The 72,089-nt window shown below is 37.6% G+C and overlaps 2 protein-coding genes and 1 long non-coding RNA gene across 3 annotated transcripts in view; 2 read left to right on the forward strand and 1 right to left on the reverse strand.

Annotated features, from left to right (window-relative positions):
- The first annotated feature begins 2,783 nt into the window (after nucleotides 1–2,783).
- LOC579862 (nucleolar protein dao-5) lies at nucleotides 2,784–35,716 on the forward strand. The gene is made up of 3 exons (XM_030998269.1): nucleotides 2,784–5,572; nucleotides 31,829–32,087; nucleotides 34,104–35,716. Exons 1-3 carry the CDS (start codon nucleotides 3,071–3,073, stop codon nucleotides 34,298–34,300), a joined length of 2,958 nt encoding a protein of 985 aa, XP_030854129.1. The 5' UTR covers nucleotides 2,784–3,070; the 3' UTR covers nucleotides 34,301–35,716.
- Nucleotides 22,278–26,318, reverse strand: LOC115929383. The gene is made up of 4 exons (XR_004066456.1): nucleotides 26,140–26,318; nucleotides 24,831–24,927; nucleotides 24,300–24,547; nucleotides 22,278–23,960 (listed from the first exon to the last, which is right to left on the reverse strand). It is a non-coding gene; the product is annotated as an uncharacterized LOC115929383 (long non-coding RNA).
- Nucleotides 35,717–57,568: 21,852 nt separating the features above from the next.
- The window catches only part of LOC583082 (protein SET), an 18,376-nt gene continuing 3,855 nt past the window's right edge, over nucleotides 57,569–72,089 (forward strand). The window contains exons 1-6 of the mRNA XM_783009.5: nucleotides 57,569–57,697; nucleotides 66,699–66,895; nucleotides 68,290–68,412; nucleotides 69,074–69,187; nucleotides 69,872–70,042; nucleotides 71,585–71,770. Of these exons, the coding sequence (XP_788102.3) occupies nucleotides 57,625–57,697; nucleotides 66,699–66,895; nucleotides 68,290–68,412; nucleotides 69,074–69,187; nucleotides 69,872–70,042; nucleotides 71,585–71,770 (864 nt within the window). The 5' untranslated portion in view covers nucleotides 57,569–57,624. The remainder of the gene's footprint in view (nucleotides 57,698–66,698; nucleotides 66,896–68,289; nucleotides 68,413–69,073; nucleotides 69,188–69,871; nucleotides 70,043–71,584; nucleotides 71,771–72,089) is intronic.

The following is a 72,089-nucleotide window of genomic DNA, read 5'->3' on the forward strand; positions in this document are numbered from 1 at the left end:
TTGTCTCTGTCTCTCTCTTTCTGTGTTTGTTTGTCTATTTGTTTGTCTGTTCATCTGTATGTCTGTCTCTCGTCTCTCCCTCCCTCCTTCCCCTCTTCCTTGAGTGTCTCTCTGCAGTCTCTCTGTCTGTCCGTCAGTCAGTTTCTCTTTCTATCTCTCTCTTGCTCTCTCGTTCTCCCTTTACCTTCTCTCTCTCCTTTATCAGGCTCTTCCCCCCCCCCCCTCATTTCTCTCCTCTCTCATTCACTCTAGGAAGGGTCCTCTTGAAATTTTCACTGTGATTGACCACCAAATGGAACACTCCTGATATCTTGCGCAGAGAAGATTAATAGAGGCATCTATATTTTGGGGTCAAACAAAATTGACACTTTTCAAAACCGCAATGTAAAATCGTATCTATAGACCCCTTTTATAACCACATAGTAGCTTGGTTAGTGCATTGTTTTAAGGATCTCTGTTCAAATCTTTTATCTTTGTTTTCACTATATAAACAAGTGTTAAACTGTGTGTGAGCGAGCGAGCTAAACAGGCTAGCTTCAAGACGATGTAGAATTTAGATGATAGACTCTGGTGCATTTGTATGTATCCGTCTGTTGTCTTTTCATCTAAAAAAAAAAAAATGATTGTTTATAAAAAACCAGAGCAGACAATTTCTTTTTATCTATACGCCTGTAACATTGTTTTTATTTCTATTTGTAGTTCCCTAAACAAACAAACAAACATGCAAACAAATACAGAAGCGGGCCCATTTGGAATTAAAGAAGTAGCTTTTGTTTGGGAATTTATTGATTTTTATTTTATAAGGACGCGGTGGTTCTTCTTGATGAAGGGCACTCCCTTGTTTCATTGCAAAACGTCATTACGTTCATTTAAAAGAATTATATATTTTACAGCGGAAGGGGACGGTTTTTTAAATAGAGAGATAGGGAAAAACAGAAAGAGAAAAGGAGAATATGACAGATTGAGTGATACAGCCTTTTCATGCATGAGACTTATGATTATAGAAGACTCATAATGAATGCTGATCATGATCATTTTAATAACAATTGTGATTTGGACTATTTACCCAGGGTAGCCATATCGGTATTTATACTGCTCTTCCTGTGGACCTTATATATATATATTAAAGGTTATACAAAGTTTGGGGAAATTTTGAAAATTGGGTGGATAGTGATTCTTTACAATTTTGATATATTTGGATGCCCCTGTGGATGTATTATAAGCACTAGAAAATGTAGCTCCTAAAACACTTCTGCTTTCGAGAAAAATTGAATATTAAAATTTACCGGTGCTCGTTTGATGAATTTCAAATAGCCCCTACGGCCGAACAATGGTAGCTGCGACCATGAACATCTCAGAATATGTGGTTGTGATATAAAATTTACAAACGGGAATAGCTAATCGGTCGATTTTAGTCAAAAAAACATTGTTTTATAGCTTAATTATTATCTTGACTTTGAGAGGGAGCTATACAACATAAAGAGTGTATTATTTACAATTTCATCACTTTAGACTCAATTTCAACCGCGAAAACGATCACTGAATATTGTAGGATCGCATATGCTTCCAATATGTTCATTTGAACCAAATTCATGACCCCATACCAAAACTTTGTATTACCTTTAAAGCAATTGCCAGGTAGGCCTAATCATTTACACAGGGGCGGTGGAGCGTTTTCCAATTTGGAAGGGCATAAACAAGAAAAAGCCACCTGCAAAGAGTTATCTGAAAGCGAAAAGAATACAAGTTTTAAAACATTTTTATATACCCCTAGGCCTACATACTAATCAATACTGTATCGAGAAATATCTTTTCTCGATACAATGGCTTCTATTGGTAAATCAATAATGATAAATCAAAATCAATTTTAGCAACTGACCACCAAAAAAGTATATTCTAATTCTAATTATTTTATTGTTTCTCTCTTTACGTGGTTCAACATACTGCCCCCGTATCATACTTTGTAGTTGTGCCTGTGTGTGATTGTCTGAAAAATCATTTGCTGGAAAAATGTGATTGTGCTTTACACCCAATCGCATAAGGAAAGATTGAATATTATACCTATAAGGTTACATGCATAAAGAGATACATCAATGCGAGAAAGCGTAGCGAGCGAGCTTCTGGGTAATTCGAGGAAAATATTTGCTCCCACTCCCTAAAACTTTAGGGGCACATGAAAGGCAACTACCAAAAATTCAGCTGTTGTTTCTATGAATTAGACGGGATGACTAAAATGAAACGAAAGGGGCCATTTATCAAACGTATTGAGGGTAAAAAATGGGCGATCCTCAAATTTATCTAATTTCAATTACGATTAATTTTGTCGATGTACAGAAAATAAAAATCAAAGCTGCTGAAAAATGTGAATGTTTTACAGGCAATTTAAAAATAAATTTGACTCCTCTTTGATCTTAATAGGCTACCAGTTGCTCTTCATTGTTTTCACCGGCAATATCAAAATGGTCTCCCTTGGTCACTTCATATTTGAGGGACTGTTTACAAAACGATAACAGCTAGGAAACACGTTTTTGCTGAGATTTCGACGCCCAGCGAGACAAGACAGAAACATCAGTCTATTTCGTTCGGAAATTACTTTCTTGCTGAGACTTCGTCTGGCTTCACCGAATCACTCTCATTTTGGAGGAGAGCGTCAAAATACAAAACATGTTTTTAAAATCCTCCGAGCTTCTGTCAGCGAAATCAGCGCACATTAAAAATGGATGCTTACTTCAGTTCCCCGATACCACCACCACCTGTATTGTAGAACCGTTCCGACGCACTCAAGCGAGCTCCGCTGTGCCGCACTCCCTCTCCGTAAATTTTGAATGCATAGCCATAGAAGCGATAGAACTCTGTACTGGCCGGTGGACCCGATCAATAATTCCCCTGTCTGTGCTTACATTGGTTTTTCTCACAGTACAGTTTGTTCAGAAACCGTGCTACGTTGACGCATGCAGATAAGTGACTGAATGATCATCTGTGGTTAGAAACGTATACCGGCAACTGGCAGTTATTTCATGGATTTGAAGTGTTTATTGTGAGTTTCATGAAGCTTTCTGTGAATTAATAGATGAAATTCACCGACAACATGTCAGTGCCGCTGTGGAAAATCGGTTTGCTGCAAAAGAGGCAAAGGAAAAAGGAGGAAGAGAAACGGAAAGAACGGGAGGCGGAAGAAGAAAGATTGAGGAAGCTTCCGCCATGGAAGAGGCAGGCAGAACAACCGAAAACGGTCATAATCATCGACAAAAACAAGACGCCGAATCCAGTGGATTTGGCAGAACTATCAAAGCAGGCGAATCCTTCCAGTAAATCAAGTGCTAAACAAACGCCGGGCCCGCTGGTTAATGGTACCGCCCATGTCCAGAAAGTTGACAGCGGTGAGTCAGCGGGAAACCGAGGGAAAGCGGGGCGAGATGAAGCCGACAACGGGGCTGGAGCTGGAGGGGTGTCGGAGGAACATTGTCCACCGGTGCACCAGAACGTCTTCTTGACCTTAGAAAGAAAGAAAAGGAAAGCTCCTCCACCTCCTAAAGGTAGCCAGATAAGTGTGATTGCCTCAAATGTTCCTGTAGTGACAAACGATCCGCTAAAATCAGCAAATTCAAGTAAAAAGACATTGCCATCTGAACCAACAAATTCTGCAAATAATAAAAAGACAGTGACGACTGGTTCTGAATCTGTAAAGGTAAAGCATATACAGCAATCGAAAGAGTTGAATGGACCATCAGTAATAGGTAACAAAACACAGAGCAGTACTACTAAACCACTATCAAGTGATGATATTATTGATAAGAAGAACTTGAAAGAGGATGTGCCAAAATCCAAGACTAAAGATTCTGCTCCATCGATAAAAGTTGGTAACATTGAACATGTATCTACCACAAACTCAAAGACGAAACCATCAAGTAGTTCTGCTGCAAGCTCATCCAAAGAGACTATATCTTCTCAAATAAGTAAAAAAGAGGAACCTAAACAACCTTCTGGATCGATTACAGAGATACATAAAGTTTCAGGACGAAGGGCACAGGGTAGGAAGAAGAGTATATCAGAACTGAGCAGTCTATTTGGGGGTGCAATAACACCTAGTAATAATCCAAAGTCACCACCTCCAAGTCGTTCTGCTCAATCTGGGCCCTCAGAAAAAGTGAAATCTCAGAAAACGTCCAGTGATACAAAACCTGCCTCGACTGCTTCTTCTCCATCAAAACCAAGCAACTCTACATCATCAACCAAAACAGTTGTTTCAACAAGGGGACAGAGTGTGAAAAGGGAGGATAGTCCGAAACCTGATGAGAGCAAGAAAATTGTGAAAAGTAGTACTACCAAAAGTGAGAGCAAAAGTCTTCCTGCTGCAGCCAAGTCGCCCTCGCCATCTCGCAACAAACCTTCTCAAGATTTACCCGCAAGTGAAATCATAAGTTTGACAAATGAAGGGCCACTTAAGAATCGAAAAGGACAATTGGTAAGGCCTTCGTCTGTCATTGATGACGAGACGGAAGTGACGACGATATCGCTAGAGAGCCCTCGATCACCACAGAAGAATAGGCTGTTAAAGGCACAAGGTTTGGCAGACTCTGGGGATGACGCTTCCAGTGCAGGCACTGCAAAAGTAAGCAATGGGTCACCAGAGAAAAGAAAAGCACCCAGTGCACCTCAACCAGGCAAGGTCAATGATGGGTCATCAAATGAGACTAAAACAAAAGATACAAATAGCACTGTCAGCAAGGAGGACATATCTGGAAGTACCAAACCATCAAGCACATCCATCAACAAGGTTGAGGATAAGAAGGTTGATTATCCAAGGAACTTCAGAGATCCTAACTATGTTCCAAAGAAAGAGGAAGTTGCAAAGACAGAGGACACATCAAAGAAAGAGAAAATTCCATACCCTGCTGAATTCAGGAAGCCAGTTGTTGCTGATTCAACCAGTAACATAAGCCAGGACCCTGTAAAACCTGCACCATCCAAAGTATCTGTTGAGGATAGTAAGAAAGAGCCGGTTGTCAAAACTGTAAATGTAAGTAAGAAGTTAGATCAGACAAGCTCTGATGCCACTGTAAGTGCAACCGACAAAAAAGTAAGCGAGCAGAAAAAGGTTCCTGTCAAAACAAAGGAATCACCAGTGAAACCAACAGCAGAGAGCCACATCCCTTATCCCGATGACTTCCGAAAGCCAAAGCAACAACCAACGAGCAACAAATCAAAAGACATCAAAAAGGATATTGTGAAACCATCGGATCTGCATTCAGAACCTCCAACTGCCCAGAAGAAGGACGACAATGACAATGTAACGTCGGGTAACATATTCGGAAAACTTCGTAAAATAAAGAAGCCTGCACAAACAGGTATCAGTGTCATTCAAGTGGGAAATGACAGTTCCAAGCCGACGGTCGATAACTCACCGAAGGCACCGCCCTCGGGTCTCTTAAATGTAGGAGGTGGGGGTGGCACATCGACGGGGAAGAAGAAAAATGTTGTGAAGAAGTTTGAGAAGGTGGAATTCATTGGGTACAACTCTCCCACTGGCAAAGCTTCAGCACTCAAGGCAGAAGGAAAAAGCACCAAGAAGGTGAGCCATTTTACCTTGGAATTTTTAGATAATGGATAAGGTGTTGGTCAAATTGAGGGAAAAGGGTGGGGGTGGGGGAAGGGTCTATTTCTATAGGGAAGTGATTCATTTTGGTATTACAATCTGAACCAAATTTCAGGTAACTTAAAACTGTTAACTTCTTTTTTTAGACAGATCTTTGACTAAGTCGTCATAATCCAATTCGTCTACATATGTAATCTTCATCTGGGTTGCACTTGAAACCAGAAATATGAAAAAAAATTGTGAGACTCCAAAAGTAAAGAATCATCTTTCTAATTATACATGCTAAAAGTAAAAATAATCCCAAAATACTTCACTTTAAAGTTTCATTCTCCTAGAAGTATTTTTTTCTTAAGTATGAAAAAAAAGAGATAATAAATGCAAACAACTGTAGAAGATCAATGTTAGGATATCTTGACAACCATTCATTCTACTGATTATTTTTTGGCAAATTTGTTCAAATTATGTGTGCTGGAAAGGTTTGAGTTTCTTGACGATTGGCAATCTTCATACAGGACAAAACAAAAAGAGAATCCCCTTGTCTTGTACATGTAAGGGCCAAGTCATTGAATGAACCAAATTTCGTCTTTATATGAGTGTTTAGTAAAGTTTGATTGAGGTACAGGCACATACATGCTCAGTTAACCATGACTAGTTTTAATGTATATGTACTGTAGGTCTAGACATTTAACTTGAATTATAACCTATTGTTATCGAAGGGATATTCCCTTTCTCACAATCTCTCACTCACATTCAATGATGCACGCTTTCTCTATTCATGTTACAGCAAATGATTTTAAAAGATAAATGAAAAGAAAAAAAAGGCAGACACCTATTTAGTCATTATTGTGTAAGATTCAGACTTTGAACCCCAGCCCCCCACTCAGTGTTATTTAGGATATGCTTGTTCCCTCACTTTGAAAGCAGCCCCCCCCCCCCCTCCATTATCTCAGGACTGCCAACATTTCTGGCTGTTCCTGCCTTGGAGACCCCCCCCCCCCCTAAATTACAATTCTCGGGCCGGACTTTGTCACACGAAAAGTACCCCTTTACCAGAGATTTTGGGAACACAAATGCAGCCCCTTCGACCCCAAAGTTGGGAGGGGGGGGGGGGCGGGCTTCTAACACAGAAATACTGATATTTCTTTTATTTACAAACTTCCTTTAAAAAAAACGATGATGCTGCATGTTGGCTGGTACGTACATGTAATGCTGTGACAATGATGACATGAACTATTTGATGTAATTAATGTATTAGCTACATGTTAGGCTTACTACATGTATGAACAAAAAAATACAAAATTCATGCAATGTCCTTTGAATATGTAGTGTAGAGATCATTCTTCCTTCTCCCCTTTTTCTTGATTTGAAAAACAGATATTTTTATAGCACTCATAACAGGCAAGGTGCTCAAAGCACATTACCCTTGCTCTAGGTAGCCTACTGAGTTTGGTGCTTATATAGTTATCAAGAAATTCTTTCCAAGTCCCACCGGTATGCCATACCTGGCCCTGGGTGTAGAGTGACTAATAGTAATAATAATAATAATAGCCTAATAGTCCACTCCAAATTTTATTAAACCGAAACGGAAATTCTTTTTGCCCAATTGATCGTGAGCCCGGCAGCCACTGAGCAGCGCCAGATCGACGTTGCTCTATCCCTTATTGCTGAACGCCAAACAAGGTAGCAACAACTCCCATCTTTTAACGTCTTTTGGTATGACGCGGCCGGGGTTCGAACCCACGACCTCCAGGTTATGAGGCGGACGCTCTACTGACTGAGCCAACATTCCGGTAATGTAAATTAATGTCTTGCCAAACGACAATAGGGTGGTGTTAGGGCTTGAAACTGTGACCTTGTCATGTCCAGTCGAGTACAAACCACATTACTACAACACCTTTGAAAGAAATGGGAATTAAGTTTTCATGCCTTGCCTTTTCTGTGTTTGATGAACCACAAAGAATAACATCAAGATTTTTTAATTACATTTTTCTGAGAATTCTTTTTTCCTTCCAAATCTGATATGTATGTTAGTAGTCCTTGTTTATTTATCATTCAGAATGGTTCCTCTTTTCCTGATAACTAAATCATTGTTTTATTTCTGTGCTTAGTTTCAAGAACGTATGACTACCTGATCATACTCTCTAATAAATGCGTGTACAGGAGAGACATCCATTTTGGCTTTAAAGAAAAATATTGTGTGATTTGTTTAATTTTTTTTTTTGGGGGGGGGGAGGGGGGGGGGGGGGGGGGGAAGGGAGGCATTTAGGGATAACTTCCATTTTTCCAACTTTCCAATAGAAATCCATCGTTTAAAAATTAAAAAATTTAACCATTCTCAAAAGAGTTTTTCAACCCCTATTTTGGAATGGATTAATATGAAGTGGTCCCTACATGTAGTAAAATTTCAAAGAATGTCTACTTCCACTCCTCTGTAATATACTACAGTGTTTATATATCTATAATGAGGTTGATATATTGTACATGTATAATGTAGGCCTGTGGCTTTGGATGTGTAATTTGTTGGAGGGTTTAACTTTAATTTTATTTGTTTGAGAAGAGAAGAGAGATAAGTGTGTTTGATTTTCGTGAGATCTTTGATAGAGGTTATAAAACTTTGCATTCCTCAGACTAATTATGATATTCGTGTTACCAGGCACCTTAGGTGCTTGCTAGTTTGTCCATAGTCCATACCTCAAGACCAGTCTAGATTGAATACCTTTGAAGTTTGAAACAAAACAGAGGTCTAATATGTGAAGATAGAGGGAGAGGGGGGGGGGGGGGTGTAGCCTCCATCTTCTAGTAGACATGTTTTGTTTCCCCTCTCCAAAATGCCTACATGTATTTAGTAGGAAATAATATGTTCATTTCCAACAGGCTCAGTCCCTAGGTCTTAATAACTCTAACCCACTATTTAGCTGGTACATATTTATTTAACACTTAACCTAAAATACAATCCCATCCATGATCCCAAGTTTTAGGAACTTTCTTGCCCTAACAACTGTGTCACCAGATCAAATGATGTACCTAAAGCCTCGGTTACAAATGCCATTACGAACTGCTTCGAACGCCGTACAAACGATTTTCAGACAATGGAAATTCGGGAAGACAATGGAAAAACAGAGATTCGTACGAAATTATCGTTTGTATGAATCTTTGTGACCGTAGCATATATCACTGCAAAGACAGCATGTACATGTGTCGGGACTAAATTGTTATTGTCATACAATTTTCATTTGTCACTTCATGTTGAGCAAAGTCACAGCTTTCTTAATTGCAAGCCCACCTGATCCCAAGTCACGCTCGGGATGCGCTGCTCTCTGCTTGTAAAGTTTAACCCTTCTACTCTTGTCATAAATTTAACAGATCAAATAAAATGATGCAGGGCCTCTGAAATTACATACATCCCAGGTCATCATACTTTATAGGATGTGCTGCTTGTAAGGTTAAACTCTTCATCTTTGTCACCAAAAGATAAATAGATCAAATATGATGTTTCCAATGCCACTCAAATTACAAACACGACAGACATGTATGGACTACCACACATACCCGTATATTTAATGAGAAAAGGTTTTTGATTATTGCCCCCCTCCCCTCCCTCTTTCTTTCTTTCTCTCTCTCTCTCTCTTTCTCTCTCTCTCTCTCTCTTTCTCTCTCTTTCTCTCTCTTTCTCTCTCTTTCTCTCTCTTTCTCTCTCATTCTCTCTCTTTCTCTCTCTTTCTCTCTCATTTTCTCCCCCTCTCTCTTGTACCAACTACCGTTCCCATTTGTATTCAACCTGGCTTTGATTGTTATTGAATTCATGATATTCCACTACACAACTGGCAATCTACATGTATATACCAGAACATATTTTGGGGAGAAGCTGTGTAGATTACAAGAAGTCAGAAAAAGAAAACTATTTGTAAATAGCCAAGCATTGAGTGAACATACAGCTTTGATAGAGTTAGATGTACACAACATGTATGGGCCTACACATACAGGTAGACATAAACACAAAAGGAACTGACCAAAGAAACATACAAAAGTCTTGGGAAACTGGGAGTCCCACATACTGGGCACTAGCTTGTAACTCGTGACCATAACACCCACGGAAACACGGCCATGCCTCGATCCTTCAAACACATGTCCTTCTTTTATGTAGGACGGTGCTTAAGTCCACTCCTTTTGTCCTTCCCTTTGTTTGGTAAAGGTTCTTCTTTTCACACACCCCCCATTGGCTCTTGCCCTCGGTCCCTATCAAATCATAAGGAACCATTGTCATGGAACCCCTGCTGCCCGATGGTGATGACATCATCGAAGGTCAGCCGCATGTCCAAAAGTGGTCTACTTTCTATCATGCAGAGTTCCTTCTTCCTTTGAGGAGTTGGAAAAAGTTAGAATAACCATGATGTAGACACAATTTTGTTTCCTCTATTGCACACCATTTTTATTCAATTGTGATGAGGATCCAATCCAATCCAATCCAGGAATGTATAAAGTGCCAATATCTACATGTAGTTGCCTAACCAAGGTGCTGATGAGACTGAAAAACTACCAAAATGGCAAAAAGGATCTACAGTACCATATTATATGACTACAAGCCTTCAAGGATGTATGTTTTGAATTACAGCCAATTTGAACGCCTTTTTTTTTTTTTTTTTTTAAGTAGGACGTCTCTGTAGTCATTCTGTATAGACAGGGACTTTAGTTTCAAGGGAGACTCCCTGGTTAGTCGGCATGGGAGATAATGTTTTTTGCCTTATTAAGGCATTATCATGTAATGATGTTTAGCATGCCATGTAACCCTTTAAATTTTTGTCCTGAAAAGAAAAAGTTCTATTCTATCTCATGTGTTTTTGTAATCCTAGTATGTCCTACCAAGCAAATTTCATAATTTGTTTACATTAATGATATTAAAAGAACGATGAAAAACAAACTCCAATTATTTCTTTATTACAAGGGCCAGTACTTCACTTTGCTTTTGAATAGAACTACATTATCAATGGTTTTGTGCGGTAGTCATGATTCAGGACTGCATAAATGCATCTAAATGCTGTACATATTTGCCACCCCCAAATGTCAACTTCAAATTCCTTCCAAATGCTTTCTGCACTAAAAAAAAAACCTACCGGTATTTATTTTACCTCTTAGCACAAGATTTAGTAGCACCATTGCAATTCAAATGCCACTTTAAATGCTTCAACTCTTGTATTTTGTGTGAACTTTTTGCAAATGTTTCATATGGGTCTGTTAAATATGTTATCATTCAAAGTACATTTATAATGCGTACATGTACATCATAAAATTAGACCTATGTCATATGAAGCAGTACATGTATACTGACACTTGAACAATCAAAGCCCTTCAGACTGTAAACATTGGAGAAAACCAAATTAGACAAAAGGGAGTCAAAGTTCGCAGTGACGTCAGTGCATGATATATTCTCATTGTATTGTCACTCGTTCGTCTTCCCTTGTTAAATAAGTATTTGGTGTGTGTCAGCTTTAAATGCAAACAGTAACTCATTTAGTGATTTTTTCCTTCTGTTAACAGTTGGTGGTATTCTATGGTAAATGTCGTCATATTGGAATATACCGGTACACCATGTACATTGTAGGTTTGCTTACATGTAGACTGCTTTTTTCAACTTCTCTTTTCTAAATTTTGTCCTTGATCCTGTTGTAACGGGTGCACAAATCTTTTGTGACGTAGGAATCTCTATTGTTCCCCGTCTTTGTACAGTCAGTATCGTCTGATATTGTAGGTTTTTTTTATTGTGGGTTTTTATTAACTGTCTGTCAAACCTGAAATATGTGGTGTATGAAAATTTATAGAAAACAACAAGAAGGTCAATTTTGTCCAAAAATAAATCCCCAGCCAACAGGGTTTTTGCCGGTCAAGGAAATTTTGTTAGTGTTTTGACTTTGGGAAGGTCAAGTAAAAATTTAGAAATATGGAGTTTATCTAAAGGATATATCGATATGATAGCATATAGCAATAGAAAAGGATATGGGAATTGGGAACCCCGTAATAAAGCAATTATTTCATTTGTTCATTTTTTTTCCATCTTCATATAAAAACAATAGATCATTACAACAATATACATTATATATAAAATTACATGCAATCATACAAGTTAACAGTATCAAAGACACCAAAATTTACTAGACGAAAATGAGAAAAAGGGGAACTAAAATAAAGGCCTTATAAAATAATTTGAGCAAGATAAAGGCATTATTCCTCAATTTGATATACTTTTTTCATTCCCACTAGCATACCTCTGCTGTTACAATAAAGATTTCAGCCCACTAAAACAAATAGACAACAAAGAATGCTTTTGGGGAAACACCCCCTTACTTTATTAGCTTTATTAGTTAGCCTGAATTTAAAAACCACCCATTTCTATGATCTATTTTGTTCTAGTAAAAATTTGTGAATCTGTTTTCATGAATTTCTTGGTGTTTCTTTGTCATAATTCAAGGACACTTGACATGTCATTACCATCTTATGATTAAATATTTTTTTATATTATCAAGAACATTTTGAACCCTTGGAAATTGCTCTAATTTCTATAGTTGATCACTTTGCAGTAAAGTATTTGTCATTTACAAGTATAACTTGCTTTTGTGAGGTACTCAAGAAATTAAGATTTTGTAGTGCTTACCGGTAATGATTTCCCCTTGGTGGCAGTTGAATGAACTGCAAGAAGGAAATTATTTTTGTCTGACTAATTCCTTATGTGATTATCTTCTTTGGCTACATGTATTACATAGGCTACTGTGTGGCAGGTGTCAGGGACCTTCTTAGAAAACCCATAAATGGAAGAACAGGAAATAAATGTAATCATACTATTCTAGATCAAAGTGAGAGTACAGTATGTTATGACATCCATGCAGCCTACAGAACATCATATTGTTTAGCGCATTTTAATTGCCATATGAGCATTATGTTAATTCGATCACTACATAGTTTCATGTTGTTATGGTCATTACCAGCAACTGATATTGATGGCATATAATGTAGGTCTGTCCTAATTTGGTAAAACTGACATGGTTAATTGTATGCTTTCTTAAATGTAGGTTTGCAGCCTACTGTATAAGGCTAAAGTTGTACCACAAAATAGGATCTACATGTACACATGTAGGTATACATGTACATGTAACAATGGACGTGCACAATATGCCTTCATGTACATGTACATGTGTATCAACATTACAACTTACATGGAGATAATTTTGACCCACATTCCTAAAAATAGAATGATTAAAAAAATACCCCTCTGATTATCAAATACTCCTCTGACCATGCATGTCCATGTCTCTGTACTGGTATACTTATTGTAAGTTTTGTATATAATTGTTTCACATGATTATTGACTAGCAGTTATATGATTAGTGATTACCCCCCGAACTTAACTCCGACCCCTTTTCTTTCGTAATCCCTTTTCCTCTAAAGAAACCAAGTAAGCCTCTCCCCCAAATAAAGGGCAGCCACGCCAAATCCTCCTGCGCTCTCTCTCTCTCCCTCCCTCGCCCTTCTGTGGGAGTCGCCCATGGACCAGTGGGTGATCTATTGTTATGCGTCACTCAAAAGCGACCATACAATCAATGGAAACTAACCAAATTGGTGGGATACTACCCCATTCCGCGCATTCCAGAGATCTGTCTAGCTCACTACCTGGTGTGTGTGTGTGTGCATGTAAAGCCTGTACTCGGTAGGTACCAAGAAATGCTCTACTGAATATAATATTCAAAGTGGTTTCATACCGGAGTGTTGGCTCAGTCAGTAGAGCGTCCGCCACACAACCGGGAGGTCGTGGGTTCGAACCCCGGCCGCGTCATACCAAAAGACGTTAAAAGATGGGAGTTGTTGCTACCTTGTTTGGCGTTCATCAATAAGGGATAGAGCAACGTCGATCTGGCGCTGCTCAGTGGCTGCCGGGCTCACGATCAATTGGGCAAAAAGAATTTCCGTTTCGGTTTAATAAAATTTGGAGTGGACTATTTGGCTATTATTATTATTATTATTATTATACAGTGACAGTCGCATACATATTTCCGGATCTTCTGAGGTTAAAGATATAGACCGGTAGTGGTTAAAGTTCAGAGGTTTAGATGATAACACTTTAACCTAAATTCGCAAAAAAGCAGAAATATATGCCCAAATGTTCATTGTTGAAGTGCATTCGCGATATCTATCCAGGCCGGATCAATAAGATAATTTATCAAATATATCAATTAGTACATGTAGGCGGTTTCCCGGCAAAATTTGTATCATCACATATTAGTCAAAACATATTCTTTCACATGATTGGTAATAAGAGCTTCCATTTCATTTTTTGAGAGTGTGGCTTTTCCAAAACTGGTCTATACGACTCCAAAAATGTATCAACCAAAGAGAAACTGGCTTTAAAAAAACACAGTATGTGAGTGTGTGGAAGAGGTTCCTGGGTTACAAGGCATTAAAATAATGAATATTGTTGCTACTTGTATGAATTATAAACATTAGATTTTTTAAAACCAAAGATAACATTCCTTTAAAAGAATAGGCTATGAATGATGTTTGCTACATGTCCAATGATGTTCTAGGAACACAAATTTAACATACACTGTACATGATTTATATTTGATCAATAGTACTGAAGTCTCAATGGACAATATTTAAAGGAAAGTAATTGTTTGGGTTTCACTTTAAGTTTACAAAGTGGTCTATAACTGCTATCGACAGGAAAATGTCAATAAACTCTAGATTATACAACAAATTAAAAATATTTAAAGCACTCACTTAATTGATTCATTCTACTAGGTTATCGCTTTTGAGATGATTCTTCAATCTAATTTGGAAATAATTTGGAAATAATGACTTTTATCTGTTGTAATGATATTAACTCATATTAATACCCATAGAAATATGTTTTGAACTCATTTAGATCAGTGCATGCTCCAACATATCAAATGAAAATGATGTTTGATGCTCTGTCCATCTCTTGAAGCCAACTTAAGTCTGTGTAAAAACATGAGTACACTGTAAATGCCCTTCTGGTGCTCAGGGACCCGTTTCTTAAAGCCTTTTTCAATGACAAATTACAAATATCAGTGACAAATCTGCTGATAACCAATCAGAAGCAAGGATTTCACTAGCTTAAAACAAAAACTGTCATTTGTCACTGGTGACAAGTTTTGTGAAATTGGGCCCAGAATACCGATTCTTCTTCCTCTGAGGGCGCGTTCATGCTTGATTTTGACGGCCAGAATCAGGCATCTGTTACGCGTTTAGTTTAAAACACGGTTGCGTCTTAGCTCACTTTTGTAGAATCACCGAAAAACGGCGATCACGATCGCCGATCGTAAACTCACAAAAAGATGCGTTTACAATTTGTAAACGCGTTTAAATGGGGTCAACGCACTGACCTCTAGTGGGTCTACGTAGCATGCACAGTGAAGGTTTGCGAATCCAGCTGGAAGACCAATTAAGGCCACACACTGAGAATTGCCTGGGGGAGCCAGAGAAGTAAGCATGAACAGTGCATCGTGGAACTGCGATCACGATGAGCGTTTACGATGAGCGTTTCAGATCGCTCATTCTGCCTTCAAAATTTAAGCATGAACGCAGCCTTAGTCTTACACTAGGGACACACATGCAAAGTACATGTTCCAGACTTTCCATGCGTGGGAAAGAAAACAAAATTCAGCTAGAAATGATTTTTCTTTATTATTTTCATACTCCATTGAGCTTCTTTGACATCATTTGTTATTTTTTTTGTTATTGCTTGACATAACACAGCAGGAACATGTACAGAAAAAATATATCTCTTTTATATAAGTTTATTCCCTTTCATAAGCTGCACTAAAAGAATATTACTTTTGCATCATGGATCAGATTGTAATTTTTTATATTTTGTATGCTTAGAGCCTGTATTGTTTTTTACTTCTTTCATTTAAGACAGCGCTAGTCACTGGCTACCCCTAAGAAGGCCTTTACTGCTATTGACAATATGGTTTTCTAAAATGTTCATAGAAATACCTGCAGATTGTGTACCAAAGTTCTATAGAGTAAAAACAGTGCAATATTTTTTAACTGAAGCACAACTTCAAAAGAATAATATAGAGATATCGACTGCTTTGAGAGGCCTGGCTGTTTTATAGGCTCAAGGGAACGTGTGCAGATCTTGCCATAGGCGAGATGTGCAAGTTCCGAGAGCCTATAAAACAGCCAGACCTTGAATATTAAAGCAGTCGATATGTCTTTTATATGCAGAATTGAAACAAAAAGCTACCAAGAATTCTTACCTTATAAATCCTTTTATTGAATAAAGATTGGTTAAAACATCACATAAAATCTAAAAATTTGAGAAACTGTGTTTATCTTCGCTGGAAACATAACTGAAAGTTTCAATCATTTTGGAATTGCAAACAAAAAGCACTGTATGGTGTCCACGCTCGTACAAAGAAGATTTTAACACGTAAACCAATGGGGATCTGAGCACAATTTATTTATTCGGCCTGTTACCCGAGTCAACAGGCATCTTTAAAAATACTATTGACCGGTAGGATGGTATGAGGGCACTGTTCAAAAGACTATTGACTGGTAGGCGGATATGAGGGGAATGGCTAAAATCATGACTGCAACATCGACCAATCAGATGGCTACAATGTAGATTTCTAAAGCGAGGTATATAAATAATGATAATACTGTATACACTACTGCTACTATACTACGACTACTACTATTCCAGCACCACTGCCACCACCAACACCACTACCACTACCACTGCCACCACTATACTACTACTGATGATAATGACAACAACATTAACCATAATAGTAACATTTTATATAGCAATTAGTGCTAATGTTTTGAAGCGCTGTACTATTATTACCCTTGCATTAGCTGAGGTTTTTTCTGAGGAATGACTATGAGAAAGTTGGAAAATCTTGGGTGAAATGCTCTATTTAACCAGTAAATTGGGCAAATAATAATAGTGATGGAAGTTTGAAACTAATTTGAAAGTATACCAAAAGCTATATCAGTAAAAATTCAGTACCATCTATAATTTAGTGTGAAATGCAGACTGCATAGCTAATTTCGCAAACACGTACATACAGTGTACATACAGTATTTGTATTTACAAATAACAAAGTGGGTTATATTTATATGTGTACTGTCGATGTTGATGAGATATGTAATCAATCCACCCAGAGACACAAAAGGGGGTGGGGGGGGGGGGGGGTAGGGGGCTGTCTGCCTCCATGCATTTAGACACATAAGCCTGTGGTAGGCACTGCTTAAAAATCCATTCTGCCGTCACCTGTTGCCTGCCATCTCCACTCAGCAAAGCCTTGGAAAGTGCGATGCATGCCAAGCGTGTGTTTTTCCCCGACCAGTCTCAAAATATTGAGCATTAATTATTTACCGTTTCACCAAGGAGTTCGTGTACAGAGTGGTATGAAGCCATGAAATTTATATATAATTCTTAGCAGCTGATATAGATAGTGAAATGTAGGGCATACTTGTATAAGAGAAATTCTTTAATGCAGACATATATGTTTTCTTTTGTGTGTTAAATGCAATTTAGAAATTCAGAGATAGCATAAAAATTTGTCTGTGTAATGCTGGCCAACACTGTCAAAATCACAGTGTTTTTTATGGAGAAATGTAAGTTGGGGGGGGGGGGGGGGGGGGGGGGGGGAGAGACTTTCTTGATCAATTAACAAATCAAATTGTCTGAGACATATTTTTAGAGGAAGTAGACTACCAACAGTGAAGTGTAATGATGAATAAAGCTTCCTGGGTATGTACTGTTAAATCAACGTACATGTGTATTTGCTACTTTAAAACAAATCAAAATCAACTAATATGTGAATTAATCTGTACATGTACTATTAGTAAGGGATCTTGTTGTTAGGAGATAGGCCTATACTAGCAGGGAAAAAAAATTAATATTTCTTTTTCGGGGGCTACTTTTCAAGCTTGCCTGCATGCAAATAACATTCTAAAATATGTTTTGCATTGAACTCTATGCACACTTACAGGACTCTTTTTTGAATTTCGGGGGCTCTTTTGGGCATTTTGGGGGCTATTTCGCCCGAGCCCCCATGTATATTTTTCACTGAGGCCTAGATGTATTTCATCATGTAATTGAATGCATAATGGAGCATAAACTGCGAGAAAAAGCAGGGGCTTAGGCCTCTTGTCCTTCATGTCTCAGACTCTTCACACTAGTGTCACTCAAATCATCTCACGGATCTATGCAGTTCTTTACCACAACTGTAGTCTTAGGAAAACCCTCAGTTGAAGGCAATTGTTTTGTGCTAATTTGCCAATCATGGTAAAGGTTTTTTTTTCCCCAGAAATTTAAAGAAGGAAAGTATAATTGACTATTGGTCGTTGAGGAAATGTGGGAAATGCCAATTATTTCCTGGTCCTAGGATTGCTACTACAGCTGTAGTCTGAATCTCCAGACGTAAAGGTTTTCTCCTAAATTCCTGATGGTAATGTTTCATGGTGACACTCTACTGAAATGTTCAGATTCACAAAAAGGTCTCTTTTTGAAAGAGCAAGAAATATTAAAAAGGGTCATGCATTACAAGGAGGAACCTGTGGCTTGGATAACATGGGGCAAAATCTGTGAATATAGGACATGTATGTGAATATGTACTCTAACTTGACTAGTCAAAAATATGGTTTTATTTAGAGCCTATTTTGTACTGGTTTTCTTTGGCAAAAAGGGATTATATTTTGTGGAAAAATGTTCTTAAATCTCTTCAATTTACTCCATTTTTGACTGCGCTAATGATCATTCGTTACCCCTTTGAAGAAGAAAAAGTGGTACCACTGGGTCTCAATGTACATGTATATGTGTTATTTATTTGATCAAACTAACATTCAGTTTCCAAGCAATGTGAAATAAACATTAAAGTGTCTTGGCTTTATACTGTAATTGCACATTCCTTAAAAACAAATAAATAATAATTGTAGAACAGTTCTTATAATGTGATACCTTTGAAGGTCAGTACACCTAGGAAAAGGTAAGGAATAAGGAACAATTAGAAAATCCCCTCATTTTCTAATTGGTTTTCATGGATTAGTGAATGAAAACAATGAGTCCTATCCTACTTTAATGTTTTTCTGGAATGTATGGAATCACGAGTATTTCCTGTGATATTGACACAGGTTTATACTTTTCATTATTTAAAAAATTATTTATATGTACATTAGTTTAGAACGTTATTTAAGGTTATGAGGTAATGCGGCACCTTCTGATTCTTAGAAGGCATAAATGATAAAAAACATTTTATGAGAACATTTAGAGCAATAGATAAATTAGAAATTAAAGGATTATGATGTTAATTTCAATTTTTTTCCCCATTTTTTGTATACAATATTGTGCCCTTTTCACCCATTACCACCAAGATTTCCTTTCATAATATGTATTTATAGTTGTGTACATGTACATTTACATTTTTATTAACAAATTTACTATCAAAATGTAGAGTGCAGGACATGTCCTATTGTGTGTGTTTTTTTTTTTTTTGGGGGGGGGGGGGGCAGGGAAGCATGGACTTAAAAGCTAGGGGTTCATTTGCTACTTTTTATCATGCATAGCATAAAGGGGGAAATAATCAATTCAAATATGTAATATTATGTAACAAAAAAGCTCTGGTAAGATTATAAAACTGCATGACTAAGAAAATTTCTAGAATTCTGGGGTACTTTTTTGCAGCTGCCCCATGGGAAATCATATCAAGCGCAAATTCTCAAGTAAACACGAAATTGCTCCTCCTGTTCTTGTTGTTCGTCTGTTACACTATACATTATTCCCTATTGATGTGTTTGGAGCAAGAAGGGCATTATTGCGCTAACTCATATACTTTAACACAGAATTTATGCCTTTCTTGCACTCAACAGATGATATGCTTTTGAACACCTACAAAACATACATGTGCATGTAGCATTCTCAATTTCATGTACCACTGTTCTCCAATATTACAGGAGGGGGGGGGGGGGGGGGGGGGGAGAGAAGGGGTTGCAATAATGTCCAACGTCAAAGTACATCTATTTGTCAAGGCCACCATATTAACCATTTATGCAATTAATGTTGAAAGCTTATCCTATGGTGTTAAATGTAATTCACACATGTGGTTAACTTTCACAGCCAATGTGTTGCAGGATATGCCCTTGAATATGCACACAATACAATGGTTACGGATGTGGGGGGTAACGTTTATCGCTGATGCGCATCACATAATTAATTAGTCAAGACCACTTACAAATACATGGTAACCATTATTGTTATCTCGGTTGAATGTATCTGACTTTTTAGTACACATATATATTTGCTTACTGTGCTGGGGGAGATTTATAAACTACACACACATGTACACTGTACGTGTAGACATATATCCATGTCTAGACCTTAGAAATTTCCTTTTTTTTTAAAAACGTCCCCAAACATAGATTATTTTCGCGAAATAATCATAAAACATTTTGCCAGTTTATCAGTTACTCTTATTTGAAATGCGAATTACAATTGAGGAGGCGCGATAGCTCAGTTGGTAGAGCAGTGGTCTCGTAATCCAGCGACCCGGGTTTGAAACCAAGTCGAGGCATTAATCCTCACCTACTCATTACCAGGTCCCTCGGGGAGGACCTAAAGCCGTCGGCTGTCTGGTTGCTTACTTACAAGCATTTATGCTTTCTTAGCAGTCGGGTAAAATAACTACCACCACCTGAATTGTTAAGAAAATTGGGAACCTCGTCTAATTTTACCTACTGCATGAAACATTAATAGTTGTGATGATTTTATTACCGGTAAGTTGATAGAGCTTGGATCAGTCCAACTGTAATAAGGAGCATTATGCTTTCAGTATAATTTATGTTCAAAAGTTACAAAAAAACAAAAACAAAAATCTCTGGTTCTGATGTTTTGTATGTAAATTACCTAAGGGCAATTCCACGGTAACGGAAGGACACTCAGACAAGATTTTTGAACTTCAGGTTCATACTAAAAGAAATGTTTTATTAGTATGTATTAAACTATGGGGAACAAAATGTGTTTCAGTCAAGTGGAAAGCTTCATCAACTTCACAAAGTTTGGATAAACACTAATTAACTGGAAAAACCATGTCCATTTTTATGTCCTTCCGTTACCGAGATAATTAATATGCACATTCTTAAACTACTTAACTATAATGACAATTTTTTTGGGGAGAATTAAAGGCACTTATATCGTCCCTGTTTTCACGAAGTGACGGTAGAGCGCGCAACTAAAAGAAAGTTAGTTTTGAATAAATCGCTTTCAAAGGTTCGAGCCATAATCTCAACCTCTTTAATTTATCAAAGGCAAATAAATTTTATATCCTGGGACTGAAAATATCTCAATGTTTAGTTCTATCTTTAAATATTTCCATAATTTCTTATATTTTTTGAGGAAATGAGCTGTAAACATTACCGTCACTTCGTGAAAACACGAAATTCAAGGACGCGCTGTGAGTTTGTTTTCACGAAGTGACGGTACGTAGCCGCGCGCGTAAAACATATGGGATTTTTCTCTCGTGGATGGAATTCTCGAAATGGACACTAAATACGGCAAAACGTTTTGTTTAATTGATGTACAGATAAAATAATTCGAACTATGAGAAAGAGTACATTTTCCTCTTTCTGTAGCTGTTTTTTCATTTCTCTGTGTGGACTGTTAACACATCCGTCATTTCGTGAAAACATAAATTGCATAGAACGCTTTGATTTTGTTTTCACGAAGTGACGGTACGTAGCCGCGCGCGTAAAACGTATTGGACTTTTCCCTTGTGGATGGAATTCTCGAAATGGACACTAAAAACGGCATTATGTTTTGTTTAATTGATGTACAGATAAAATAATGCGAACTGAGAGATAGAGTACATTTTCCTCGTTTGGTAGCTGTTTTTTTTATTGATAAGAATAAACTGAATGTCTCTGTATGAACTTTTAACTTAACCGTCATTTCGTGAAAACACAAATCACATAGAACGCTTGTATTTTGTTTTCACGAAGTGACGGCTCGTAGCCGAGCGCGTATAAAACATATGGGATTTTTATTGTGTGAAGCAATTTCATGAGATAGACACTGAAATACGGTAAAATTACTTGTTTAATAGATGTATGGATAAAATAAGAGCACCTTTTCTTTTTGTATAATTATGATGTTAGATGTATGATGTCAGTTTTTGTTCACGAAGCTACGGCTCACAATAAATTAACTATCAATAGCACAGATGGATATTGGCACAAAGTGCTTTTAAAATGATTAATAAGCTAAAAATGGATATGTGTTTAATATTCTTCGAGGTTTAATTATCAGGTATATTGTATGTAGTAGGAACTAAAGATTGCACTAAAGTTACTATATACTTTCCACTTAAGAACACGTTCAAGTAGTCTCCCTCTCTCTCTCTTTACCCCCTCCATCTCCTCTTAATATCACACAAATTCTGCCATTTCTTGTTGAAATTCATGCGGGTGATATTAGGGCTTTTGCTACTCTATTACTATGAGGAATTTCTAAAATTTTAGAGAGGGGCTTAGCTAAATATATTTTTTCACATAGGAAATAAAGCAAATATGTTAAGAAATATTTTTGAATGAAGGAAAAAGATTCAGTATTGATCATTGACCATAATCTGTAGTTAACTACTCAACTCTGCAATATAAACACAGAAAATGAATTTCGACTGAGCAGTTTTAATTCAAACATTTGGAACCAGAACAGCAAGTGGCAAATGGAGAATAAATTAAAAATATTAAATAATTCATACCAAACATATCATCATCAATTATCATCAATACTATATTGCATTTTGAAATGTACATTTAGGGATTTGTGGAAAAGACTCATCAGGTATACAGCCACGGAATACAAAGGTTATTTAGCACATTATACAGTACTAAATATGCTAAAATGTCTTTAACTTATTCTTCATACATGTCCTGGTTATCATGTTTATTCAGCAATCATAGCAAATAAATGCCACATGTGACATACAAAATGCTTGACATACCTGTACTACATGAATGATGAAGTCAACAAAGAAATAAATCTATATTCAAAATACCATTCCAAAACAAAATGAATAAGAAATTTTACATCATTAGCATGCTGAAATATACTGGTTGCTAAATAAACTCTTTTTTTTTAAAGGGTCATCTGCACAGATTTTTTTACCTGAAGACAAAAGAGGTATTCAAAACAGTACTGTGTGGTATAGTCTCTTTCTTGCACGCCATGGTTATCCTGTTCTGGCTGAAAGGTTTACATGTTGATCGTAACAAAACGAGGCAGTTCTTGAAAAAAAAGATGGCACAGTTTTTTCAATGGGAAATATGACTAATATAATCATCATCATTACTTTTTTGTTCATTACTATTTTTCATTAATATCTTGTGAGTAGAGTTTCAGAAGCAAGTCAGTTTACACAATCTCTTTCTAGGGTATTTCAATAAAATTTAGTAAACAGTCTCAAACGCTACAAAGTTTACCCATGCTAAAAGGTTGTCTTCACCCAGGCAAACACGTAATCTCTGACTAAACAATTATCAGCTGAACAATGCATGATAAACATGGAAATATCAATTTGACTAAACAATTTCATTTCTCATCAAACAGATACAATTCAAAACAGCAACATTATATTGTATGATTATAAGATAGTTTGAAGTACCAAATACAATTATGATGAGAATGACTATAGAAGTAAAAAATAAAAACATTAAATGTGAACTAGTAACATTGTGTTTTGAAAGAAAAATCAGTTGTGGAAATGTAACTTATATTCATGTTCTAATGAAGGCATCAACCCCTGTGAATACAAAAATTTAAAGAAAATAGATAAACAAATTCTTCAATACAAAGATACGATATGAGGATTCATGGAACCGAAAACTCTAATATGCATTACTGATTGAGGTAGGTATACCTGATAAATAGCTGTTCTGAGCTATACATTTGAATAATAAAGATTTATGTGTGCAGGAGTTCATTGCAATACTGTAACAGAAAACTGACACCTGTACAACTATTCAGTTCATTGTTTCAGAAATCATGGACAATGTTACCAGTTTGCTTTAAATCAATTCATTGATTTTTATAATCAATCCATTTCATTGCGATTACAACACGCAATTACAATTATGAGTGGAGTTTGCTTTGTTTATGATATTTAAAATGTTTAAAATAAAACAGTATAAAAGAGAGATTGAGGTATTGAAACATTGAAGCATTGTCAAAACGATCATGTAATTGATTCTAGTTTCTCAAGCATGCTCTTCAACAACAGTTCTTCAAATTTCTTCACACGTATGTCATCCAAGCAATAGTGGTTGAAGCAGCGAAGATCCTTTATCTAGACTGCGTGAAAGCAAAAGGAAATAAGAGAAAGAACAATCAATAGAAAACCATTATCAGAATTTCAATTATGAAAGGGAAACTTTACAGTGCATTATGATTGGGCAAAATTATTTTGTGTAGTTTTGGTACCAACTTTTAGAGAGGCTCTTAATGAATTAAATACTTAATTTGGTATCACCTTAGTATTGGCAATTTTTGTTAAGGATTAAAAAAAAAAAATTAGATGCTGACCTCGATAGGACCACTCATTCCCTTAACTAAGGGACCTAAGCATTAAAAGCAATTAAGAATATCTAAAATTTTAACTATTGGGAAACAATCAAGAAGGAGAGAAGATACCTTTTGACTCGCTCAGAAGCATAGACAATGGGTCATCATCAGAATCGCAATCGGAGCCGTCAGGAGACTTTAAGGGTCACCATGTCAAGTCACACATGCAGCTCTGACTGTACGTGTTCGGTGAATTGCTTCAACGGTTCCATACCGCTCCCACTCTTAGGTCACTATGCCAAGTCACATTCTGCAGCTCTGTGTTCAGTGAATTATCAAGGACCCATCTTACCAGCATGTCGGTCCCCGTATCCAATCTAATTTTGTAGAACGAAAGAAATAATTACAAGTTATTTTCTTTCATTTATTTGCAAGCAGAGGTAAGGAAATGAATCCAATATTATCTTTTGTACATCAAATTAATTACTAGGCATAACTGACCCCAAACAGAAGTTTTCAATTGCCCCTATTACCCCAAAATAGAATTTTCCAATTGTCCCTACCAAACACAACCACCCCAATGCACATACGCAGTGAGTGTGCTTAGTACTTTGTTGCTAAAGTGTGATTTTCTTGAACAGATCATGAAACTATTCTCACCTGGATTTTTTTCTGGCCTGTGGCATTCTTGAAAAGTAGATGTACTTTCCCAGTGCTTCCTTCATACAAGTGAAAATTGTATCTACTGCATCTGAAACTAAGTGAAAGCAAAAACATCATCATAATTTCATTACCACTGAAGTGTAGGTAGTGAGACATGTACACTATCTGGTATGGTATGGTGCTTGCTTGGAAAATTCTTTAAAATATGAAGTGGAGTTGGCAACATTTGCTGGTATCAAGGACAATTGTTTGAACAAATTTTTGTATAGGGTGAGGGACCAAGGGTACTAAAGTGCTGCCTTTGAATATAACAGACACAGAGTACAGATAATGAGAGAAACTAAGCTAAACATGTGGACATTGTTCCCCAAAAGGTAGACCAGGGAGGTGTTTTTAACTCACATACCCTGGGTAGACTACTCATGATTACTTCAGTCTCAGAACAAAAGTATTCCTTTTTCGGATGGTGCCATTTATTCATTTTCAGGGCAGGACCGTATCTAATTTTCAATTTTTAATTAAATGTTCATTCATGTCCTTCTTTGCAGGAAAGGCAAATCATTGAATTCCCTTACAGTTAACCAGGAGGGGCTACATCCCAGGTCATCTCAGCTCAGCATGATGATAATTTTCGAAACTCCCTTTGCCCTTGGCAATGTTGATGTTGGCCTTGGGCTTGGAGCCCTGAAGTTTCTTAAACCCCAGGCACGCCTTACAAGAAAGGTCTCAGTCTGGTCTAGATCCTGATCTAGATCTAGATCTACTCATCTCTAGATTCTAGATTGATGAGTAGTGGCTGACATGAACTGATAATTATAAAATGATGATCTAGAGTAACTAGACTTCTAGACTCTAAATCAAATTTATAATTAGCTAAATAGTAAATTACTGAAAAAATAAAAGTAAAACTCTGGTCTCTAGATTCTACTTTCTAACTTTCTGTAAAACTTTGTTCAAATTTATAACTTAAGCAGATATAAAAAGAACCTTAGAGATCTCCGGAGAGATCTATAGCATTAATATTTGGTGTGGAGCTAAATAAGAAAGACTCTCCACCTAATTTATTTAGTCTAGATGTATATTTGTTAAGACATAAGTTGATCTTTTTAGTTTTGGATCACATGATACTTCACTCCCTCATTCACTTACATGAAAACAAGTATATGGGGCGATATGTGGAACGGCGGTGTATTTTTCACACATTTCTGTGCTCATGGACATATTTTTATGGCTTACAAAGAATCAGAATGAATCAAAAGAGTGTACCATATTAATTTACCTAAAAAAAAAATATTGAAAAACTCACCTTTTCATGGTCTGTGACTGTTCCAAACTGCGAAATTTTCACTACCGTCACTTCGTGAAAATATTAAAAGCAGGAAAAGAGCAAACGATGTTTTCACGAATTGACGGCTGTTAAGCGCGTACTTGGCCGTCACTTCGTGAAAACAGAAAATCCTTTTGCTAGGTATTATTTTGTTTACGTCATCGTCATAGTGACATAATTAGACATTATTATGATCTGAAATTTTGTGAGGTTCAAGATATTAGTGAATGATGTCCAAAAATGCAAAAAAATCAAAAGTGAAAATATGTGCGATTTTCCTCACTACCGTCACTTTGTGAAAACAGGGACGATATAGGTATTATATCTGTACTGTTTCACATCTTATACTAATAAAACAGTTCTTTTAGTATGAACCTGAAGTTCAAAAATCTTGTCTGAGTGTCCTTCCGTTACCGTGGAATTGCCCCTAATGTAAATATTAAATACCTGTAGGTGTCTATTCTTTGAATAACGATGTCATCTTGTGAATATAGTATAAATTTTCAAACAAAATAGCATTCTTGGGTACATTGCTCATTTCCAGAACTGCAAAATAAACATAACTGGAAAATGAAAAAGAATTGTGGGTTTTGCTTGAAAGAACACAGACACAGACAGATGATATAGACTTCATTTAGTGTCCTTGTAATTAGTAGGATTAAAAGATTGCCAATTAATCTTTGTCCTGTTTATTGTTCAACTCTCTTTTGACACAATTTGTAAATAATTTAGGGAAATCCCTTTTCTAGAATTTTTTAGCATGAGAGATGCACATTGTTACATGTGCCTCTATATTCAGATTTTGTATGTCTTGACATGCCAATTGTAGTTGGATAAATAGTTAAAGAGAAGATTGAGTTCTGGGAAGAGGTGAAAAATAATTTTTGAGCGTTATCATTGTTATTATGCAAGTTTGGAAGAGCATCAGATAATTTATGTTCCCTGAAAAGCATGGCTCTTCAAATGCCTTAATATTCTAAACATGCCATGTAACAGCATAAAAATCGGGACAGGTTTGTGTAGTCCCATATACATATTTCTGTGTACAATGCTTGTAACTTTACCAAGACTGGGCCAAATTAATTTGATGATCTCAGAACATTGCAGTAGTACACACACCAATACTTATATGCTAGATGATCAACCTTTACTGATCAAATTCTGTTATTTTCACAAAGCAATTGGATGACAAGAACTCAACTTTATCTTTAAGTGTACATGTACAATATATATATTTTTAAATCAGAATATTTGAAATGGTGTTTTTGATATGTACTTCAACCAAAATATGACTCTAGATATGACATCAGATGAAAACATTAGAGCCGCTTAGTGCTGGATAAGAAAAAAAATTATCCTATTTTATTCTTAAATCTTTCACCCCTCTTGCTGTATGATACATGTACATGAATGTTTCATTTCATTTTAAACATTAAAAAGATAAATTGGTTAAAAATATTTAAAATGTAAAGTTGCGATTTTCAAAAATGGAGATGAGTAGGACATGAAACTGGGGTTTCATTTTGCTTGCTTTCTACTCAGTAAAAAGAAAGTACATGTAGTCTACCAAATGGTGGAGTGTGGGAAACTGGGAGCATTTATCTCAGCATTGGCAAGGAAACATGTCCCACATGGCTCCAACATGTACAATAATGTATGGCATAAATGTGGCTTCAACTGGCTTGGTCGCGCTAATTGGGCAACTTAATATGGAAATGGGTGCGAATGGCCACAAAGGTCATCGTTGGAACGCTGTTTGAAGTATGAATTATTGAATAAATAGTTCTTGAATTGGGAATTTGTCATCGACGTTTGTTTGACACACTGGCATTTGGATGATGGAGTAGGAAATACCATTGATCTTTTCACCCACACTTGGACAATGTTTATATTCTCTGTGCATGCATATATCTGTATTGTGTAATATGCAGTCTACTCTACTGTCTAGTACTTGTACTGTAGATAGAAGATTTGCTCTCAATTTCATTTTCATTTTCATAAGCCTGTCAGCTTTTTCTGTCTGCCTGCACATATTTTAGTGTTTATGTGCCTCTTTCCTTTTTTGTTTTGTTTAAATCTTTCAATCATTTCCTATTTATACAAATAATTGTATACAAATATTTCTTCTCTCATTGCCTACTCCTCCTCCTCCTTCTTATTCTCCTTCTTCTTCTTCTCCTTCTTCTCCTTCTTGTTCCAGTTCTTGTTCTTGTTATTCTTGTTCATCTTCTTCTCTTCTTCTTCTTCTTCTTCTTCTTCTTCTTCTTCTTCTTCTTCTTCTCTTCTTCTTCTTCTCCTTCTCTTCTTCTTCTCTTCTTCTTCTTCTCCTTCTCTTCTTCTTCTTCTTCTTCTTCTCCTTCTCTTCTTCTCCTTCTCCTTAATCTCCTTTTTCTTCTTCTTTTTCTTCTTCTTTTTCTTCTTCTTCTCCTCTTTCTTCTTCTTCTTCTCCTCCTTCTTCTCTTCTTCTTTACTTCTCCTTCTTTTGTTGTTCTTCTTCTTTATACCTTTTCCTATATAGCCTTTCTTGATAACTTCCTCTGTGTACACCTTGTTTGTTGTCATTGTCCTCTCTTATATTCTCCAAGACTGCAGTCTAGATGTTTTGAGACGGTAATCAATATTGAGCCATAGAAGTTACTTGAGGTCTAATCAATACCCAAAGTATTGTTTTGTCTTCTGAAGGCTGCAACGCTTTGTACCACAGCTGGTTGCATTATTCACACATGTACTATGTACAATGTTTGAGCAGTCGTAAAAGCTTTATATATATGTGTTCATAGGGTGTATGGCACTTACAGCTTATGAAATGATGATGATAATAATGATAGTGCATTTAATATTTACAAGTAAATACATGTAGCACTGTTAGTATATATCAGCAAACTACCTCAGACAGTCATAGAGAAAATAGGGCGGTATAGTATGGTGTACACTTAATGTTGTTGTTTGATAGGGAGTGAGAACTTACATTGTAGCTCTGAAAAGCTCAAAAAAAGGACTTCAAAATCATAAAAAAGAGCTGCAAAAAAAAAGTGGACCCCATGTAAATATCACTCTTGAGAAAATATCAGTTTTGTTTTAGGAAATCAAAACAAATTCCTTCAAAATCGACAGTTTCCATTATGCTGCAGGTCATCCAAAAGCAAGGAGAAAAGTGTGTAGCCAATACTGAATAGATAAGTGTCTTGTTTTGATGGGTATGACTACATATATTTATGTTTTGATATTAAAGGAGTATTAAAGTGAAATACCAGGCTACATCTTAAAGACCAGTTATGGTCATGCGATTGCATTGTGAAAGAAACGTTGTGGAATCGATCAGAAAAGGTTGATCATCTAGCATCTAGCATAGATCTGCAAGGTTCTGGAATCATCAAAATGATAAGAAATTTGGCCCATTCTTCGTAAAGTTACAAGCACTATACACAGAAAGATGTATATGGGACTACCCTATATCTCTCACAGACCATGAGAGAAACAAATTTACCAAATATATGAATTAGTAGGTGGTTTCCCGGCAAATTTTTTATCATCATGTATTAGTCAAAACATATTCTTTCACATGATTGGTAATGAGAGCTTCCATTTCATTTTTTGAAATTGGGGCGTTTCCAATACTGGTCTTTACCTTTAAGAACATACATGTACATCTACATGTAGATGTGTAATATCTTGAAGGGCGTCACCACGAAGGAGCAATTTAATCCTCTCATTTCCTGGTTAAGTGGAATAATCAAATGCGACAAATATTTAAAGCATGTCACTTCATAAATATATACATTGAGTTAGATGACTTGGAACACAGTCTGCAGTAATTCTACAGCATTCTGAAAAAGAAAAAAATTACTAAATGATAAAGTCTTTTCAAATTTTGTTCAGAAACTCAGATATTTATCCGGCTCTTGACTTTTGGAATCCAGTGCATGCAATATCTTCTATGTTGGAAGTCCAAAGTAGTTTGAACAACTTGATATCAGTAGAACAGCTGTTCAAGGTCCTCTTAAAACCATACCAAGAGTTTGTTAATGGTGCTCTGGTTCTTCCAATATTTGTCAGATTCATTCAAGTATGCCGTAATGACTGGTATTACATTTTTTAAATATTTTTTGTTTAGTACAGGTTTAAAAATTGACAAAACTGGTTAACTTTACCAAACTTCTTATCCAAGGAGGTCGAAATATCATGATGGAACCAATTTCTCATCATTTCATAGCTTGACAAATTTCTGATCATTCATTCAATTTCATTATTTATACACAGTGATTATTGATAAGGACTGTTTTCCGCTGATTACATGTATTGGGTGTAGCGACCTTTTCTTGCCGTTACTAATAGTGAATAGTTGGCACTCTATAATGATCAGTAGGCTATGTTTAAATTGTTTAGAGAGATTTTAAAGTCCATCCACTTTTATACTTTAATGATTTTATGAATATAGGCCTACAGGCCGATCTAATTTTAGAAATGAAATCGTACCCGAACTGATAAAAAAAGTGAACTGAGCGCACAGCCTTTGTAACAGATTTATACTTATTTATTACTTGCTGTGTATGCTTCAAAATTCCTTGCTTTCTGCTGTTTTATTCAGTGATTTACTTTAGTTACCCTCTTCTTAGTTGGGCAGTGAAGCAGTATAATAGTTTCCTTCTCCCTAAGCTCTTTTCAATGCTTTAGAATTTGAAAAAGGTACCCTTTTTCATGTCTCTATGTGTTTATTGAAATAAATTTGTTTGCTATTACGTATGGTATGTACATAAGAATCATTGACTGTGCATTAAATCTGAAACAACAACACATAACAGAGATATTGCTATTATATCCATTTTTTCACATGGTAAACATTTTTTCATCGTGTGTACACTGTGAATTTTTTGAGTGCCACAGTTATACCAGAGAGTGTTGAAACTTGAAATAGAAAACAGAGCAAACACAGTGTTTTCACATACCGGTAGTCAATATATACTCTGATTGTGTTCCAAATTCATTGCATAACACTGTGGTTATTACACATTGTGATTCCCATGGTGTCCACAGTGTGGTGTCACTGTGTGTAATAGTCATGTAGTTTCATTACATACTGAACTGCATGTTTTCACATATTAAACACCTTGAGTGTATACCACATTCATTCTGGTTGCACTGTGGTGTTCACAAAATGTGTGTACACATGGGATTACCACAGATTACCACAGATTACCACAGTATACCACATTGCGTCTATATGCAATATGAATTTTTTTTTATTGCGAACAATGAGTGTTCCAATTTAATTTCTGCAAGTGTTTAGAGTTAGATATTGGCATATTTCCTATGCATTCCTATCTATTCTTTCTCTCTGCTCTCTTTGGCTCTCTTTTTCACTACTCTCTCCCTCTCTCTCTCTCTCTAACTCTCTCTCTCTCTCTCTCCCTCCCTCTCTCTCTCTTTCCTCCTTTCTATTGATGACATAGTAGTTTGCTATTCATTTTAAAACGTTGATATATTATTGTACTTACCGTTAACTCAACAATTATTTCATTTTTTTTTTTATTGTTCATTATTTTAAACTGGAATGAAATGAAAATTTCACTCTGCCGCCCAGTCAGAGATTTCCCATCTTTTGTCACTTTGACATCACCTTAATTCTCCTCTCTAAATAATGTGTCTCTCTTCTTCTCATCTCTCCCAGGGAATGAATATATCCTTTTCATCCAAGGAGGAGGAGATGTTCGAGTACATGTCGGAAGATGCCAGCGCCGTCTACTACGACCAGACGCACCAAGGGGCGGAGGAGGAGGATGGGGGCAAGAAGTCACCCCTGAAGGCTCAGGCTAAAGCCAAGGTGGAGAATGGCATGAAGAACGGCACAATGGACAACAGCCACGATGACGACGACGATGACGATGGTGAAGCATCGTTGAAGAGCAATGCACCTATTAGATCATCAGGTCAGCATTTTAGAATATTCATTTAAGGTCATTTTTATTTTGCACATCCTCTACAGCTTCTTCTGAATCTGTTCATCCTCCTTTGTTCTCTTTTCTAAATTCCCGCATTGGCTTTAAATCAGTAGAAAATCACACGAGAAAATGTTGAAAATTCAACTGTTTAATAGTTCCTTACTTTTTACTTTTGTTAATTTCAAATCTTTGGAAATTATTCAATGATTCACTTTATCCATCAATTTTTTAAAGGCAATGTCAGGTTTTCTCTTTCTAAAACCTTGTTTCGAATGTTTATGAATACAAAAAATTGGATCTTTCTCTCTCTTTCTTTCACTTCCTTTCTCTGTCTCTCTATCTGTTGATTTTTCTTTCTTCTGTACTCTTACTTTCACTCTGTTCTCTGTACATCTTAGTCTGTCTGTCTGTCTCTGTTAACTGCTTTTGAAGAGTAGAATAAGGGCTGTTAGCTGTCAAATATTTTAGAAGCTTTGGTTCAGGTTTAAGGAAATCAAAGTAAGCAGGCCTGACACCAAATGAGAGTTGGGGTTTTAATTGAAGATGATTTCCAGCAAGTTTCTGTGAGGTTGTTTTTATTTTCCTGGTTAAAACAATTAATCTACTGCAGGATAAACAATACATAATATATTATAGCCATGTACTCTCGACAGGATGCCCATACCAGAGCTCAAGATTAGCTTTAAATTACAGCAGTGTCGAAGAAAATATAGATACATGTACTGTACATGGATTAAAATGATCATCTTAGAATGAAAATGAAACTTAATGTAAACAACTCTGAAGATCACTTTATAAGTGCAGGGTACTTGAAAACACTAGTATAAAATGCAAGTACCTTCCAATTAAAGGACAAGTGATTGATTAAGCAAGCAGGGTGTCATTGAAATGATTAAAAACAGGAAATACACTTTAGTCCAAATCGTTCAAATAGTTATATACTTTTACATGAGACAATAAATGCTTTTTACACACATGTATACCATCTTGTCAGTATAGTACATGTACACTCTTCACAATGTACCATGTATATTTGCATGAAATGATAGGTGCTTAATCATTAAAAAAAAGAGTTTTGTTGTTCCAGTTAAAGAGTATAATAAAAGTTTGCTCCCTTCCTTTGTTCTCCATAAATCTGCTCAGAGTTTTGTGATGCTTCATTTCCTACCCTACCGTCAGTACCATTTACATGTATGTACCTATAATGTTCTGAAAGAAAAAACAGTTTTCTAAGTTCTAAAAGAGGCGACATGACATCATGCAAACTATGGGATTATTAAACACCATCGCGTGTATAATTTTCAGCTGTAAAATATACCACAGACAATAACTGACAATGGAGTTAAAAAAAAAGTTTTTGGGGATGTGCTTGAAAGAACATGCACTATCATTTCCTGGAACTACTACAGACAATAAGATGTGCCATCAATGTCCTTTGATATAATTTACGGTAGTTATTATAGTGTATATGGAGTATTTTATGTGGGTTGGTTTATGGAAGAAACTGGCTGTATGTTATTCTTTCCTGAATTGTTACCACATACACGTAGAAAATTAGCAGAGATGAACACCAATTAGACACTATTTTCACAAGAATATACATGTACTTGATAAGATTCTCAAGGTTTTTTAAGGTAATTGTGACCTGCAAAATGATTACGAATTCTCAGTATTAAGCTAGAAGATACAAAACATTATGGAGCTCAAATATTGAAATTCACTGCAAGAGGGTAATCTCATGGACCAGCAAAAAAGTCCTTTTTAGTCCTTCAAGTAAGGTAAAAGCAACCCTCGTACAACAATGCAGAACTATTGGTAAAGCGCTGAGAGACATTTGTATTAAGCGCTATATAAGCGGAATATTATTATTATTATTTTGTGTAAGAGATAAAATATTGAGAAAACTAATTTTTATGCAGTTTTATATTCCTTTTAGTGCATTTCAACATCATCTTTATTAAATGTAATATTTAGATTTTCCTTTTTTTCATTCAAAATGTACAGGTGGTTTCCAGAACCTTGCCGCTTCCAACCTCTCGGCCATGGACATGCTCTTAGGGCGTGGCCCCCGCCCTTCTGAACCCAAGGAACCGCCCAAGCCTGCCCCGCCCCAAGAACAAGTCGAACCAGAGCCTGAGTATCCCAAACCCATGGATGCTGACTTCTTCTCTTCGGCTGGCACGGCAGCATTGCTCTTTTGATGAAGGGGTGCTGATTGTCTGCAGGATACTGTAGGTAGTACCAGTCTGTTACCAGTCTTTTACCAGTCTGTTACCAGTCTGTTGCAGGATTAGTTATACTTTGTGGGTATGGCCAGTTGTATGGAAACGCTTTCTCTCAGTGTATGTTTGAAGTGATCAAGGTTAGCTTATGTTATGAGGTGCCTTATGAGGTTTGGTACCAGTCTTTTGATAATTGTAAGCAATTGCAAAGAATGATCATTCAGCAGAACTCTACTGAAAGCTGGATTTAAAGGTTATTGTTCAAAGTTTTATTCAAGGCTTTAAGCCAGTCTTTTATGTGATCATGATTTCACTTCTATATCTAATAATAACAGTTTTTATAAAATTGTCTGATAGCACTTCAAATCCAATTTATATCAGAACTAGGGATGTTAAATAAGAATTACAAAGAGAATGGATTAAAACAAGTGGCATTTAATTTTAATCTTATTGTGAATTTTTAGCTCAAAGTAGGAATCCAAGACTTATGTCCTCTGTCTAAGCTTGAAAATCTTCATGTAGGGATTGACTTGATGAAGCGTACCAGTGAAGCTCCTCTCTGTGCAAATGACCAATGTTTTTAGAATGAAACTGCCCCTTCCTCCTACCCAAGAAATGTAGGATTTATATTTATTCAGTACACTACATGTTGACCTGGTAGACCCTGGATGACAATGCGGTCAGTGTGTGAAATATTGAACAGTGCATGAATTATCAACGATATATAGTATCATGATCCAGAATTGCCTTCAGAGGCCCAAAAAGGCTTGAAGCCTATGCTATGCTCTCAGTTAAAACTCTTCATACTCTCGAACGATGATATATTTTCATTTTCAGGAGATGTATGGTAATATATTTGGTTATCATTCATGCCTACCCCCCCCCCTCCTTTTCAGTTGCTTTTACAGTTGATCCTCTTGCAGTTTTCAAAACATGTGGATATAAAAAAAAAATTGTTCTCCTAGATCTCATCCAGATTTTGAGAACGCAAACAAATTGTTCTGTACCTAGTAGAAAGGCTTTAGCAAAAGAACTCCTGCTACGATTTAAGAATTAAGATACTGTAAACTAATAGCCATTTACACAGAGTTTAGGCCCTTCTTACTCTATGCAGGAAACATAATATTGCATATTCCCCTGCTATTGCCTTTCTGCCAAGCACAAAGCAATATATTTCACCTCAGTTGATAAGATTTCAGATATTTTGAGAAAAGTTTATCAACCTTATATATGTACTTCCTCCTTCTAAGGCACAAGGCACCACAAACAAACAGCATGTGACTTTTAATTGCCCCTTCTCCGTCATTCGAGTTGCTAATGCGTCCACAAAGGCAAATATGAACACAATAACACCCTAAAATATAAAGAAAAGGGAAAGAGGTAGAAATAAGAAGAGGTTGTCATTGAGCCATGAGATTTTTTTTTATTACGACCATTTCACAAACTTGAAAATAAGCAGAGAAAATTTCCAATAGGCCGGTTTGTGTTTGCTTTTTAACAAAGAAAGAAAGTTGACAAAGGTACCCCCTTGAAGCTAAAGAAAACTGACATTATCAAGGTTTTAAATCTAGAAATGAAAATAAGCGCTCAGATTTGCCCGATTCCTCGCCATAGAACGTGTTCGTTACTTCACCATTTTGTTGATGTAGCAGGCATGGGACTTCAGTTTTTGTAGCCAGTCACTTTTTCTTACATCAGCCTTGATTCAATCAATGTTACAACTGAAAAATATATATTCTTTTGTTGTGTTGCCAATCTCTTTGTTTGAAATACAATAGAGCAGTCGCGGCCTTTGTGAAAATCATAAAGAACATTGTCACAAATGTAGAAGTTCTGCCGAGCTCCATTTAAAAGGTTAATTTAGTCTAGCCAAAATTTGATCAATAGCATGATATTTGCCCTACCTACCAATGCAAAACTATATACATTCTGTCGCATTAGGGTTATTTGAAAAGGTATTGTCAGCTTAGAGAGCTTGAAGGGTGTTGGTTAACTCAGATACTTTTATCTAAAGAAACATGTAATAACCTTCTTATGCTCAGCAGGTGATAGCTTTACAATTTAAAATAATAATCCTGATATGTTTCTTTAACTATTCACGACAATTATCAAGGTACGTTGCACTGGCTGAGACTCATGGCAAACGTTTGTTAGCCCCAAATTAAAACAGGATTCAAGGAGTTAATGTGACAATGGTTAAAAAATTGGGGGGGGGGGGGTGTTCCAAATGGTAAAAGTTATTTCTTTGCCCCTGACAAATTGTAAGTGTCAAGCCTTGTAAATTTGTTGCAGACGACTTGGCATTAAAACTGATAGGTCTATGTGGCATACCGTAAGACCATTTTAAAGGGGGAGGGATCAATTTACAACTTATTCTGATACCAAAATATGGGTTTCAAATGGGCACCTTATACATGTAGGCAAAGAACATATGCACATACATACTATGGTCAGCTACGGGCCAAATGTGCATTCAGTCATGTGAATTCCCATTGCGGTTATGCCCTTCTTGCTCCAAACAGATGACATGGTCAGCTGGGGGTCCAAAGGGCATTGTGAAGTAATCATGACTTTACAAAAGTATTAACAGCCTCCTGGCTCTGAATATGATATGATCAGCTGGGGGCCAAATGTGTATGAAGTCATTTTGACTTTACAAAGAATTAACGCCCTTCTGGCTCTGAATATGATATGATCAGCTGAGGGCCAAAAGTGCATTCGGTCATGTGAATTTCCATTATGGTAATGCTCTTCTTGCTATTAAAAGATTATATGGTCAGCTGGGGGGGGGGGGGGGGGGGGGCCAAAATTGTATAACGTCATCGTGACTTTACAAAGAGCTAACGCCCTTCACGCTCTGAACTTGATATGATCAGCTGAGGGCCAAAAGTGCATTCGGTCATGTGAATTTCCATTGTGGTAATGCCCTTCTTGCTATTAAAAGATTATATGGTCAGCTGGGGGGCCAAAATTGCATTACGTCATCGTGACTTTACAAAGAGCTAACGCCCTTCGCGTTGAACTTGATATGATCAGCCGAGGGCAAAAAGTGCATTCAGTCATGTGAATTCCCATTGTGGTGATGCCCTTCTGGCATTATGAAGTCATCATGACTTTGCAAGAGAGTTAAGGCCCTTTTGGCTCCGAACAGAACAGGCAATGTAGCACATGACGGTGTGGCTGGCTGTCTGTCATTCAAGACATGAACAAAACAAATTTGATTAGTGGTGCATGCATAATAACACAACGGTACTCAATCAAGTTGTTATGATGATTAATAACTCTCGAATGTTCAGCAGGAGTTTTGAAACCCACCTGCATGTGTAATCTGAGCTACCGTACTGAGTGGGTGGGTAGACACAAAAAGAATAGGCTTGCAAGCCAAGTCAAATTACCCGTGTTCTGCACTCTCTGAAACCTCACTAATTGATTTGACTTTATATTTATATTGATAAGTAATGTGAACATATATTATAAACAAACTCCATGCTAATTATGTTCAGGGTGCAATGAAGAAAAATAGTAGGAACATGAAAACAGGCAATGATTAGTTAAGGAAAAGCAATTTATATCTAATTAGTATTTGGGTAATGGGGTGAAGGCAGTCTAAAACAGTATAACTGGGTTAATTTTTGATAGCCATATTAAATAATCATATGCTTCTTTGAGAAAGTTTGAATATAAAAGAAGGAAGTAACACTGAATGATGTGCTCCATTAGTTTACTAATGGATGCATGATCAATTAAAAGATCAAAGTTAATATTATGTGCCGTAATTTATTCTAAAATAGATTTGGAGTACTTAAATGCTGTCTTGACGCACCAAATTACTTATGTATTAATATTAATCTGTAAGAAATGTGTAGTGTAACTGGGTTAATTTTGTTTTAATATCCATACTAAATTATCATGTGCTTCTTTGAGAAAGTTTAGAACACAAAAAGAAGGAAGTAATATTGCATGCTATGCTCCGTTAATATACTAATAGCTGCCTGATCAGAGTAATGTACATTTGACTGCTAAATAAGATTATTTTGGGCCTGTTATTTGCTCTTATTTATGCTCATCACTTCGTGCCTGTTGATTTGATCATAATAATGTCATAGATTGTACCATGACCCTGCTTCTCAAATATGGAGTTTGATCAGGGATGGACGGACATTTCTAGATGTGTATTAATTAAAAGCAGGTTTCTCAATAGTGGAATAGGAACATACAGTGTAATTCAGTGGCAAATGCACGTACATGGTATCATACTATCCCACCTTGCAGATGAACACTCACTTATTATACTCATTTATATTAATTAAAGAGTATATTACTGAGGTTCAGATGTTGAGTAGAGAGGGACATCGCTATTTAAAATCTCTGTTCAATACAATTTTGTCTGTAATAATTAAAATAATGTCCATCATAATTACAATTACATGCTATAAACCCTCATAAGCATAAAATCATTGTCATACCTTCCGTAAATACTAGAATTACCTCCCTTATGTAAACAAAGAGGTGTATCATTTGCATTCCACACTGTCTGTCAACCCCAAAGCCAACGAATGGTATTACCACAGGGGTGTACCCTTTTTGAAGGTGGAATTTTATGTTTATTTTACCCTTGTTGACTAATTGGCTTCAAAAGCACAAATGACAGCTTTTTTATGTGTCATGATGACTTCATGCACTTTTGGCCCTCAGTATAATTGGCTTCAAAAACAAAGGTGACAGCTTTTTTAATGGCGCGCGCTTTTTCTTCTCTCTCTTTCTTTCTCTCTCTCTCTCTCTCTTCTCTCTCTCTCTTCTCTCTCTCTTCTCTTCTCTCTCTCTCTCTCTCTCTCTCTCTCTTGCTCTCTCTCTCTCTCTCTCGCTCCCTCTCTCTCTCTCGTTATATTTAAAACTTTCAAAGTATGATAGTTTTTGCAAAGATCCATAAACAACACATGGATGGACTGAGGGTGATAGAAAGTGAGACTTAAATCATTGCAAATGATTTAAAATGCACAAACATCAGCTATATAAAACGACTTTGTAAAGAACTCCAAGGACTAATGATTTGGCATCTCTTTGAAAACACATGGATTTAGGATGATAGGAACTAGAAAGAGAGATAAAATACTGATCAAATTATCAAAACACATTAAAAGAAAAAAGAAGTGGTATGGATACATTCATGTAGCAATACATGGATTTGGGCTGATAGAAGGGAGTCATAAAAACACATTGAAAGTAATACATTCATCGCAACGATACATTTAAAATCCATGTACCCTGACATGACAGCTCACTGCACATACACATATTCACGCTGTGCAAGGGCGATTATCTCTAATCCCAGCCCCTCCCCCTCCCCCTCCCCCATTTTTTGTCACCTAATCGTCTGACACATGAATCATCGTGTGAGGGATTAAAAGGTCTCTCTCATTACCCAAGCTACATCTACATTCGACTGAATAAAGGATATGTATTATTATGTAGCATGCAATGACTATGTGCAGTGGCATAGCTAGACTTATAGGGGGGGGGGGGGGGGAGGGGGATGGTTCACAAAATTACAGAGTCACTTTAGTGACCTAACTTTTTTTAGAGGTGGAACAAGTGGGGGAGGGGTGACCCCCTTGTGCCCCCTTGGCTACGCCCATGCTTGTGTATCCAACTTACCATTGATATAATGGACTGGATTGTCTGATGTTCACATTGATTGAAGTCTCTATTTGTTCAGTTCGCAATCTCTGCCCATCGCTGTCATCCGACATTGACCTGGTTCTTTTTCTTCGTTTGGATAATTGCTGCTTGATCAAAAATCTCTCACGCTTCAACTACAAATGTCATTTCTATTGTTTTCCTTCCAACTCTGACTACTGGTACCTTGCTACTCATTATCTTTAGGCTTGTCTCCATTAGCTCGCGATTGCCAAATAGCCCGCTATCTCTGATTTGGGAAATAATCCCGTTGTTACAAATCGCGTCTTCATCACCTTGACCTGACCTCAAAACTTTAAACTCGAGCTCAAGTAATTAGCTCGAGATATCTTGCTCAGCATTTGCGCATAGTGCAAGTCTTCGGGCTGGTGAGGACGCACCTGACAAATATGGGATGATTATCTCGACCAAATATCTCGCTAATTGCAACTTCGAGCTGATGAAGACAGGCCTTTTGAATGCTGAGTTTGATTTCTCTTGGCAAAAAAGAAACATAATTATACAAAGGACAGAATGTTCATATATGTAATGAATTCATTATTCAAATATGAAAAGGATAGAAATATAGTCATCTGTGAAAAGCAGATAACAAAAAATGATATTGCTTGTTTGGATCCCTAAGGGCATTACTTCTTTGTAAAATCATGCAATTTAATGCCCTTGTAACTGTAAATATTTTGTTGATGTCAGCTGCAAAATGAAGCAGTGACAAATATGGGATGTCTCGGCTTTCAGTGCCCTGGAGGGGGGGGGGTGGAGTATGATTCAGCTAGCCTGCTTTGTTTCCCTTTACTCTGCATGCCCTCAAGGATATAAGAGATAAATATTATGTAATACGACTGAATCATGAAAGCTCATTCTCTGAAAGGGTTCAACATTTCAAATCAGAAACAGAGTTAATAGCCTTCTGGCCAAAGGAGTGCAATAAGTAATCTCTGCAAATTTGGGTGAGAGATGTATCCAGGCCTTCCAGGGTATGCATGTATTCCTGTTAATTAGCCCTGGGAGGGGGGGGGGGGATTCAGGCTTATATGCTTCCCTGCATGAACATAATCATGCAACATGACAACATAATCATGCCATAATGATAGTTCATTCCTGGAAAGCGTTCAAATGAGAAAAAGAGTTGAGGTCTGGATCTCAAGAGACGATAATCTCAGTTGCATGAGGAAGTAGTATCATCTCCTAGCTCTATGTAAAAGGGAATAGAAATTCAACCGTACGAGCTCCTCTTCATGAAGCTCACGAGGGATATAATTATGTAACATGATTAAGTTGTGAAAGCATATATTCCTTCTAAGGTTCAAACAAGAAACAGAACGGAAACAAACTTCTGGCTCTCAGTAGACTTTAATCTCAAGTTAATTGCAAGGGGAAGTAGTAACATCTCCCAGCTCAAAGGGGGAGGGGGGGGGGGGGGGAACTCCACCTACCTCTTTCACAAAGCTCATGAGGGATGTAATTATGCAACATAACTACACAATGAAGGTTCATTCCTGAAGTTTTGTTAAAAAAAGGGATGCAATGTGTTCACATAGAATGAATCATAAGCTCTCAACAGCCTATCAGCATGAAAGAGCCCTCTTAGTTGTTAGATGCAGCCCCCCCCCCCCCCCCCCCCCCCCCTCCCAATAATGCAGATTACTGGTAAGGATATGTTGCAGCAAAACCGCTGCTTCATTGCATGTTTTTCTAATGACGTAAAGTGTGAAACGCATCACATTAATGTATCTTATAACACAAGGTTCATTGATAATGTTGTCTGCCATTAATTAACACGTTTAAAAAATGTGTTTCTTTACCTTGCGGCGGTTTACTGCGGTTTACTGCATCATATCTTAACAAGCCTTTATGGTTAATGATGTGCTCTGGTTGAATAACAAAGTTACATTTTGATTGTAGTGAGCTAGGTTGTGATTTTATCTGCTATTGCTTCCAGGCATACTCAAAATGTTGCACTCCTCTTCTCCTCCTCCATGATCTATCTAGAAATCACGCCCATTTATCTTTCTTGCACAACGCATGCATATCCCCGTCACACTCCCAAACCAAGTTTCAAACCAAGCAATACCTTGGCTATTCCCGGTAATGTAATTTTGTTGGTCTGGTGTCGTCTGATTCTGGTCGGTGTGACCATGGACCTTATTAGGTCCATGGTCTGACTGAGGTACGAAAGTATCTTTACCATTGCGGATATTCTGTTTCTCTGTCTCTCTGTCTCTCTCTTTCTCTCTCTTTCTCTCTCTTTCTCTCTCTTTCTCTCTCTTTCTTTCTCTTTCTCTCTTTCTCTCTATTTGTCTCTCTCTCTTTCTCTCTCTGTCTCTCTCTCTCTCTCCCTCTCTCCCCCCTTCCCCCTCCCCCTCCCCCCTCCCCCTCCTCTCTCTCTCTCTCCCTCTCTCTTCCTCTCTCTCTTCTCCCACTCTCTCTCATGGAAATGGGGATGTGGCATGTTTTCTCAGGGAAACTCAAGTACAAGATAGTATGACTCATCTGTTACTAATAAAGTACCTGGGAGAGATTTTATGCCTTTTGTCCTGCCATGGAGGAATTCATCATTCTCTCCATCGCCATGGATACTTGATAGTTTCGTGGTGAATGTGATGCGTTGCCTCCTACCACAGGATTCAGTACCCAGATTGAAATGCAGAATTCATCATTCTGTCTACTGCCATGGAAACTAGATAGTTTATGATGAATTTGATGAGCTCATTTCATCTCCTACAGTGGAATTGTTATGAAGAGGTCTGATATAACAAGGTATCTGTTATAACAAGGTGATTTCGCTGGTCCCAGCTCTTTATATTCCTTTGTTTTATACCATGACATAACAAGATTCCTGAAATAACAAGGTATATAACTAGTTTTCACTGTACATGGTTTGGTACCAAAATGCTTACATCTTGCTGTTAAAGAGCAACCTGATGATTTTTACCAGGTTTTTGTTCCTGAGAGAAGAGATTTTTTTTTGTGATCAGGATTTTTCTATGACCTCCTGTTCAACAAGTAATTTTTGAGCACTCATTTGACACCTAGCCTTCATTGCAGAAAACCTGCATCGTTTTTGGCCTATGTGCGAGCTGTCATGTTACCATGTATATCATTATGCGTAATTGCTTTGTGCCCTAATTAGCATTCATAATCCACAGGGCATTGTAAAATTTGATATTAAAGCTTATAACGAATCCAGGGATACATTATAAATTCACTTTACAATAGCTTCTACCTTTCGCTATCTCATTAGCTCTCTTTTTCACAATGTATTCTTTTGCAGTCTGTCAGTTTGAAGGTCATGCCAGTCCATTATTTGTTCATGTACTTGGTTTTAACGCAGCATCTCATTTTCCGCAACAGGCTCTAGTAGTTTTGTGTGACAGAATCTGCATTAACGCTGCACAATGTACAACCTTGCTGAAGCATATAGGTGGAGCAAAAGTGAAAGCAAGTTCAATTGAAAGCAGTTGGTTTCTACAGTCTCGCCTAATGTATACATATGTGCAGGCAACACTATTTTGTATCACTGCATGTATGCACCTCATTGGAGATGCCCCGAGACCGTAAGTGTTAAAGAATTTGGATTGTGGTTAGGGGTTGTAACTGTATCACGGCCTCTTTTGTGTTTTAAACTGGCTTGCTACATCAACAGAATAGAAACTGTGAAGGGCGAAGGGAGTTCCAATTCTGGCAAAGTGTGAGATCGTTTTAGAAAAATAACCAGGCAACTATTGATTTGCCCGGCTTCTGACAACACAAAAGTTCGCGCTATCGAAGGTTACATACACTTGGAGGGGCCGTCCTGCGCACGTTCCCGATTGCGCCGGTTGTTCCAGATAATCAAAATTCTTTCAATTTTCGCAATCCTTAATTTGAGTCATGTCGATGATGAAGGTCACAAAAAACACATGTATTTATTAGAAAAATATCATGACAATCCATGCACAACCCTTCTTGGAAAATCGATATTGCTACAATTTCTGATGTTTATAGTATATCATGTGCAAAAATGTAATAGTCCTATACCAAAAATCAGCACAAATATAATGCAGCGATGCAGAAATCAAGAATATTTGCTCAAGAAAAAAAAATCATTTGAATTACGTTTTTTATTTTAAAGTTCAGTTTTGTTCAGCTATGGGTATACCGATTCTATTTTTCCCAAGTGGAGAGTTAGGCCTATATATCTTTCCCCAACATTATAGCTCTTGATTGTCAAGTTAGGTCACCGAGTACAGTATTTTAAAGAGAGAATACTTAAAAATGCAATGTCAACATGCTTTGGAACATTTCCATCGTGTCATGTACAGAGTTGCAAGATAAATCCGCATAACAGAGAGGAGCTTCACATGGTCATTATTCTTTTCAACAGCAATTATACATTCAATGTAGTAGAGATTGGAGTAAAGGATAACTTATTCATAAGACCAAGCCTGAATTGATCATGTAGATATTTTGACTTTTGAGAGCCAGAAGGCCCTTATCTCTAGCTTTAAGGATATGATTTAAAGTCCCTTGGGGGGTGTTTCACAAAGATCCTAAGTAGAACTTAACTCTAAGTTGGACTTAAAAATTATGGAAAGCCATTAGCATCTTTGAAAATATTTGGTAAAAATATTTTTGAAAGGCATAAAATGTTTATTCAAATCATTCATATTTTCTATCATTAAAGAGATTTCATATTCTTGTTGTGGAATTTATAAAATGTCTAAAATACTTGAATTTCTGCTTTTGAGTAAATTTCATTTTAAGGCTCCAATGGCTGTCCATAATTTTTAAGTCAAACTTAGTGTTAAGTTCTACTTAGGATCTTTGTGAAACACCCCCCCCCCCCCCGGCAGACTATATACCTGTATGATTATCATCTAAACAATCATGCAGTGAAAATATATGATTTCCTATTTCATCCCCTGAGAGCTTGAAGGGCGTTAACTCTCTTAAAGAGCATTAGCATCCTTCTAACGCCCAACAGACACTATAATCTCAGTGTGGCATTTTACTTGAGGTTGTTTAAGGAACAAAAGAAGGCAAGTGGACATTTACACAATACCAGGGCAACTGAAGGTATTCAATTGTTTGCTGAGAGCCAGAAGGGTATTAACTCAAATCATTTAACAAAAGAGAAACGGCCTTCTCGCTCTCAACAGACGACTTGTTACAGGTACAGTGTACATGGCCCTATAACACTTTGAAAGGGGAGTATACCATAGTGCTAATCTATTATGAGAAATGAAACCTTTGAAAAACTCACATTATTTATGTATCAGTGAATCAGCTACCATTGTTTATCGGCCTTTTAAAGGTCATACACTGAAACTGGCAACACCCTAATACAACGTATTGAAATGGGTAAACATAGCAGTCAGAAAAAGTTTGTTTTCAAGGAGATGGTTTATATGTATGCTACAATGCTCGTTGCAGCAGTCGTGTAATCAAGCACCTAAATTATCCAGTACATTTAATTCAATGATTCTCATTTTCTGTGCCTTGTTCTTTTATACCAATCGATATGACAATAAATACACAGTAAAGTACTAGTGATTTGATCTGTAAATATAGCAAATCTGATTCCCTCTTTTTATATGAAGTTGGAGATATTACATTGCATTATCCGAAGCAATTCTGTAAAAATTCAGCCGTCATTGTATATACTTGTACTCCCATCTTTTTGATGATATAATTTTCATACTCTTTACTATTCCAAAATGTCACTTTCCATTTTTGAAGAAAAAAAATTATGTATATAACAATACTTTGAGGCCTCTGGCATTTTGGTCAGAAACAAGTATTGAACAATTCATTAATTATACTTCGCTCTGGTTGTCGTTCCACATTTGTTACAATCACTATGTGATCTCATTTGTTAACACTTACCCTTTTAAAAATGTTTCTGTAAAAAAAAAGTCACTTTATGATTGTAACATTGTCAATGTTTTTTTTAAGCACAATGCTGCGATGTGTTTTATTCTACGTGTGTGAATTGTCTTATTCATCCAAAGTGATTGTGAATATTGTAACTTCCAACTATGTGGTGTATGTCTATGCAGAGCACCTTTGCAATTCGATTTCCAAAATTGATATACTTACAAAAGAAAGAAATGAAAGAATTATGATATAAAAGATAACATCTGTGATCATCAATTATTTTAAAAGGTGTGACATTTATAATGGATGAACGAATAAGAAAAAAAATGCAGATGCTAATACCGAATTGCTAGATTTCTTCATGACACATCGATTTTGATAGATTTTACACCTATTTTTGCAAATATTGATTCAGCAATACAACTTGTATTTTCAATTTTTAAGAAAAATAGAAATACAAAGTTTTGTCTGTTATTATCATTATGAATTCCGATAAGAACCAAAGGGTAGTTTTAGTCTGTTTGCAGGCAAAGATCCTCTCCTTTTACATGTATGTGATGATATTACAATGTCTCTTTAATCATGTTTTTTTTTATTAAAAAAAGAGAAAGTATTTGTGTGTTTTTAATCTATAAATTGTATTCACTTTTTCTCAGCAAAGCTGAAATTACTTCATTGTATTGGTCTATGTATGTACTTAAAACAAATGAACTTTCAATCATGAGTTTCATGTTTTTGTTTACAATTTTGTTCAATGTAATCGTTTAATTTATAAAGCAAATATTTTTATAAAGAATTTTGAAGGAAAGATGAAGGAGTTGTTTTAGTTGTTTTTGTATGTATCATTTTCATTGTTCTGTGTTTTTCTGTATGCGGACAAATGTATTCTATCTTCCAATGCATGTACTTACGTTTCTGTACCAGATGAAATCATGTATTTATATTGCTTATATTCAGTAGATAACATGTAAAAGTATTATTCACAATATATATTTTAACATTATCCACTTTTATTTATATAAATTGATAGACTTATTTTGCAGAGCTCTAAATATCTAGTCTCCCTCAATGGGTGCGTATTTATGTTGTATTCATGTGCTTGTAGATATGCTTTAATATACCTAAGTTTTATCAAAGAGAGAAACCTGTAAAAAGAGAATGAAATTTACGTTTGCTTTGAACATGTAATGTAGGTACGAGAATTGTAATCACTGTGTTCAATTATTCTGCGATTCAGTCTCCTTTATCTATTATGTAATAATTTTGATATTTTGTGCAGTCTTTCAATGGAGTGTTCCACACAACTATATATTACTGTCAATACAATTTGTACACAAGTGGAATTCAAGATAATATTGTTAACCTTTTTTTGTCTTCACTTCTTAAGAATACTTCACCGCCATGCATGAATACTCATTTAAGCACCGTATTTGCTACCATATATTGTCATCATAAAAACAGGGTGCATATGTATATTCAGTTTGGTTTTGATCGAAATTGCAGTGCAGCAAAGTACCGGTATACACTACTGTGACAAAACCTGTGCAAAAGCACATAAGGCATTTTTTGTCCAAAAAAAAAATCAAAAAAATCCTTGTGATAAAATTCAAACAAAGAGCAAAATCATGTACCAAGTGAGTAGATTTATTACACTAAGCTAAAACTACATTCTGCCAAACAGATGACAGTTAAATTAATTCATAAATTTGGCATTTGTATAACCTGAAAATGAACTATTTATCATGGTGATTTAATAGTTTATGTATTCTTCAGAAGATTTTTCAAAAGATTTATTTATTAACTTTGAACTAGATAATAGTGGAAATGGGAGGGGCACCATTTGATTCGAATTTGTATAAGGTCAAACAGGCATGTCTTGTACATATCAGAAATCTGCAATAGTTGACAAAAGACCAAATATGATACATTCTACATTCAAGTACTTACACAAAATATTAAGCCGTTATCTATGGTATGCTTGAATTTTCTTAATTTCTTTTTTGTTCTTATAGAAAAGTTGGTTTTTAATAGAGCACTATATATAAGTAGTGCTCACCAACTAGAGAGCTATTTTTGCACAATTTGAATTTTGTCAAATGACATTTTGTATATACAGTACATGAATCTAGAATTTTTAAAATCATATTCCAATTTTCGTTTTAATTTACAATTTTATTATAATATTGAGGTGGAGGGGTTATTGCATAAATCATAGTAATAATTTGATGTATATTTGCTGGTTTTATAGTGTACAATTATGCTGGATGTGAATTTCAATAAAATATTGCTTAACAGAAAGGATTTTTGCCATTTGTACTTTTTCATGTGGTACTGTAAAACATTAAAGGTGGTTGTTCGATACGCTCTGGCGACGATTGATCCACCATCAATTTCCTAGTCTAACCAACTTCCTAATTTCAACCCTGCCCAAAGTTCTGACCCTGACTCTAACTTAAAGGGGCATGTTCCCCGTATTCCAGAGGGCGCTCAAAATATGTACGCGCTGGCGGACGGCGCTATAGCTGCCTATTGACACCAACAGAATAAGGCTCTTACGCAGATGGCATGTTCCGATAACTACACTGTCGGGAACGTGCCCCTTTAACCTGAAACCCTTGTAACAGACACTAAAATATTCAAATTATATGTTTACTTTTTTAAACAAAGGGTTTTCTTGACATCCTGAATATTGTGTGAGGCTTGCCCGACATAGCAACAAATGGTGTATGCAGACTGTATTCCAAGTATTGTAGTTCATTGATTAATAAAGGATTGATGAAATGGGGTAACTTCTATTCATAAGGACCACTATTCATAAAGACTGCTATTCATAATGTGAGATGAGGGACGCTATTCATAATTCACATTGAGGGTCATACTCAGAAGGACCGCTGTTCATTATATGAAATCGGGGTCGCTACTCATCTTCAATCTTCTCTTATTATAAATAGTGACCCTCTTCTCGTATTATGAATAGGGACCCCAATGAATAATGACCCAGATATTGTATTATGAATAGCGACCCTCTTCTCAAATTAATAATAGCGACCCTTATGAAAAATGACCCATTCCTCAAATTATAAATAGCGGTCCTCATGAATATCGAGCCGACCCTGATGGAATGTTTCATTGCTAGGTCCCCAGGAAAAAAACATCAATAATTTTAGTGAACAGATCTATTGCAATCCTGAACCTAACCCTCCATCTTATAAGAAAAAAGATATAACACAGAAAAATTGCTGCCCCAAAAAGGGGGCAGCAGGCTTTTTAAAAATTTATTTTATTTCTATTTTTAAACTTAGAAATGACTGGCAAGTGCGCGCAACAAAAGACTTGTGCATATTCACCGACCTCTGTGTTATAAGACACAGAAATGTCCAGTTTATTACACAAATACTAGTGGCAGCAGTGGGATTAAGACTTTCACATGTCAGTGGTGGCTCGAAGGGGGGAGGGGGGGGGGGGAGGGGGGAGGGGCACATCCCACTTGTGCCCCCTGTTTAAACCTATTAAAATAATATCCGTCAAGAACATAATTCCAAAATTGTGCCCCTATATTCTTGCTTGTCAGATAATTTTGCAAAAAAAGGGCACCCCAAAATGAGATTACTTTTCATTTTACATTTTATAGCATACATGTATTATGAAAGATAACATGTATTCACCAACAAAAAGGTGAATGTATAGATACACTGTTGAAGTTGGATTTTGTTTCCTTTGCCTCTATTAAGAAGTGATTACGACACTATGACTTATTCCTTTATCTATAGTTTCAAAACTCTATTGATCAATCGAAAGAGCCCTAGAGATTGATCATTAAAGTTCTGAGAATGTATAAACTGTACATTATTTTTTAATTTATTCCAACTTTATGGGTAGCAGTATAATTGAAAGTGGCAATAGCTTTAATATATAACGTTTGGGGATAAACAAAAAAACAAAAACATGTTGTTTTCAACGTCTTTCTAATTCTAACAATAGCAATTGTTTTGAAAAACGTCATCGCTACCTTACTGACGTCAAATGGTGCCTTTGTTTCTAAAATAATACTTTATGATTTAAGTTTATCGACACGAAAGTATAAAATACATATTCACTGCCGAGTGACGGCGCTCTTCGTGTAATCGTCATTGATTTCACTTGAGCTCGCTCCGCTCTAATAAACTTGGCAAACCGAGAATAATAATTTAAGGGAAAAACCCCTTCTCCATGTCCGGTTTTGAGGAGGAACATTAGGTGTATAAATCAACGAATCAATTACATTGGGATCACGTGATGCACTTTGTCACCCCACCCCCTTCAAATGATGAAGACAAAAAAAAACGGAGAAAAGAGAGTGGAAAAGTGGAAAGAAAAGGAGACGCATGGGCCCCGTCTCATATAAAGAGTTGCGATTGATCCAAACCAATCGTAAGTCCTCTAATCAATCGCAAGTTTGCAGTCCCCAATCTCTTATCAACCGCAAAAATTACGATTAATCGCAATTTTTTATAAAATCGAGCCCTGGAATAACTCCCACCTAGTTTCGGGTCACCTAATTAGCCAGCTAATCAGCAGCCTTGGAAACTCGTTTTTCTATTTTACCGAGTAACACCGATGCCCCCCCCCTCTATTCACCATCACTCCAAGACCCCTTCATTGCATGAACTTAGACACGCTGCGCCACCGCGAAACCACCTTAGAGGCTAAGTCCACTCCAAAAATAATTTGCTTTTAATAAATACAGAAAAAAGAGAAACAGAGCAAAACAAATATGAATCAAATCGGATGACTAATACGGAAGTTATGATCTTTTTTAAAAGTATGAAAAACTATGGAACTTCGAACACAAAGTGCCAATTTGTTTATCAGTTTGTGACGTCATTGCCTCACTATTTATCAATTAGACCTACTTTATAATATATTTTTATCCCATTAATTTCCTTTTTTATCCCCAACAATTAGATTTCCTGCATGCCTTTGCCTAGGTTATATGATTTGTATCATATTGCATGCATGACATTTCACAAAATCTTTTATCAACTTTGAAGAAATTATACTATATATTGTATATTCATAACCATTGATTATTACATTAATAGTTTATCAAAATTTACATTTGTCATGATTTCACTAAAGAAAAAAAAAACCCTCTTTATTAGTGCATCCACACAAAAACATATTACCATCAATATAACTTGGATGCTGTTGTGAGGAAACAAGATTTTCAGGGGGGAAATTGGAAGTTTATATTATAAATTATTTGTAATATAAAGAAAATAATTAGTGGATAGTGAGGCAATGACGTCACAGGCTAATGAGTGAGTTGCCACTTTGTCTTGTAAAATTTCAACGTTTTTCACGTTATTAAAAATTCATAACTTGCTTATTAATTATTCGATTTTGCTCGAACTTTTTTGATTGGTTTGTCTGACTTTTCTGCTTCTATTGAAAGTAAGTTATTTTTTGGAGTGGACTTGCAAACCTGGAAAATACGTTATTCAACCAGCCCTTTCAGACTCTGGTGTTGGCGGTGGTGTTAGTGGGGGGGGGGGGGGGGGGGGGGAGGGGGGGGGTTGGTACAGGGACAAAAGCCACAGAAAGGTATTTTAGGCCCACTGCACCACTGGTAGCTACTTGCGCCCTCTATATAACAAACAATGCCTAATCGGTGATCATTGGTCCCCCATGATCCTCTTTTTCTTATGTTAACTGAGAGCTGAGTTGATGAGATAACCACCTGTCCAGTGACCTTGCAGGGCGGTCTAATCCCTCCTGTAAACTACGGCAGATAAGCTTTAAAAGAAAGTTTGGAATATTTCAACTATAGTTGCTCAGCATGGTCCATACATTGAGGGGACATAGGAATGATTGAGGGGGAGGGGCATGAGCCGTAGACTTATCAAACAAGACCGTTGGAGTATAAGGTATAGTGGCATAGCTATACGGGGGGGGGGGGGGGGGGGGCACGGGGTACGTGCATCTCCAATCAAATGGCAAAACAAGTGAGAGTAAGGGAAGAGATGAAGAAAAAAGAAAATAACGTGAGATAAAATATGGATAAATAGTTTGCTTGAAAATGCTCTCCAAAGATTATACTATTATGCGAATCAGTAACGTGGGCACAACATGATAACTCTGATGTAAGAGGTTTATCAAAAAATGCTTAAGGTTGATTCGATCTGCGTCCTCGGTGTAGTGTACAGCAGAGATGGAAAAGAAAAGGAGATAGAATTCCCATTCTAAAAGAGCAAAGGGTATCCCCTCATAGTCTGATTAGTCTGCCAGGCGCGGATCCAGGATTTCTTAGGGGGGGGGGGGGGGGGGGGAGGGGGCCCAAATTTGAAATTAAGCGAGCCAAATATTGGTACGTAATGGCGACCAACAGTGACGTAATGCGGGGGGGGGGGTCGGTGCAAGGGGTGGGGGGGGGGGGTGAGTTTCCCCCTCCCAGGTTTTGAAGTTACATTATATTATTAGAGAAAGAAGACGATTCGTTGTACCGTTCTCGAAAATAATTCTCGTCTGAATTTAGTTTTTTTCCCTCCCGCGCGAAGCGCGGAAAATTTTACGATTTGTAAAATTATTAGAAAAAGAAGACGACTCGTTGTAGAGTTCTCGACTCTTAATCCTTCTGTAAAGTCAGTACCCCCCTCCCCCTCTTGCGCGAAGCGCGGAAGCTTTGGCGTTTAATTAAACTTTTAAAGAAAGAAGACGATTCGTTGTACCGTTCTCGACCCTTTATCCTCGTCTGATTTCAGTTTCCCCCTCCCGCGCAAAGGGCGGAAGCTTTTACGTTTCATTAAATCATTAGAGAAAGAAAACGATTCGTTGTATAGTTTTCGACTCTTAATCCTCGTCTAAATTCAGTTCCCCCCTCCCTCTCCTGCGCGAAGCGCGGAAGCTTTTACGTTTCATTAAATCATTAGAGAAAGAAAACGATTCGTTGTACAGTTTTCGACTCTTAATCCTTGTCTAAATTCAGCCCCCCCTCCCCCTCCTGCGCAAAGCGCGGAAGCTTTGGCGTTTTATTAAACTATTACAGAAAGAAAACGATTCGTTGTACCGTTCTCGACCCTTTATCCTCGTCTGATTTAAGTTCCCCCCCTTCCCGCGCAAAGCGCGGAAGCTTTTACGTTTCATTAAATCATTAGAGAAAGAAAACTATTCGTTGTACAGTTCTCGACTCTTAATCCTTTTCTAAAATCAGCCCCCTCCCCCTTCTGCGCGAAGCGCGGAAGCTTCTACGTTGCATTAAATCATTAGAGAAAGAAGACGATTCGTTGTACCGTTCTCGACTCTTAATCCTTGTCTAAATTTAGTCCACCTCCCCCTCCCCCTCCTGCGCGAAGCGCGGAAGCATTGACGTTTTATTTAACTATTAAAGAAAGAAGACGATTCGTTGTACCGTTCTCTACCCTTTGTCCTCGTCTGATTTCAGTTCCCCCCTTTTCAACGCGAAGCGCGGAAGCTTTTACGTTTCATTAAATCATTAGAGAAAGAAAACGATTCGTTGTACAGTTCTCGACTCTTAATCCTTGTCTAAAATTAGTCCCCATCCCCCTCCCCCTCCTGCGCGAAGCGCGGAAGCTTCTACGTTTCATTAAATCATAAGAGAAAAATGACGATTCGTTGTACAGTTATTGACTCTTAATCCTCGTCTGAATTCAGGTTCCCCCCCCCTCCCGCGCAAAGCGCGGAAGCTTTTAATCTTCATTTAATCGTTAGAGAAGAAGACGGTTCATTGTACCGTTCTCGAAAATAAACCTCATCGGAATTTAGTTCCCCCCTCCATCCCGCGCGAAGCGCAGAAGCTATTACGTTTCATTAAATCATTAAAGATTCTTATTACCGTTCTCGCTTCTGAATCTTCGTCTGAATTCAGCCCCCCCCCTCCCCTCCTGCGCAAGGCTTTGACGTTTTATTATTAGAGAAAAAAAACGATGCGTTGTACCGTTCTCTATACTCTTAATCTTTGCCTGAATTTCAAAGATGTTCTTTGTCTGCTCCTTTTTCTTCCTACGTCCTCTTCCGATAAGAGGGGGACCACCCCCCCCCCCCCCCTGGCTACGCGCCTGTGGTCAGATAAACACATCTTGATACCTTGTCCGACCCCGCAAGCGTAGGGGTTTAAGGCAATAAATTACGATCAGATAAGCATTCAGGGGCCCGCCTTAGGGCCCCTGGTGGGGTCGAGGCGGCGGAGCCGGCCCCGGAAGCTCAGGGGTTTTAGGCGTTTAATAAAGGTCAGATGAGCACATTTTTGTGTATACCTTATTATTTTGTGACACTGGCAAGTCACTATTTGGCGTGGGGTCCAGGGGGCGGAGCCCCAAATATCAGGGGTTTTAGGCATTAAATTACCGTCAGATGATCATCTAAGAGCCCGCCGTAGGGCCCTAGATGGAATCCAGGGGGCAAAGCCCCCGGAAGCTTAAGGGTTTTAGGCATTTAATCACAGTCAGATGAGCATTTTGATGCCTCATTATTTTGTTAATACTGGCAGTTAACTATTCTCACTTTCTTGCTCTCATTCTATTTTATTTCTCTTTAATACACTTTTTCAAGAAAAGTGGGGGGGGGGGGGGGGGGAGCTCGAGGCTCTCGATCCCCGCCGTACCTCGGGCCCTGACATGTACGAATCTCAAGAATCATATTTTTTGCCTGGTTGTAAATTTAGGAATTTGTCATTTTTCAACAAACACATACAAACGTATAATTTACTAAAAAGTGAGGAAAAATTTCGGAAATTATGCCATTTCAGCATTATTTGTAATCCACCGTTGTGGAATTAGAAATAAACCACGTTTGAATTTGATTTCCCCCAAGCCCCCCCCCCCTCTATCAGTACGCCAGTATCTCCTCTTTTCCTTTTTTCTTTCCCTTTCCTTCCTTCTCTCTTATTTTTTTTTGATGGGGGGGGGGGGGGGGACAGCCTGGGAGGCAAGGCCCTTTCGGTCCCCGATCTCCTTCTTCCCTTTTTTCTTTTCTTCTTCCTCTTCTTTCTTTCCCCTTTTCTCCTTTTTCCCTTTCCCTTCTTTTCTTTCTTCTTTTTTTTTTTTTTTTTTTTTTTTTGCGGGGGGGGGGGGCCAAGGCCCGCTCGGCCCCCCCTGGATCCGCGCCTGAGTCTGCCCCCTCATACTTTTACCATCTAGTTCGGTTTTTTTTTAAACCTGGGTGTGATAGCACACTGGGGGTGAGGTGCCGCGAGAGAATTTTAGTTATATAATACAGTTTGGAATACCGTCAACTTCATAAACGCAAAGTAACCGCAAGTTGCTAAAATTTACCACTTCGAGTATTTTGATGAGGAAATAACATTACAAAGATCGAAAGTGTCTTTTTCATCGCTCGCTTGGCTCACTGGGCAAAATTTAGGAACGGAATAGGTTTAGACAGCCAGGTCGATGAATATTCCCAAATGGTATGACGATATTTGGGCACCTCACTGCGCAAATATCTTCATGATATTTGTAATAATTTTTGATTGACAAGACCGATTTAATTTTGATTTAATTTGATTTTTTTTCTTCTTCATGTGCTTTTTCCAGAGTTACAAACTATTACAAAATAATAATAATAATAAACAATTTCATTCATCATCTAAAATAAATAATCATGAAGAAGGACTGCCATAATATAAGCTAAGCTTGAAGGCGTGGTAATTCTTTTTAAAACTAAAATACTTTCACAAAAAAATGATTTTGGAGATGGGAATGAGAAAGATTCATGATAAGATATGGTAGGAAAGGATAGTGAATAGAGCGATAAAGGTGATGGCTATGCTGAAGAGATGAAGATAATTAGGAGAAGGCAGAAGTGAAGGTAAAAGTACGGGAAGTACAGATTTAGATGGAGGGAGAGAGGGGAAAGAGAGGCTAGAAAGAGAGCAAAACAGAGAGAGAGAGAAAGGGAGGGAGGGAGGGAGAGAATATAATTTTTCATTTGCGTCCCGAGACATCCTACTACTTTATACCACAACAAAATGTCATCCCCCCCCCCCCCCGTTCGCTCCATTCTCGCAAAATTGATAAATCAGGATGATTCCTGGCAACAAGATGACCGAATATATAACTTTACATTTTATCTATAGGGTATATATATTGATCACTAAATAACATTTTTTGCCATATACAAGGGCAATTTTTTTGGCGCTCGCTTCACTCGCTAGAAACATTTTGGATCCAGATAATTGATTTTTGAGCAAGCTTCACAGCTCTCACGAGAAATTGCCCTTACGTTTATTATGTCTATATGTACGAAGGATGGGATGAGAAAAGAAAAAAAATCCTCTTTCATTTGATAATATTTGGATTTGGATGACACGAAACTTTATAAAAAGGGTGCCGTGAATAAAATAAAAAAAGTTTGAAAAACGCTGATCTAGTAGACTAAAGATCGGTGGCACCCCTCTTGATGAATGATCCCATGCGCGCGTCTACGCAACTGGAATAAGGGGGAGGGGGGTTGCGGCAGGGGCGGAACCAGCCGGCGGCGAGGACCCAGGGGGGGGGGGGGGGCCCGGCCCCCCACTCAGAGGTCGGAATGACCGCATGCGTGTTGCCAAAATGTCCGGTAAAGGGGTACTTTTCGTGCAACAAAGTCCGGCCCGAGAATTGTAAAAAAAGGGGTGTATTTGACTTTTTACCCGGAGATTTCTTTAAAAAGGGGGTATTTTTCTTTTTTTCTCTCATCTCTTTGGACTCCTGAGAAATTATTCCGAATTTAGGGGGGTACATTGAGTATTTTTCCTGATTTAGGGGGGTCTCCAAGGCAGGAAAAGCCCGCGAAAAGCCCGCGAAAGGGGGGTTCGGAAATGATGGCAGTCCTCAGATAGGGGGTGCTTTCAAAAAGAGGGTACGAGCATATGCGTACTCTAAATAACACTGAGTGGGGGGGGGGGGGGGCCGGGGGGGGGGGGGGGGGGCATTCGCGAGAAAATATTTAGCGTTGAATCATGCACTAGTTTTTTCTCAACAGGGGGGGGGGGGGGAGGGGTGTAGTGAGCACAAATAATTTTTAAAAACTCAGCACCCCACCCCTTGCCAGGAGTGGGGGGGGGGGGACTTCTTCTTCTTTTATAAATGGGTGGCGGATCAAACCATCTTCTTTTCACGTTGCCTGCATTATTTTTTTTCTCTCTCTCACTTCCCGAGTCATTTCTCTTTTTCTCGATTCAGTGGGGGGGGGGGGGGGGGGGGGGGCGTCCCCATGCCCCCTCTGTAGCCGTTTCGACCTAAATATCACTTATGTCCTACTCAAAACGAGCTGAGAGTCAGACTAGGTTGTGTCCGGAGTTTTTTTAACCCCCACCCCAAGGCCGACCATCGGAAAATCACGAACGCTAGAAATTAGTCTTTGATATAATTTCAATGAAGATACGAGTTAGTAAAATCAACAAAATGAACAAAAAAGCACATATTGACACTTTTATTTGTAAGTAGATAATTTTTAACGATACCAAAAATCTTTCAATTCTTTCTAGTGTTTTATTTATTATAAAATTATTAATTATTATATGATACAGACTGAAACAACTCTAGAATTCCCGCGTATGTTCAACGCGAGGCCTTTGTCAGTGCATCAACCATTTGCACGCGGTGCATATGCACAAAGTAGTTCAGCATTTTCGCTGCCTCTACATTCAGTTTTCGTTCTATACAAAGTGAATGTGGACTTTTATGCGCCCATATGCTAGCAAATTATTTTGCTCTCTTCCTAACTCACTGCGCATGCTCAGTCACCTTTGAGCGTAACCTCGTGAAGACAAAATGTCGTCTCCACCAGCAAAAGTTAGGAAAGAAGAAGTCACGAAGAATGGGCAAAATGTCCAGGAATCAGAAAGTGAGTATACCGTTATGATTTCTTACATTCGTATTAATTGTCATGTTCGATGGGAAGTGTTTTAATGGGTCTGGTAAGATGGGGGATACCTTGATTCGTTTTCATGTCGCGCCGAAGCATGGTTCCCCTATTGTTGTGTACATTATAATGCATGTGTTGTGGCGTTTTACGTATGAAGTGTATGTGGGTCTATGGCGTACGGTGTCTGGCTATTGAAGCGCCGTGGTGCATGCGTGTGTTATGTGTATTGGCAATCTAGCTATTTGGAGCGAGCTTGCTTGTCAACATGTTCAACGTGCAATGCATATGATTAAAGCTGTAAACATCACCCTATTCATTAATGATGTTTGCATCCATCATAGGCATGATGTCCTCTTTACTTTACTTTAATCAATTTGCCAACCAAAATGACATGAAAGGTGAAGTTTGGGATAAAAACAAGGATGAAACGATGAAGAAAATCATGGATGATGAAGAGGTGTTCAACTCGCAACTTCTCAAAAACCCACAATGTGATTAATGAACCATGACAATATGTTTAGAAGTGTGTCCTCTTATCTGTTCTGTTCATGGTACTGTTCCTTGATGCGGGATATTGTTGACTATTAAAGAACAGATTAGCGTTTAAGAGATTGTTTACTGTAAATCAAGTAAATTTTTAGTGGAGCCCCATCACTGCACTGTACACTAACAGCAAGGGACTACATGATGTATGCTTACAGTATTGCTCGAAATAAAGTAGACACCGTACCGCCGTGTACCGCGCGGGAGCAAATTACCACGGTAATTTATTGAGTACCGCCACCCAACTGGTTACCGCGGTACTCCCACCTACCATAATGTCCCGCGGTAATGTACCACATTTGGGAGTCCGCAGTCTCGTAGAACACGAGATTCTTGTATGTTTAGTCTATCCTCAAAACATAAATAAAAATGTGTGTGTTAATGTGAGTGAGAGATGTATGGGGATTTCAATTTTTTGATCTGTAATGAATGGAAATTGCCGATTGACTGACTTGATTCTACAAGTTCGCACGTACTGCACATGATGGTTGTTAGCCAACTAGGCATCGTTTGTAATTAGCTGAAAAAAATGTTCATTGATAATGAGAATAAACGAGTTTGGGTAGGATTTCACCATACCATCATTATTTCAGAACAATTGTTGAATATTTGAATAACGAAGAGCCTTTATTTCAAGAGGTAAAAGCAGCCACAAATACATTGAACATTATAATGGTCTGATAAACTTAAACTACCCCAGCGTGTAACCTAGTAACCAAACACAATGAAACAAAGGGATGAATGTAGGTCAATTCATTCATCGATACGCGAGGCACGCAAGTTTGATAACTACATAGGACATGAGTTATAAAGTATTCCCACATCGCTTTGCTCATTCTGGTTTGAAAATACAAACGACTTAACTAAGCATAATCACGTAGCTGCAATTTGTTTAGCTACAGATCGATCAATGATTGCATACTTACCTGATTCTATGACGTGTCCCACTTTTAAAATATCCATGTTTAACTATAAATCCGAAAATCAGATGAAAGTTATCCCAGGGACATCCATGGTTATCCGAAAGATTAATTCCCTTACACACGTTGTTGGAACCACCGATGGTATAAAAGCTAAGTCTAGTTTCGGACACAATAATTCCATTTTTAAAACCACTACAACAACGATTCGTACAATCTCGTTCTATCTCTAAATGGTGATTTTCAGATGAAAAGTTAACTCTTCTCATTGGCTAAATAATAATTTGCAACTTTATTTTTTAAAAGCAAATAATTATTTGCTCGTTTTCAGTTGTCATTTATGGTATGGCGTCTGAATTGGCAGACTATGCAAACCCTTTCAGTTTCAGCTGGCTGGGGCGTGTCATATTTCTTAGATAAGAACTGTCAAAACATGTCTGGGAAATGTAATCACGTGCAGGAGGGAGAGAGAGATAGAGAGAGAGAGGGGGAGAGGGCAGAGAGGGAAGTAGAAAGACGGGGTTTAGGTAGAGGTGTGGAGGACAGTGACCTCATGTCATTTACTTGTTAATCAATCAATGTTTGACGGGACTTGTAAACATCCATGAAGGGTGATGTCTTCAGATGACGAATCAAAGAATAAAGGATAAAAGGAAGGGAAATACATGTAGATATTAAAGATTAAATGATATCAGCTAGAGATAGGAAATATATGGAACGAAGAGGCGACTGTAAAGGAATAAAGTATACAAGGAAATAGATGGGAAGAATCAGAAACTGGATAAGAATAAAGGATTCGTGGGAGAGGAAATCTACATGGGAGGAAGAGGAGACTTGATATAAATAAAAGGGTTATAGGACGAACACCCCCGGCCAAGGCAATTATCCCCTCCCCCTCGGAAAATTACCCCTTTTGATTTTCAGCCCCCCCCCCCGAAAAAAATGCAAATTATCATCAGGGTGGACTTCCCCTTCAATGAACGGGGGGGGGGGGGGGGGGGGGGGGGGGCGGGCGTATATTTGTCCTAGGGGAGCTGATTCTCCTCCGTGGATATTCGTTCCCGGGGGGGGGGGGGGGGATATTTGTCCTCGGATGTTAAAGCCCACGGGGGTTATCGTTCCTGGGGGGGGGGGGGGGTGGTGGTTGTCCGAAGGTTCGTATTTCCGAAAAATGCAATAGGGTTCATAATCCGAAAATGAAATAGGGTCCATAATTCCGAAACTGGAAAAAGGTACCTAAAAAGAAACGAACGTTAAAATGAATTCAGGAGGCCGAGACGGCCTCCCCCCCCCCCATAAGACTTAAGAGATCCTAAATAACTGTAGAGAGAAACATAGACGGGGAGAAATAGTAGAAGACAACAAAAGATAATAGAAAAGTATAAAGGACAAATAAAAAAAGGAAAGGAAGGAATGAAGGAAGAGAGGAATATTAGAAAAGGAGGGATAAGAGCGCAATCGGTGATATAGAGTGAAAGATAGAAGGGGGTATCATTATTGATTGATTAATAAGGTGATAATTGGAGGTCCGAGGCCATCTCACCGATTTCGTAATATTTTCTGATTCATTTATTGTTTGTTCGTTTGTTGCTATTTATTTGGTATTTGTTATTGGCTCCCCTCCACCCTCTTTCTTGTATTCATGGGATTAACCGTCTCCCGTTATTATGGGAACAAAATGTACATCATATTAAACCCCCCCCCCTCCCGCTGGATCTAGTGTTTACAAATAAACTTGATTAATTTTAAAACAAACAAAACGGAACAGGTCAATATATTTCACGAGTTGTATAAACAAAAATAGTTACAATAGAGGATCTCCTTCCCCCTTTCTTTCTTCTTCCTCTCTTCTTTATTTCCCTTATTCTCATTCTCTCTTTCTCTTTTATTTTGGCGGGGAGGGGAGGGGGCCAAGCACGCTCCTTCCCCTGGATCCGCGCCTGTATTTCAGGCTTTTCTTGAGCGTTTTTAAATAAACCACGTCCGCCTTCTAATGTCAGCTTGTGCTTTGAATCTTGCCTAAACATTGAAAATGGATAATTTTGTTAATATTTTCTCTTCATGTGTAGCCCGATAACCCAGGCAATACCTCATTTGCACTCAGCCATTAGAAAGAGAAGACGATAGAAATAAAGCAACATAACATATGGAAAGAATTATCTTGCGGCCGCCAAATAATCTAGCTATATTTCCTCACGTTATGATGCAGATAGAAAGAGACATAAAACAAAGAATAACAGGAGAGATAGAAAGAGAAGATAGAAAGATAGAAACAAAGAATAATAACAGGAAAGAACAGAAGATAGAAAGGAAAACAAAGAATTTCAAAATGAAAATAGAAAGAAGAAATGATAGAAGTATAAAAGCAAAGAGTAACATACAGAAAACAGAAAGAGAAGAAGGTGGTAGGATAAAAACAAAGAATACCATAAGGAAAGGTTGAAAGTGAAGAAGATAGAAGGAAAATAACATAATCATGATAAGGAAAGATAGAATTATCTGGCGGCCGCCAGACAATTATGACTTGGTTCGTAAGTATATGTAAATTGTATTGGAATGGGAACAATACAGTTCAGTTCATCTGAAGAGAGAGAGAGAGAGAACCCCTTACACATCAAAATGTGAGCTGAGCCTGAAAGAAACCGGACTTCAAGAAATCTTTTATGAACAAATTCTAAAGGTCCCCTTATTTCAAAGAGCCCGATGACGAGGGCGCTGGCTGGGAGATTAGAGAAACAATACACCTTTTATGAACCAATTCTAAAGGTCCCCTTAATGGTATTTAATGGCATTAACCGATTAAATACTGATTGCATATAGTGCTCGATAAAATCTTAGGTTTGGGCACATTTTCTGATGCAAGTTTCACGTCAATTATAGGACAGGAAGCAATGTGTTTGGACGTGTCGTATGTTTATCATGACGCCGAGAAAATATCGATTGGGAAATTGAGAGAAAACTTCATGTACATCGTTGATTTATCTTTTGTGTTACGATGTAAATCCTACTAACATCGTTTGCCATTATGGATTATTTCGGATATGAGAGGTGGTGAAAAGAGTAGAAGAAAGATTGGGAAAGAATGAAGTAAACATTTTGCATGAAAAAGCGGGTGAAATAGATGATCAAAATTAGAGGAAGAAAGAGGATGCAAGAGAGAGATGGAGGCTGTTGAAAGATCAGAGGACTGAGTAAATGATACGTTAAGGTAGAATGAGAGAGGATATATGAGAATTGGTGAAAATAGTAAAGCAAGCAGTGGCGGATCCAGGGTTTTCCAATTGAATGAGAGAGGATATATGAGAGATGGTGAAAATAGTAAAGCAAGCAGTGGCGGATCCAGGGTTTTCCAATTGAGGTGGGGGGGGGGGGGGGGAATTTAAACATTTTTTTCTTGTTGCTCGAGGGGGGGGGGTAGTGTGAGCACTACAACTATAATCATGTTTTTACTCAACAGCCCCTCCCTCCCCCCTTCTTGAAAAAAAAGTAACTTTGTGGTTACCATCTTATTTTAAAACTTGTTTGGGCAGGGGTGGGGGCCGTCAGTGTTTTTTGCCAGGGAGGAAAGGCCCCCGTTGCCCCCCCCCCCCACCCCTCTATTGGAAAATCCTGAATCCGCCAATGCTTCCTAAATTTTGTTAATTTCCAATCTAAATGGTCCGTACGCTCTAATAATTGAACAATGATGTTCTCATGCCACGTGGCATTACTCTGTATCGTTATCCAGTCACAACAAACGGCTTGTAAAATAATGACATATTTATTACATTCCCGCCATGTCCCGAGTCGGCGCTCTCGGAACAAAGGTGCGTAACACTTCGCGGTGTTTTAGAACTTTGGTGTTGATTGACATGACACCACATTTAAGATACGCAATCGGCATATACAGTGCCTCCCAGGAAAAAAAAAAACGAAACCGACAATTGTCAATGTTTTATCATAACTTAATCACAATTATAAGAGGAGAATGGGTATGAATAAAGGACACTATAGAGAGAGGAAAAAGATGGATAGAAGAAGAGACTGGATAAAGGATACTAAATAGAAGGAAATAGATGGAGAGAAGAAGAGACTGGGTAAGAATAAAGGATACTAAAGAGAGAGGAAATACATGGAGAGAAGAAGAGACTGGGTAGGAATAAAGGATACTAGAGAGAAGGAAATAGATCGGGATGAGAAGAGACTGGGTAGGAATAAATGATACTATAGAGAGGGGAAATAGATGGGGAGAAGAGGAGACCCGGGGAAGAATAACTAGAGAGAGGAAATAGATGGGGAGAAGAGGAGACTCGTTAAGAATAAAAGATACTAGAGGAAATAGATGGGGAGAAGAGGAGACTCGTTCAGAGTAAAGGATAATAGAGAGAGGAAGTAGATGGGGGAGAAGAGGAGACATTGACGTTGTTATTTTTATGCTTCTACTTCTTTTTCTTGTTTCTCACACCGCAACTATCTTATTTTTAGTATGTTTGAATATTTACACACATTCGTTCTCATGATTTACCCTTGACATCACTTGGAAATCGATAAAAAAAAACCTACGATTTCAGCTCTGCATAGCAGTTTTTCAGCATGTCCGTACTCATCAATATTCATGAGCGCATAATCACGCACGCTGTTATGTTGGCAAGGCTCCAAGAAGTCATGTCATATCGTGGGAACCAAAACTTTCTCCCTGCCTGGGTACGTAGAGACCGTACATTGCGTAACATACACTTTCTCTGTCATCAAGTCACACAGAAGAGATTGAGATAAGAGTCGAGTTGTTAAATGATTTAATTATGTCAAGAAGATAAGAGATAAATTTGTTTCTCTGGGGACTTGCTGGTTGAAGACTGGTGGAATGTGACATGGGCCACGGGGTGGATCCAGGATTTTCCAATAGAGGAGGTTGAAATATGAAAATCGCGCCGATCGATATTTCGGGGGAGGGGGGAGGGGGATGAGCACTAATTTTTGTTCTTTCTTTTTGGGGGGTAGTGAGCCTTATTTTAGGAGAGTTCGTTGTGCTTTGGCATGCGAAGAAATTGAAGTGGCTTATCGGCAATCTTTACAAATCAATATATTTTCTTTTTTAAAGAAACATGATTTGCAATGCAAACTCATGGACAGTGCTATCAAGAAATGACAAAGGCCGTTTGAGACCATGAAAGATAGAGCATTTCGGAGTGCGATCATGTTATGACCTACGGACGGTTATGCTTCTCCAACTCCAACATTAGTAACTGAGCTGATCGAGGCGATTGGAGACGCCGCCCGCCGGCGAGTATCAACTGGTCAGCTAATTTTTATAAGCCCACGTTTTCGCGCGGCGCGATCACAACCTTAGCCGTCGACAGAAATATAAGGAATGAAAGCATTTCTCCCGGCGTCATTCATCGTTTAAGTGATTAAACAATTATGGTAAAGCGACGTGCGAATCCTTTCCGTTTGATACATGACAAAGGGAGTGACGTACGTGATGGTTCATTACGAGATTTTCTTGAAAATCTCGTGGTACATTTTCGTGGTAATTACCGCCATTTGTGTACCGCACAGGGAAGAGTTACCGCGGGAGTACCGCGGGACTCAATCTTGGATTGATTCCCGCGAGACCCGGCGGTAATCTGTCTACTTTATTTCGAGCAATACTGTACATTGCCCCTTTGGATTTACATAAACCTCTCAATATTGTGTGGCTACTTTTAAGAAAGCAATTCAATTATTACAATTCATTAAATTATCAATGAAATGATTATTTGACACCAAATTGCACCTCAAGAAAGCAGAGCTACCAATAGACAGAAAGAAATAACCATCTGATTTGGGTCATTTCTGTAATAAAACTGACATTTGTTGTCATTCCTCAATACAGAGATCTCGTACCCTGGGGGTGGCTATGTACATATTTTCTCCCACGACATTTTCTCCCCGATTTTCTTTATTTAGATCTTATTTACTGATTTCTAAATCAGATGTAAATTAGGTCGGTATGTCATTTGTCCTAATTACAGTTATCAAAATGTGATAACTTAATATTAAATGTATAATTTACGGACTTATATGAATTATCCAATTTGTATCTCTGAACTGTGAAACAGTACGTTCATGCACTCGAACATAGGGCTATATGACCCGGCGGCCAAAATATTTCCGGGTCAACCTACCAAAACATAGCCAAATGGCCAATCAGAGCACTCGTTTCGTGGGAGTTCGTTGGTCAAGCTGGGCTGACTCGTACGTAGCTACGGTAGCTATTGGACTTTCGTAAAGAAAAAATGAATATTCATCAACTAAAACCAAGACGGATAATGTTGACGAGACTTTCTCGGATTAATCATTAATTTAGGATCTAAATGAGCAAGCTATCGTAAGTCAAATAAGCTATATATATATGTTATTTTTAATTTTTATTATAATTGCAGCAGTTATGAGGATGTAAAGAGTGAAAATCTTGTTGCATATCTCTTTCATCGCGGTCCGGTCGAACCGAACCATTTGTTTCGTACAGTCCCGTACAGTCCCGATAGGCCATACTTCAGTCTCTATAATCGGAGGTCTAGTGGAGCCAGACGTAGTCTCAGTGGAACAACCGACGATTAGAGAGACTGAAGTTTTCGGTCTAAGCTACCAAGTATCACACATTAGGCGTGACATCACGCATTTCTAGGGTCTGAAAATGCTCTTACGCACAACGCGCTAGATTTTGAAAAAACGCTATACCTTATTCGTGTGTTATACCCTCGCACGCCCGCTCGCGCGCTGAATCATGAAAATGTCACGCATTGCCGATCTTTGAACTTGGCGTCTCTGAGAAAGTGATAACGCTCATTGCACGATGTGAATTAGAAATGTATTGAATGAAACGATTTTGAGTTGTAAAGATCAGAATGTGAAACAAATGTCTTTTCTCCATATATCATTTTTGGGGCAGCGAAGCTTCATTTAAGGGTAATGTTTTTTTCCTTATCATTTTTTCCATGAGAGTTTTACACGTATAGACTACCCCTTCCCTTTTCAGTTTTCATATTTTTTTAATGTACAGCCATAGCACTTCTGACGGCTGATGCCCCATCCCGACAGAAATCTCTTTTTTTTTGGGGGGGGGGGGTGTGTTTTATAATGTCCATTCATACTTCTTCCTACTAACATAGTGCATGGGCTGGAATAGGGTGAAATCGTTCTAACTTATTAGGGACTCGTCCGATCAGCTATGGTCAGGCCAAAACATGGTCAATGAGTTAATTGTGTAGTTAAATTTGATCAGTCAAATATTAGGAATAAATGGGGCGTCTATTTTAGCGTAGGCTCCTGGCCTAATATCTTTGCAGTGAAAACAGGAGCCTGAGGATATACATGTAATGTATGTCATACCCCAAGAACATCTAATTTGTCTAATTGTTATATTTTCATCAACAATTGATTCATAGATGTACATCAATATTTGTTTGAGAAAAGCCAACAGATACAAGTTAACATAAAAGTGCATTTCATAAGCATACCTTAATGAATATCTGATGTGCTGTTTTTGTTTTCAGGTGATTTATATCCAGACAAGGAGCACCAGCAGGCGATCGAGGAGATCGACAATGTTCAGAATGAAATCGACAACCTGAACGAGATGGCGAGTGAGGAGATCTTAAAGGTGGAGCAGAAGTACAATGCGTTGAGGCAACCCTTCTTTGAGAACAGGGCGAAGCTGATCGAGAAGATACCTCACTTTTGGGCAACCACAGTATCCTTTCTGATATATGTGAACTAGTGCTGTAGTCAAACGTTTAACCGTCTGGTATCCGACCGCCCATGGCGGATTCCGTTTTCCCGATTTTTTTTTGATTTTTTTTTTTTTAATATATATATATATATATTTTTTTTTTTTAAATATTTTTTATTTTTTTAATTTTTTTATAAAAAGTTTCGATTTATGCCCCTCCACCTGGCACTATGCCTGGCAATGTCTCCCAGCTCAGTAATCTGTGTGTTGACTCACCACTCCAAAACTAGAACAACACTCCAATTTGTCTGTCATCTTGGTTTGAAAGTAATCTTTGTAATAGATCTCATCATCTCAATATGTAGTTTATAATAATAATTCATCCAACTTTTACACAAGGTTCTGTCCTAGGTCCTCTACTGTTTTTAATTTACATTAATGATCTTACCCATTCTTCTAAAAACAACATTGTTACTATTTTTTGTGACAAGTTCACAAGCACAAATCGGCCCCTTTAAATGCACCTCGCAGTTAAATGAAAGTTGCCGACAGAGTCGGTAAAAAAAAAAAAAAAAAAAAAAAAAAAAAAGATTTTTTAATTTTTTTATTATTTTTTTATTTTTATATTTTTTAATTTTTTTTTTTAATCGTTTAACCGAAAACCGTCCAGTTTTGACTGGCGGTTAAACGGAATTGGAGATATCCGTGATGTTACAGCACTAATGTGAACTTTAGTAGGAAGCTGAAGTGGACCTTTTTTTTTTTCCACAGGGCAAATTTAATCACTACATACAATGCAGTATGTCTTTGATTTATTGTCAAATTTGATTATGTAACAGTGATTGATCATGATGTTTCTAATTGCTATAAAAACTTCTTAAAGTCAGCCATGTGGCTGCAAATGAATAAAATGAATAAAATCTTACCTTACACGGGAGGGTGGATTGATATTTTAAGATTATGTCTGCATGAGCCCCCTGTTTTAATGACTGTTAATATGAAAAATTCGAAAAATAAAGATTGTCCACTTTTTTTCTTTTTCGGTGAGTGTATGTCAACATTGTTTTTAATGGCTATTTCTGGTGATGACAATATGACAGCTGATTGAATACCTGAAAGTGGGATGTTGTGCAGCCGTAATTAATTATAATTGGGGGGGGGGGGGGGTGACATGCTTTCAAGTAATAGCAATTTCAATTGCTTTTGTCACCCCTAACCAGCAGATAGTATCCTTCTCTCTCTCCTCTCCACTTTCCTAAAGCTGTTTGCATGTATTATGAAATTTCTATGTATTATCTGATTGTTCTACTCTTCGTATGTATTCCGATTGGTCAAATGAATAATAATAATTATTATGAATGAAACGGTTCTAGAGTCCTACCATGAATTCTCCTTAACCTGCAATTTGTCTTCAGTTCACACATCACCCTCAATTATCAATGTTGTTAGACGAGGGAGACGAGGATGCGCTACAGTACCTCTCCAAGGTGGAGGTCAAAGAATTTGATGACATCAAATCAGGTTACAGAATTAATTTTGTAAGTATGGAGGTTTCACTTTGTTCATTTTAATGTCCTTTAGCAAGGCATTAGTCTACATTTGCCACTCCATACCCAGGAGACAAATGGGGACCTGGTAAGATGAATGAGATGACTGGGGTAATGATCTTTAAAGCGCTTAGAGATGTTATTTCCTGTTAGCGCTATATTATGAGTCCAGACTGTTTATACTTTTTTACAAGTGCTGGAGATGTTTATGACATAAATTGAATAATTCAAAGATTCCTACCCCCTCTTTCCATTTCATCAGCTTCATGTAAGGCCCTGGTTTTAAAATTGTAGCACAAGGTAGTGATTTATCAAACTTTTATATTGCAGCATGAATCTTTAGGATTTTTGGCCACTAGTAAAAGTTTGTGACAGTTTCATGGACAACTTTAGCATAGTTTGTTTGAGGTGATAGTACTGCTAGACGGGGATAGTAATTATCTTTGGCTTAATTTGAAGAGGTTTGAAATGTATTTCATATGGTTTTATCGTGCTGTGCACGAGATATCACTAAACATAAAGCACCACCAATTCAATAATGCTCTATTAGTTTTAATTGATAGCTGTAAGTAATCGATTCACTAAAGTCGTACCTGATTTTGCTCATTTCTCCAATTCATTTATTTTTTTCTTTGTATGCACTTTCCCTCAGTTCTTCACACCGAACCCCTACTTTGAGAATGAGGTAATAAGCAAAGAGTTCCACTTAAACGAGACGGGAGATCCCAAGTCAAAGGCAACGCCCATCAGGTGGAAACCCAACAAGGTAAGAAACTCCCCAATGTTCTCACCCATGAGGCCTGTCTTCATCAGACCAAAGTTGCAAAATAATCTGCTATTTTAACTAGTCCAATCTCAAATTAGCAAGCTAATTTGCGTCTTCATCAGGCCGCAGTTGCAATTAGCGGGCTACTTAGTAGAGAAAATATCCTGAGAAATCTTAGGTCTTGTTTCCAAAATAGCAGGCTAATTTGCGCCCGTCTTCATCTAGTTTGTGATCATCTTCATCTAGTTAGTGATAACCGTATCGGTCTTGTGAAGACACAATTTTGAGCTTCATGAAAATATCCTGAGTCTGAAAATAGTGGGTTACTTCTGTCTGATGAAGACAGGCCTAGAGTACAGAGCGTTGATGTCTTGATGAGCAAAAATACCAAGGTAAAATTCTTCCTGGCAAGGGTAATGAATATCTTAATAAATCATTCCATAAAGCGTGGCAAAACATATGATGATGTCCATGTAGCGTTGGTATGAGATCTTTTACTAACAAATGGAGGAGAAATTATCTGTTGATGATTTTTAAGGTGCTGAGTTTATAGTAGTGCCCTACCAAAATCTTTGCTGGTTCATTTGCTTCTCTTCAAAATCTTTGCTTGAAAGCGCTTCTTTTTTCCCCCTTTATGAGGGCACTGTTCTAGTTTTACCTATAACATTTCTTTCTCTTGTGCAGGATCTGACAAAGAGGAATCTGTCGGGTAACCTGAAGGATGGTCGCAAGAGGACGCACACAGACAATGAGAGCTTCTTCTGCTGGTTCACAGAGCAATCAGAAGCAGGGGCAGACGAACTCGGAGAGGTACTCAAAGACGACATCTGGCCAAACCCATTACAATTCTTCTTGGTAAGCGAACTACCAATTTGATGTCATGTTAGCGATACTATTGGTGATGGGTGGTAGGGGTAGAAGTGGTGGTGGATGGGCGGGGTAGTGGTGATGGATGCTAGGGGTAGTGTTTGTGGAGTGGCTGTGTCAGTAATGATGGTTTATCTGTAATCTTCAGTATTAATACTAATATGTTTTTGAAGCTCCCCACAATTATCATTACACCAGCATGCGTAAAATACCTTGTCTTGTCTGTAAAATAATCATATATCTACAACTTAAAGTTAATTGAAAAGATGTGCTTTTAGTTTTGATTAAAAGGATTCAAGTGATTCTACAGCTAATGTTAGTTTCGTTTTATGCGATGTGGTTTGCAATAATTTGGTGCTTTGGGAGCTGCAGGTTTTGAGTATGTTTGTGAGACTTGAGTTTTATCAGTTCTACAACATAACCAGGGGCTCGACTGATTGGTGAGCTAAAGACAATCAAATAGAATCTTGAATGATATTCTGTGGGATACCAGTAGCCAGTGCAGATCTTTCAAAAGAGGGGTGAACCGTGAGAAATATAAACAACCACAAATCAGTATTGAACAAGTGTTCTGGGCCTGCTGCAGTCGCCCTATGTGTGAGTCAGGGAGCCCACACAATAACCCTTTATAATAATGCAAACTTCAACAAATATTCTAATACTGTCCTCATTGACCTGATCAAATTATTTTCGATTACTTTGGAGGTTATATGGCAGGTATGTTGATTTAGGTATGCTTGTAACTTTGTGCTTCCATATTTAAATGTTTGTCAAAAGTGCTCTTAGATTTCTAGCTCTGAGTGATGGTTTTTTGAAGAACTTCCGACAGATACTCCAATGAATTTAAGTTTGGATACTTGTTTAGAAGTGCCAATAAGCAACAATTTAGGTTAGCTGTCATGAGTTACAATTCAGTTTTGCTGTCATTTTGCGAGATGGTTTGCCCTTCAAGAACTTCAGGCCTGGAAGACGAATACATCTGTGTGTCATCTGCGTGATATTCCACAGAATTTATTTTGGATTAGGTAATGAGATTGCCTGTGTACAGAGTGAATAATAGAGGAACCAGCCTAGACCCTTGTGGGACCCCAAAAGGTTCTGGAAAAGCATCAATTTTAATCTGTTGATGTCTGCCTGCCAAATATGACTCTATCCATCTTAGACCAACACCATCATACTGAAAAAAAAGTTTTAACGATTCCAATAAGCAAGAATGATTATAGTATCAAATTCACTACTCAAGTCTAATAGGAGTAATATAGTAATTTTCTGATAACCAAATTGGCAATTTATGATTTTTATTGTTCCATAGTTTTACATACTTTTCAAAAATTCATAACTTATTATTAATCCGATTTTGCTCAAACTTTTTTCGATTGATTAGTTTGATTTGTCTGCTTCTATTGAAAGTAAGTTATTTTTGGAGTGGACTTGTACTTTAAGGTGATTAAGGATTCGCAGGGTAGTGTTTGTAATTGTGTCCCAAGTATTTGGGTTTCGATAACAAAAATAATTTCTGCGAACCCACAGGTGCCTCCTGCAGAGGACGAGGGAACGAGTGACATCATGGACAGTGGGGAGCTTGAAGCCCTGGATGAGTATGATGAGGGAGAGGATGATGACGACCTGGATGATGATGACCTCGACGGCGAGGATGACTTAGATGGTAGCGATGGCGGTGAAGATGACATCGAAGGAGAGGATGACGATGATGACGTAAGTTGAATTTATCTTTAAGTAACCCTGGTAAGTGCCCATGTAAACAAAAATGCAGAAGCTGATTAGTTGTGTTTTTCTTTTTCTTTTTCAACAAAGTGATGGGGGGGGGGGGGGTATACAGACTTTGGGACCATCAAAATAACTGGCCTTTTAAAAGGGTTAACCCTATTTAGTCTGGGGGGAGGGGGGGGGGGTTGGCTTTTAGAAGCCCCCCCCCCTTCGACATTTTTCGCGATAATTTTTTAACAAGAAAATCTTGCATCTTTCGAAAATCGCTCATTTTTGTGATTTGTGTACAAAACGTATGGAAATCTCA

Source organism: Strongylocentrotus purpuratus, unplaced genomic scaffold (assembly GCF_000002235.5).
Source record: "Strongylocentrotus purpuratus isolate Spur 01 unplaced genomic scaffold, Spur_5.0 spur5_scaffold_4, whole genome shotgun sequence".
Taxonomy (NCBI): Eukaryota; Metazoa; Echinodermata; class Echinoidea; order Camarodonta; family Strongylocentrotidae; genus Strongylocentrotus; species Strongylocentrotus purpuratus.

Excerpts from the sequence above, each read along its gene's own strand:
- LOC579862 (XM_030998269.1), top strand. The coding sequence starts at position 3,071 with ATGAAATTCACCGACAACATGTCAGTGCCGCTGTGGAAAATCGGTTTG. Across the intron at positions 5,573-31,828 it reads AAGGAAAAAGCACCAAGAAG|GGAATGAATATATCCTTTTC; the intron begins GTGAGCCATTTT and ends CATCTCTCCCAG. Across the intron at positions 32,088-34,103 it reads TGCACCTATTAGATCATCAG|GTGGTTTCCAGAACCTTGCC; the intron begins GTCAGCATTTTA and ends CAAAATGTACAG.